We start from the raw sequence: 70,653 nt of genomic DNA on the forward strand, positions 1-70,653 counted from the left end.
CTAAAATGGTGAAAACCAAAGGGCAGATCTACGTTCAAGCTATCACTTAATGTTTGTTGTAAATTTTCACTTCATAAACCTTAATTACTTCCCTACTTTCCACCAAACGCTCTTCCAGTATGAGATTGATTGTATGAGTGCTGCAAGTCTGTATTTTTAGTTTTTCTTCAGCCATGAACCACAACCTTCAGTACGTAACTCAACCTGCAACATTTAAAATCATTTAAACATTCAAATCATGCATTTTGTTGAGCTGTTGTGTGTTATTTTAAGAAATCAGGGGTCTCATTTATAAAGCGTGCGTATACGCACAAAACGGGGCTGGAAACGTACGTACGCCAGTTCCCACGCAAAGGTTGTGATCTATAAAAAACAAACTTGACGGGAGAATGTGCGCACCTTTAAGCAAACTTTGAGCCGTGCGTACGCACATTCTGGAGACAAAGGGAATTGGCGACACCGATGGTGAGCTGGAGTTAAGTGTATTTTTGGTCACTTTTAGACAGAAAATCTAAAGAAAATTAAACATACAGAAAGATAATACAAATATAATTTCACTCACCAAGCCTGTCAATTGAAGCAAATATCCATCCCTTCTTAAATGTCCGCGCCAGCGAGCGCGTTGGGCCGTTTAGTGAAACTGACGCAAATAACAGTTTAAATAAATAAAATAATGATTTAAACTATGTTTTACTTCTGATATAAACATTTAGATTAAATATGCCATTCAAATTAATGGAGTTAAGCACTTAAACATGAAATCATTACTGAGAAGTTACAACATTTTTATATTCAAATTCAGTCAATAGAAATATTTGTTGTGGATGCGGTGTTTTTGAACACTTTTCCTCTGGCATGCTGTGTTTTAATGTTTTAACCACAGAGATGATTGCTTATCATGATAATACCAGATTGTCTGAGAAAATAGTTTCGTGCAAATAATGCCCAAGGCCTATCTGTTTCCATTAAAAATATAAATCAATTAAAAATACAATTCGACCAGTGGAAAAGATTGAGAAAAACTTTCTCTGAAATGTATTTTACACTATTTGATTTATGTATACAAAAACAAGGCAAGGATAGGCAACTACTTGATTTTTATTAATGTAATGTGTCTTGTACCGTTAAACGTTATCACGTGGATGAATAATCATATGCAAATGATATGCAGATGAGGATCTGCATAGTAAAACTAGGCGTTGTAAGCTCCATATATGGTTATTTCGGGGAGGAGACGCATGTGCGCACAAGATTTATTAAGTGAATTCTGCGCAGGTTCTGGCGTACGAACGGTTTTATAAGTCTGAATATTTTTTGCGTACGCCATTTTTGGCTTTCGGACGCACGTACACTTTTAGTAAGGTTCCTATGCACAGTTTTATAAATGAGACCCCAGATGTGTATATCAATAACTAAGGAGTCATTTACACGACACCATTTCAACTAAAAACTGAAAACTTTTTATACGTTTTGGCCGCTCATTTACACGACAACAGCATTTTGGGGGCCTGAACTAGAACTTTTAAAAAAGTTTTTGAAAACGATATCGTTATCGTCTCCGTGTAAACTATTAAATTCAATTAAATTCACATTTATTTGTATAGCACTTTTCACAATACATATTGTTTCAAAGCAGCTTTACAGAAAATGCATGTTTCTATATTACAATTAAATCTGTTCTCAGAGGTGACTGTGTCCAAGTAATTTCTGTAATGTACAGTTCTAAAATAATACAAATCATGTAGTTAGCTAACATCATGTATTAATTTAGGCAGAAACAAGTTGTGAATAAAAATTATTACAAGTTGTGAATGTAGTGATGATTACAACAAATATTACAATAAACTACAAAAACGCACATTTGTGAAAACAGCGACGTCATGCGCATGTGTAATACATGTTCAGTCTATAAGCACATATTGTGTTTCTTTAGAAAGTGACATCGCCATCTACTGGCCAGGCAGCATAACACAGCGTTTCTAGTTGTTATAATAGTGCCACAAATCTCTCAGTAAGCCATCTACCTGAGATTTATCTATATTATGTTAAACAGTTAACAATCTGACGATAATGAACCTGTTTATTTTTTTAAAGGTTGATGTTGTGAATAGTTATTTTAATGAATTCATTCGCTTTAAGTAGTGTAAGGAGAGTGATCAGAGAAGGCATGAGGACAGCAGTAAACCTGTCATTAAGAGCACATGAAGTGCTATATCAAGCCAGTTATGGTGTCGAAAGCCCACCAAAAAAAAGAAACAAAAGTTTAATTCTTCACTTGATCCATATGCTTTATCTCAAACCTTTTCTTTTAATGGCTTTGTAAGCTTGATGCTGTTTTCCAGATGGCAGTGTACCATTATAAATCTGTCTTGCATGTCAAGCAACTATGCTATAATATGAAGATTTAGAAGCGTTAATCTTACCTGCTAACAAACAGTACATATGTTTGACTAATTGGGCATATACATTGCAATGCTGCATGAGTTGATATATTGTATATGTTTTGTATTTTTTTCAAATATTACTTTACCTCATATTATATTCTGAAATGGACTAATGTCTAATCGCTGAACACAAAGGCTCATGCATTCATTTTATGGCATAGCATCAAATGGTACTGCATGTCTTTCTGATCTTTAGTAGCTACATCAGTGACAATCATAAAAACGCTAAGATTTTTAATATCTCTGTTGAGGAATATTATAGTTTGTTCTTCCAGGACATTTAATGAATGCTGCAAGAAGTTTATAAAACACACTATGTTGTTGTTATTTTTAAAGGGGCTATGTAAGCATTTTTATGTTTTAATCGCTTTTTTATTGCAAATGTTTGAACAGTTTGTAATGAAATTGAAAAATGATACCTTACTTCCTAGGTTCTCTATGAAAGCCTGACTGATATTTCCGTGAAGGACTCGGGCCGGTTTTGCCGGGAAAATCAAAAGAATGTGACGTTTACACGCGCTCCCGAGAGCCTTTCTTCAATGTTCAATTTATACAATGTTCAGGATAATGCTTAAGGGTCATTCTGTACTGTAATGTCCATGTGTCATGCAAGGAAAGGGATTAATTCAAACCATAGTCTTACATAGCCAGACCTAGACTATAGTCTCAGATGTACTTTAGAATCAAACTATCATAACAGTGTAATTTTAATTACGTAATCTCTCGATGATGCCGGTGAGTTGCAGAGCTGGTGTATTCACATCGCAATGATCAGATGCTTTCTTAACTGCTGTTTTCTCACCGCTGTAATTTTTGTTGTATGTTTATTTTGTTATTGAGGAAAGCGCACAGCACATATTTAGGCTACAAATTAAGGTAATATAAAGGTCGGTCTCAGTAGCGTGGATGGCGGTGTTCGCAAACAGTATATCACTGCAAAGTATACAGCAAAGAAAGAAAAGGAACTTCACCGTGAGTTAATCGAGCCTTGAATCACATTCAGTCTCTTGTAGTGCACTGCAGTTCACTTAACGGCCAATGGTGTCGCTAATAACAAGCAATTCTGAATTCTACATATTATAGCCCCTTTAAAGCTGTAAAGATATTTTTTAGGTAAATGGCCAGAATGCCAGTAAACTAATAATGTGTAGACATTATTCCTTTTCTTTTTCAGAAAAATACAATTCATGATTTTCCTTATTCTGTTCACAACAGATACCACCAGCTATCACGTGATGACAATTGAGACAGTTGCTGTCAAAGTTGCTGTCAATTTGACAATTGCTGTCAAAAGACTGAAGTGAGTATGGTTTCTAGGATTGAATATAATGCAAAGCTGAAATATAGTGTATATGTGGGCCAACGGGCATCTAATGCAACAAGATGTTACCAATGCATCACATGATCACAGACGTATCACAGACGAATCTCATGAATGCCGTGCATAGATCAAGAATATGTGCTTAATCAAGACCACACTCATACCACTTCACATCTCACTTTATTAGTGAACAGTTTGAAAATTAAATAGTGTTTAGGTCTGTATATCTGGTAAATAATACAAATTAAATGCATGCAATTTGGTTGCAACTTGCACATGGAAATAAAATCGTCCAAAATACTTCAAATATGATACAGTTTATGTTTATATTCAATATTGTTAGTGGAGAACAGCTGTCAGCAATCTACCTTTTTATGCATTTCTCTATGAAGTGTATTTTTGCTATTGAATTAGTGTCCTTTTTTAGATTATTCTCTTAACTAAGATTTTCACTGCACTGAAAGGCACAGTGTGTGAGGAGAACTATCAAAGAACACATGAGGATGTATGAGTAATGCATCAGCTGTAAAACTTTCATTAGGAGCACAGGAAGTGCTATATCTAGTCATGATGCCGAAACAACAACAAAAAAATGGAAACAAAAAAAGTTTAATCCTTCACTTGATCCATATGCTTTATCTCAAACCTTTTCTTTTAATGGCTTTGTAAGCTTGATGCTGTTTTCCAGATGGCTATATGTACCATTATAAATCCGTCTTGCATGTCAAGCAACTATATTATTTTATAATATGAAGATTTAGTTACCTGCTATCTGCTTTTTCTGCCGACTGTTTCAGTGGCTACGCACACGGTTGCCTGTTGTTTGACCATAATGAATATAAAACGATGGTGCCTCTATTTAACCTGGAAAAACCCCTATTCAAAGGTCATTATTTTAGTGAACAGAGATGCATTGTAATGTACAGTGACCATAAAAGTGTATCAATATTTTTTCTCAAAAAAAATAGTGATGCTCTCTACTGTATATACCTTACTTAAAGATGTTTAGTGTCTTATGAATATGAAACTGAAAGAAGTCAAGGCATTTTTTTTGAAGGTTTTCCCCTTCCAGACTTGTCAAATAAATTCAGTGTTTAAAAAGCTGTTTAAAACAATGGAGAACTATAGAGCTATGAATTTATTTGGCTCATTAGACACTATATATATATATATATATATATATATATATATATATATATATATATATAATTCACCAGCATTACATTTTAAGACATACATTGATTTGCATTCCATGTCATGTCCATGATGCTCACTCAAGACCACAAGACAAGTTTGCCCAAAGTCCCTTGTTCGTTCTTTTGAAGGACTAAGCAAAAGGAGAAAAAGATGGGGTTATTTTGGCGATGGAGATTAAGGCAGAGGGGGGCTTTTTGTCATTTGTGCGAGACAAGCCATTCATCCATCCCCCGTTCAGAGCCCAAAAAAAAGGCTGGTCCCAGAAATTAGCAGTTTCAGCTCAGCAGCAGAGGCGTCGGGCTGTGAAGGAACAGAGAAATTGACTAATTAGCAATGCGCACTAAAACTTGACGGTTCTCTCCATAACGCAGAGAGAAAGAGAGGAAAGACTCGCCTTTTCTCCTCTCCTCTTTTTCCATAGATAGATGTTTGAAATCGCAGTCATTTACGCTCGACAGTTTTTACAATAGCCTTGAGCCATAATTTTGCGAGTCTCTCCAGCATCCATACCCCTGCGCGGTCTCTCTCCACCGGCCATGCGCGTCCGTTTCTCTCCCCGACCGTGGATTTCCTATTACTCTCGTTACGACTCACTGAGCCCCAGGCCCAAGGATAATGATGTGTTGTTTCTTGGTAGCATAATTTGTCACACGTATATTTCTTCTTCTTCTTCTTCTTCTTCTCTTGCAGAAAGCACACAGCTCCTCTCACACTCACACACACTTCTTCTTCTTGTTAATTCAGAGGAAACATAAATGATCAATGAGCTTGAATGAGCGGGGATCAATGGTTAGGATTCTGATCCATCGATTATAGACTTTTCCAACAGGACTGAACAAAGAAAGTGCACAGAAGGAGCCACAGCTTTACTTTTCTTTAAGTCAGGTAAGTTTTTGGATACCTACTACTAGCATTCAGCACGGGTGCGCACTGTGCGTAAATTTTCCACGGGCTGAAAGTTGCCGTTTCTTCTGGTGTTCTGTCTCAGATTGGGTGATAAATACCGCGTGTGTTGTTGAACGGAGCGATTGCATTGTGTTGTTGCCGACCAAAGCGATGCGCAACCGCACATCTATGGTGGTGATGCTGATGTTGCGGGAGACAAACTAATTGCTTTTGTATCGCATATCGGGGGGAATGCGTGCATGCATTTATGTCTTGTAAGGGGGTGTGTGTTTGCGTGGCCGGATAACAGATAGCGGGCAGTTTGGAGGCTACATCGTGGGCTTTGCTTTTCAACCCAGCATAGTTTGTTTCAACGACCATTGGATTTGACGTGCTCACGAACGCATGCATGAGACATATAGATGGGTATGCAACTATTCATGTGGTTTTTAATGCATGTGATTGTTTTAAAGCAGCTGATGCACTAGCTTGCATGCATTATATACTGTTGAGATGCACAAATCCAACTTTGCATGCATGCATGCATGAATGAGATATACTTTCAGAATGCATATGCTTTTATAAAACCGTCTGATGCAGTGTAGTGCACCAATGGCATTGTTTACTCGCAGGAGGTGTGCGCAGCCCCGAAGTCATGTCCAGATCGGGTGACCGAACCTCCACGTTTGACCCGACTCACAGCGACACTCTGCTGCACGGTCTCAACCTGCTGTGGAGAAAGCAGCTCTTCTGCGATGTGACTCTCATGGCGCAGGGACAGCAGTTCCACTGCCACAAAGCCGTGCTGGCGTCCTGCTCGCAGTACTTCAGGTCCCTGTTCTCCACACACATGCTGAGCAGAGAAGACGGGCTTGCGGCGAAGGACCAAGGCAGCAGCGGCACCCCGTCCTCCTCCCCCGACGACAAGCTCCTGCCCAGCCCACGCTCCAGCATCAACAACCTGGTGCTCCAGGGCTGCTCCTCCATCGGTCTGCGGCTGGTGCTGGAGTACCTCTACACGGCCAACGTCACCCTCTCCCTGGACACGGTGGAGGAGGTGCTCTCCGTCAGCAAGATCCTCAACATTCCCCAGATCACCAAACTCAGCGTGCAGTTCCTCAACGACCAGATCTCGGTGCAAAACTACAAGCAGATCTGCAAGATCGCAGCTCTGCACGGGCTGGACGAGACCAAGAAGCTCGCCAACAAGTACCTGGTCGAGGACGTGCTTCTCTTGAACTTTGAGGAGATGTGCGCCATGCTGGACGCCCTGCCTCCGCCCGTGGAGTCGGAGCTGGCGCTCTTTCAGATGTCCGTGCTGTGGTTGGAGCACGACAGGGAGACCAGGATGCACTACGCTCCTGACCTGATGAAGCGCCTGCGTTTCGCCCTCATCCCGGCCCCGGAGCTGGTGGAGAGGGTGCAGTCGGTGGACTTTATGAGGAATGACCAGGTGTGCCAGAAACTGCTCATGGATGCCATGAACTACCACCTGATGCCCTTCAGACAGCACTGCAGACAGACCACAGCCAGCAGGTAGGATCTTCTGCATGCTCTTAACATATACTTGTCATGCTTTTTGTGTAGAGACTAGTGTTTTTATTTTAAAAATCCATTCATTTTAAAAAATAAAAATAAAACTGCATACAGTAAAAAAATAATAATAATATTTTCACAGATTTGTCATAATGTTAAGAAAAGTCAAGTTTGTCAGGTTGTGTATGTCAGACATGAGTATGTAAATGTAGAGTACAACACACTGTGCACGTGATCATGCCCTGATACTATTGGAACAGGCTTGTGTGACAGGTGTCTGTAAACAGATCAATCTTTTTTTTAGCAAAGATCTCATACATTCTTACGTGCTGCATAGCTAACTTGTGAATTGAATTAGATTAGATTTGCAATCTTTTGTTGGAATATCTGATCCATATTTGTTCACAGAGTTTCCACGCTTTGCCTTATCTGTGAGATCCTCATTCTATTCCTCATAGTGCTGTTTCAGGGTTGATTAATTTCAGCACTGTTGCAAGCTTGCATACTGCAGACATTATTGCAGTCTGCAGATGGGATAATTAGCAAGAATAGGTGACCGTGGAATAAACTGGAATCAGTTGTTGGAGAATATGAGAGAGTGAGAGATTGTTTGCAATGAGATTCTCATTTTAAATGTCTCTTTTTTAACTTTGGAATCAGGAATTAAGACGTTTATAAAGTCAAAGGGGCCTGATATGTATGTAAATATGGATTTGCTAACAAAATTAGATAAATAAATTGTTTGTTTGATTGTTATTATTTAGCAATCCCTCATCTCTTCATTGTGTATCAGCTCTCCTCACCTGTGTTAATATCAATTGCTGAGCATCATCCATGAACTTGAATGATATGAAATCAGTGAATGACTCTATTGAAGCATCCTGATGATGAAACTAGTGTTGAAGACTGTGTAGTTTGTCAAAAGCTAGAGTTGTCCATTTACATCCCAGGCACAATCTTATAGAGCTGACAGGGATTGTAAATATTGAACACGCAGACTTTTTAGCACTTATTCAATCTAAGAGGCTAACTGCAAGGTCTCTAAACTGATAACAGTAATGTGCAGCCAAAATTTTTAGTAATGATTCGACATTAGTTGATTTGTTTAATTAAATTATTGACTGACTAAATGGATGGATGGATGCATATTTAGGATCTAAGCAAGCAGCAGTGATTTGGATATGTCGATGACAGACAGTAGTCACATGCAAGACTTTGGCCAATAGGATAAGAGCACATAATAGAATGTCAAGACCTTTACATGGTTTGAATCACAAGCACAGTAGTCAATATTCCAGGTCTAACAGTTTTTGGGGCATTTAGGGATAGCATTTAAAGCAAATAACTATACATAAACATACGCACCTGTGAAAATGTGACCGAATGCAATGTTGCATGATTTATTTGTGCTTATGTTCATGATTTTGCAATTTTAAATTGAGACTTATAATGAAGAGTCATTAGATTGAGTTTTACACTTAAATCAACATCGCAGATTACAAATCCTTATAGAGATGCATTATCGCAGTGAGCCTAATTGATTCTACAACTTAAAATTAACACATCAATAAAAATAATTTCTGTTTTCTTTTTTTCCGTTCATTTGACGGTGGTGATAGAGTCATTCAGCGCTAATATTTTCCCATGTTCTCTGCTCGGCTTGCTGTGTTTGTACACGCTTTTACCTTGCTGTGGCATCTCATTCAATATGTAATTGCTTTGCACTAATAACAGCTAATGACAGAATTGCTAATGAATCGGTTTCCCCGTCCCTCTGTAACACAGGATTCGCTCAAACAAACGGATGCTCCTGTTGGTTGGGGGCCTGCCTCCGGGTCCAGACCGCCTCCCTAGTAATCTGGTTCAGTACTACGACGACGAAAAGAAGACATGGAAGATCCTTACAAGTGAGTGCATGCTCTTGTCTTGCTAGCATAGATCTTTTCTCTTCCACAGGAAGAACCCTGCTTGCGTTGGGTTGTGCTTCATCGCAGAGCAGAATAGAGCGAGAGCTTCCTGAGATGCAGGAGGTAATGATGTATCACTATCACTTTTAATGTAACTTTTTAATCAGAGCATGACTGCCTTCACACCATTGTGGAGCTGGAACGCCTGGATTCACTTGTGTGTGTGTCTTTTTGCATAAGCATGCCAGCAAGATTAATTTTAATCTAATGATCTCGGGAAGATTCATCATCAGAAGATGACACGTATTCTTATTGAACTGCTTTATTAGGGCAAACGTTCTCGTAAGTGCATTTGTCTTCGCGACCAGCAGGGAAGGAACAGGAGCGGTTTGCGTACTGCCAGTAGTTTGTGGTGTGTTTTGGCATGACGAATTAGAAACAGAATTCTTAGAAGGATTTAAATGACAACAGCAGAGATCAAATGTGTCGGAATCTTGAGTATTGACATCATAATCATGAAAAATGATGTCATAATAGGGTGTTGTCTCATTTAAGTCTCAACTTTGTCTCAGATGTTTCTCCTAATACCAGAGAAAGACACAAAAGAGGCAGTGGTTGACGTAGTAGAGCGGTGTAAATAAACGGTGGCATAGCTCAGATAATTTAGTTTTAGAAGAATTTAATTGTTGCACATGATCAGGAGACAAAAGCAAAAGTTTCTATTTGCACTTCTTTTAATTTCATTTCAGTCTTGGGCGGCAGTGGCTCAGTGGTTCATGTAGGTTGTCTAACCGAAAGGTTGGTGGTTCAATCCCCGGTTCCACCTGACCAAGTGTCGAGGTGTCTATGAGCAAGACACCTAACCCCAGCTGCTCCCGACGAGCTGGATGGCGCCTTGCATGGCTGACACCGCCATCGGTGTGTGAATGGGTGAATGTGAGGCTAAAGCGCTTTGGTGGCCACAGGTCTGTGAAAGCGCTATATAAATGCAGTCCATTTAAAAGAAACAATTAAAGGGATACTCCAACCAAAAATGAAAATTCTGTCTTAATTTATTCATGTCGTTCCAAAACGAAAATGTTTCGGCCAAATGTTTGTCTTGTTCTGTGGAACATAAAAGAAGATATTTTATGAAATGTGTCAGTGTTGTTGTTTTAATTTGTCTGTAAAATGAAGATGTAATATTGTTTGGATACTAACGTTCTTAAAAATATCATCTTTTGCATTCTGCAGAAGAAACAAATGCATACAGGCTCGAAACATTATGCGGAAGAGAAGAAAGACAGAATTTCCTTTTTGGGTGGAGTGTCCCTTTAAGACAATTAAGTGTTTGAGTTCATATTGAGATCTCTGACTTTTGATTGCAGACATCATCAAATCTGAGCACAGTTTGAGATATTGTTGAGATCTCTTCTGAAATCTTGAAGAGATTACAAGGCTCTTTTTCTCAGGTGAGAAGCTGGAGACAGGTCTCATTTGCTCTAAATGTAATTTCATTGCTGTCTACGAGAAACAATTGAGGCAATAAAGAGATCTTCTTGGTGATTTTTCTTTCCTATGCATTTGCATATTTTCCTCGAAACAAATTGTTAGTTGATATAATGCATCAGAGTCAAAAGTACTATTGCTTGCGATTACTGCGGCTAGCTGTTAGCCCTAGTGCTAGCTGTTAGTCGGGTAGTTAAAACTGTGTATTATTGTACAAATAAACTCTCTGAACTAGTTCAGAGTCAGTCAGTTGCTGTCTGCACTTGTGTCAGTTACACTGTTATGTGTATGGCAAGCTTTTGGGATAGCAAATGCCTGGAGTTTGTTCTTTTAAAACATAGCAGGTCATGTGTTTGGAGATAAACATGGCTAGTCTAAACTCGTTGAAAGTCCAGTTTTATAGCTCTTTTTAAACCACATAAATGGATTATAATCCTAAATTACTTCTATCTAGCTCAATATAAGATGCAAAGTAAGTTCGTTTTTGTAATTTAGCAATGAGCCAAGACACAATGTATTATGATTTAATTAAAAGGATTCTATAGTGTCTGTTCCTTACCGAGGGAAAACAAGGACATAAACGGACGTGCAGTCATTTTGTTTTATGGCTACGATTGCGTTCAGTCATCCAATCACTGCGTCGCTGAGGTGTGAGACCTACAAAGACACCTTACGCTCCGAAACCTGCTTGTAAGCTTTTGGCAGCATGCATAACATTCATTAATGAATTACATCTGGATCTATATAACTTACACTCATAAGGTCATAGTGTAATGTCCTTTATTTCTGCCTCAGACGTCGAGTCTTAAATGGCCCATGGCCAGGCGGAGCGACCAAACTGCAAAATCATCCTGTGAACACACCAGCAGCCCCTTGATGTCGTTTGGGGTGTGCAGGTTATTAACATTCAATCATAACTTTGCAATGAGCCGAAACCCAAAAGGGGGGGAACAGGGACTGATTAAAACCTTCATCAGCACTATTTAGGATGGTTCTCATGACTGGCTGCACCTCTCTGCTTCTCTGGCTTTCTGCTGTGTGCTGAGACTGCCACCTTGTGCACTCAGTGTGCTATGGTCAAAACCAGAGGATGCAAAACTCTGGTGTAACATGAAGTAAACAAATGAAGAAATTATGTTTTTGCATTAAGAAATAGACTTTTTCATAGCCATTGAGATTTTTTTTTTTTTTTTTTTTGCATGGTGAACTTATTTTCATAAGCACTTTTCCATTTGACTTTTCTTTTTTTAATTTCTATTAATCTCAATGATTCTCATTATATTTGTTTGTATTATATTTCTTTTTGCAGTTTTATATTTAAAGCAGCATAAATTAAAAGCACTTCAATACACATTAATAAATGCTTACATTACTACAATGAATTCAGAAACTGAATTCTATATATTATATAGAGTATATTATAGCCTATATGTTATATATATATAGAATAATATATATATTATAGTTTTTTTATTTAATGATTTATTTTCATATTTATTTATTTATATTTACATTGATATGTTTTCATGACAAGTATGCACTTTTCTATTTTACTTTTACTTATTTTATTATGATTCTCATTGAATTTATATTATTGTAATAGTTGTTTTTTTACTGTATAATTTGTTTTCCTTTTGATTTTGGAGTGAAATATGACAGACTGCACAGACATGCTCCTGACAGGCTTTGTGAGATTTACTCAATACACTGTCTTAAACCTTACCTCAGATGTTTCACTTTTAACCTCAGAATGTTTTTTTTGTTTTTTTTCTGTGTTAAAAGACTGAAAAACAAAGACCTTTTGAGCTGAATTTCAGGAGGTTTGTTCCTTTAAAAGTCAATATCATATGTCTTCACTGTGTGCAGGCTTCTTATCAGTCAGTTTAGCATTATGATGCATCTGCACCTGTGTAGATCAGGCTGTAAGATCAATACCAAAGCCTAGACTGTGACCTCTTGATCATTTGAATCATTGAGTGTGTGTGTCACGTCTGCAGCAGTAAATGTCAGCTGGCCACAAAAGCCTTGCATGGCTCTAGACGCCTGAGAAGCCAAATAATTCTCTCCCTGACAGTTCGATCTCTGTCAATCAGGTTTTGTGTGCAGCGAGACAGTCGGGAGGTTCCCCTCGTGGGACGGAGTCAGTCTGAATCCGTTCTCAATGGAAAGGCCTCTGTGCGTCAGACTCCAGCTAGATTGCGGTAGAAGAGTCCAATCGGAAAAAAGGTGCGATTCAAGGCTGTCTAATTTTACAGCAACTGTGATCCATCAGGCAGCGGAGATGTGACAGTGGAAATGAATGATGGAGGCAGACAGGTGGCTCTTAGCGTACGACTGATTTACGCTGCACGGGCACCGGACGGAGATTTATGAAGTGAACATGATCATGTTCATTATGACTGTCACCCTAAGACCATTTCTCTCTATTTCAACTGGGGGTCACTTTTGCAGGAGCTGGAGAATTACAAAAGATGGAGACAGGGAGGAATAGTGCTGCATATCAGAAATCTGACACAAACCTGTGAATATGAGGAGTTAGCTACTATTTGATTGGTTGTGACAGCATTTTATTCAGAATATTGAGAAAAGTATAGTTAAATAAGGCTTAATTTTTTGTTTTTCGTAACCATCAGAAAAAGTTGACTGTCAAACTCAGGAGGTTAAACTAAATATTAAATACAGTGTTTTTTTTTGTTGTTGTTGTTGTTTATTTTTTATGATACTGCAATTTTTGTAACTTTAATCTGCGTGATTCCTCAGAATTAATATTAAATACACATTAAAACAAAATTAGATAAAATTTATATACACACACACACATCCAAATTTTCTTGAAGATAATTTTTTTTAAAATCTCAGCTAATATTGTAAACTATATAGGGAACCCTATAATTCAATTCAATTCACATTTATTTGTATAGCGCTTTTCACAATACACATCGTTTCAAAGCAGCTTTATAGAAAAAAATGACTTGCATATTAATATTATAATAAAGGTTACGATTAACAACAGAGCCCAAACTATTAAATTCAATTGCTATTTATTTTAAGATATAATAACCAACACTCAAATTAAAAAAAAAAATGATATGCAAACATGTAAATTGCACATAAGGCAGTTTTCACATTAAATTCTAAATCTAATTATAAAATGATGTTTCTACTCCAATTCGTTGTTGAAATATAGTAATTTACATTGTGGCTGTCATTACTTGTTTTCATGACAGATTTATTTAAACATACATTAAATAATTAATACATCACTATCAGGTTAAGTAAAATATTATGAATATATAGGCAAATATAGTGCATATATTCAGCGAAATGCTCTTCTCTAGAGCTGTGGACACTGAATGACTTGCCGGAGGTAAATATAATGCGACGTGACATTGTTTACAAGTTGTTTTATTAACGTTTTTCATAGTTGAAACACTGATTGAGCGATTACATGAGAAAGGAGATGTTCATTCATGTTTATTTCGTGCTGTAACTAGTAGTAAAGAGAAAGAGATGATCAGTTCACTCGCGCTCCGATGCCGTTTGAACTCAGGCCCCTAAGAGCATCAAAACAGCATTCATTGTTTGAATTTCCTTATGAAATGGACAGAATTAGAAACAAAACACAAAGCTTATTGTGATTATTGGACGGGAGACGTGCTATATAATGTCTAGTGAAGTTTTATTCACGCATCAACTGAAACAGCATAGACTAAAAGATTGAAATGAGTTGAAATGGAGATATATAAAACTAGTAGTTTCAAATTAAGTTCCACGCATGTTAAAACAACAGTGTTTTATATGTGTGTGTGTATATATATATATACTTAATATAGCAGTGAATGGTTAAACTTGTCAAATCCTGACCAAATAGAATTATATTAATTATTTTAGTGATTTAATGTATCTTTAGTGTTATTTCTTTGTGGGATTAGTGGGTTTACTGCATTGGTTGACTTTACATTATCTTGTACATATTTAATACAATATCAAATTATGTGTAAACTGTAAATAAATATCTATGGCTTGACCTTTCACTATTCAGATGTATCATTTTCTCATTGCCAACGAAGCACTAGATCTGTTTTGTCTCTGTGTTGCAGTAATGCCGTATAACAGCGCCCATCACTGTGTAGTTGAGGTGGAGAACTTCCTGCTTTTATTGGGTGGAGAAGACCAGTGGAACCCTAATGGTAAAACATCAATTAATGTCTATGAAAAGCTGAATAAAACAATCATGTGCTCAATCAGTGTTATCACTGACATTGATTTTATAATTCATTAAATGTGTATTATTGCTATGAAATCACAGTGTTTTTATTTTATTTTAAAACAATATTTATAATGTAACAGTGAAATAATACTAATATGTGTTTCATCTTCGCAGGCAAACACAGCACTAACTTTGTAAGTCGGTATGATCCAAGATTCAATAGCTGGATACAACTACCGCCCATGCAGGAGAGGTATGATGCCTTCTGAACATGACTTATTATTCATAAAATAATAAGAGCTCTTCATAACATGGCTATAATTATTTCTTAAGCCTTTGTGATGAATTTTTCACTCTTGGTTGCGACTGGGATATTTGCTGTAAACAGTCTCTACGTTGACTGATTTTAAGAGACGATCTTTTCATCTTGTCTTTGTTTCAGGAGAGCGAGTTTCTTCGCTTGCTGCCTGGATAAGCACTTGTATGTTGTTGGGGGAAGGAACGAGACAGGTTATCTGTCTAGCGTTGAAGCCTATAACCTTGAGACAAACGAATGGAATTACGTTTCGTCTCTTCCACAGCCGCTGGCTGCACACGCAGGCGCCGTGCACAATGGGAAAATATACATCTCAGGTTTGACGATACACCTCATCCAAACAGTGAATGAATCAAAGTTTCTGAGACGTTACTAACAGGTGTCGTTACAGGGATGAGGTCTGGAAGTGACGTGCTGTACTATTAACTGCACAGTTCAATGTTATTTTGAACACTAGAACAGCTACTTTTATTTTAAATGCATTTTAAAGTCGACATAAAATGGCATAAAACCTTTGCAAAACATTTTTGGACAGGACTCCTTGGGAATGAATTGGATTGTGAAAAGTGTCTCTGGTCACACTTTAGTTAAGGGTCCAATTCTCACTATTAACTATGACTTTTGCCTCAGCAAACTCATAATTACTGCTTATTAATAGTTAGTAAGGTAGTTGTTAAGTTTAGGTATTGGGTAGGATTATTAAGGGATGTAGAATATGGTCATGCAGAATAAGGAAATAATGTGTGCTTTATAAGTACTAATGAACAGCCAATATCCATGCTAATAAGCAACTAGTTAATAGTGAGAATTGGACCCTCAACTAAAGTGTTACAATGTCTCTCTCTATATGACACATGATTGGGTGAAAAGTACTTAAAAGTACAGTGCATTAGCCAAAAATGTTTTTTGTTTTTTTTTCAGAATAGACAAAAAAAAAATCTTTAGAATAACGTGAATCATCCCTATAGCCTAAACAGTAGAGCATTATGCTTGCAACACCAAGCTCATGGGTTTGATTCCCAGGGAATGCATGAACTGAAGTTCATGTAAGACCAGGAATGTTCATTTAGAAAGTAAATACGGTCAATTTTGATTCCATGTTGACTTCATTTTTTTAACATCTTATACTTGTCCTTACGTTGAAACTGGTATTGTGTATGTTATGCTTCAGGTGGGGTTCACAACGGCGAATACGTGTCTTGGCTGTACTGCTACGACCCCGTGATGGACGTGTGGGCTCGGAAACAGGACATGAACACTAAGCGAGCCATACACGCTCTCGCAGGCATGAACGACCGCCTCTACGCTATTGGGGGCAACCACTTAAAGGGTAATTTATATAGCCGTAAACCAAATCTCAGCAGCAGGGGCCGCACTGACTGTGTACACAACAGTGATCAATATAGTTTCATTCAACGATTAAATTCCAAGCTTGCAACACTTAGATGCCTCTGCAAAGTAAGATCTTGGCATATATGCCTGACTGTTTTCTCCTGTGTGTAGGATTCTCTCATCTGGATGTGATGCTGGTTGAATGCTATGATCCTAAAGCAGATCAGTGGAATATCCTGCAAACGCCCATCTTAGAGGGACGCAGCGGGCCTGGATGTGCTGTTCTTGATGACAGTATTTACTTGGTGGGGGGCTACAGTTGGAGCATGGTAAACACATCTCACAACACATCTCTAAACACAGATATAGACGATATAGATTGTAGGTTGATTCCCCTGAAAAAGCTGCTATAGCAAAACTGGTTCAACCTATGGTGTGAGGTTGGGGGTGGGGCTATCTGTTTGTCCGACCAATGGCAGACGGGTTCAGTCAGGAAACCTGTTTGAAAACAACCACTATTTTTGCCATTCTGATACTGATAGTAGTGAAGAAATGACACACTTCAACTTCACCTAAAATCTTTGATTATTTTTAACACTCAAAAACTTTTATTATTCAGATTTGAGCTGCACGATTAATCGTTAAAAGATTGCGATCTCGATTCAAACACCCGCGCAATCTAATTCCTAAACTATCATGATTCACCTGTGTCTATTAAACCTTTGACAAAATCATACATTCACACTTCCACTGATCCAGAGAGAGCAGTTATCATGTTAGGTATGAAACAGCTGCACAAACACTCTTTTCAACCACACAGTATTGTTATTTCTGTCTTACAATAATTCAAATTATCACACAATTATCAAGTACTGAGATAAAAGTTTATGATTCGGATATAAACACGGATGTCTACGGAGCAAATCACCTTTTGAAAGAGACTCGGCGCTTTAAAAAACAATTGTATCGATTACATTGTTCACCACTAGGTGGCGACAAGTGACTGATGATGTTTTTGTCATTGAATCATTCATTCAAGAGATTTGTTCAAAAATGCTGATTCATCCAGTAATGAAACAAGTCTATGAGTGAGTCATTGAATTATTCATTCAAATCGTTTTAAATAATTCAAATAAATGTTAAGCAATTTATTATTTGTCAGAACCTCTAATAAATTACATTTTATTTTGATTAGTCGTCTGTTCAGAGTCGTGGGAAAATCGTGATCTCCATTTGAAACCAAAAATATCGTGATTCTCAATTTATCCAGAATCATGCAGCTATAATTCACATGTAATACAAATAGTTCTGATAAATATTACACATTGGGTCTCAATCTGCCGAGTTCAGAAGTCATTTTAAGGGCTGTTTCAATCGCAAAATCCTTCCAGTGCACTGAAACGATGGCTGCATCCGAAATCACATACTTCCCTACTATATATATAATAGGCGATAAACAGTATGTGACAAAAGAAGTCTGTCTGAATTCACAGTACTCATAAAAGAGAAGGTAAAAGTACTCGGTACTTCTGCAGAGATTCTGAAGTGTGCATGATGGACACTTTACTATCCCATGAGGCAACGGGAGAGGATTTGTGAATGGCAGTGAAGCGACGCTGTAGGTCACATGATAATGACAACATGGCGCATGTAGTACATCTGGATTACATTCTACACACATTCATACTATATAAAACGGTCGTGAAGTTAATTACTTATCCAAAAGAAGTACCTACTCAAGAGAGTATGTTATTTCGGACGCAGCCATTCGCTCCCTAAAAAGTCCCACAATGCACAGTGAAAACCAAGGAGCATCTTTGCTCACTACATATGTTCCCTTAACGGTAGGCTGAAGCATGAAACATAAATCATGACTTTTTTGCTGTTGTTGTTTAAGACTGTACGTGCATGAAATGCATAAAAAAGCATTTTGAAGTATGAAATCTTGTGAGAATAACTAGCTGAACATCTCTTGCAGGGGGCGTACAAGTCATCCACCATTTGTTACAGCCCAGAGAAAGGCTCATGGACAGAAATGGAAGGAGAGGTGGCTGAACCTTTAGCCGGCCCGGCCTGTGCCACGGTCATACTGCCGGCCTGTTTACCATTTAACAAATAACTATATAGAACGGCTTAAAAGAGGAAAAACCTGTCGGGATGGAAAGTCAATCGCTGAATCAATGAATCAAACAAATGAGGAGACTCTCCCTAAGGAACGCCCCCAGCTTTTGAACAGGAGGTGATGAGGTGTACAGATTATTATTTTTTTACTGGTCTGACAAGAGCACTTTGTTTCTTTCATACTTAAAAGTTTTAAACTGATATAATCATCAACTTTTGCGTATTTGATGCTCACGTGTGTTGACATTCAACTGCTCACATTCAATCCTTTTTTTATCGTAAATGTTTTTGCTTAACTTGGCATACAGTAGCGCACGCTTCATTTTTTGAACCAAATCGATATAGCTTCCATACGTACTTTGTATTTTGTGGAAATCGCTGATTAAGGCAATGCTGAAGTCGGTTGACAAAGGAATACTCTTGTTTTACAAGCAAAACTCATGATTCTGTGTACGCTGTAGAGTAGATATCAGCTATTTAATATATATCACACCACGTCTGCTTGTTATTGATATTGCCGCCATACTTAAGTGGCATATTGTTATTTGTACAGATGAGAGGGGAATAAATGTCAATTATTAATTATAAAAAAAAAAAAAAAAATATTTCAGTAAAACACAAGTTATGATTTATTGTTTGAACAATCAGTATGTTATTTATTTAGCCATGTGGTATATATGCATGGCGTGAAGTGGAAAGCTTATTGTGTTATGCTGTGGGTACATATTTGTTTATGTTCATATCTGTTCATATCTCACAGTGCCTATTTTAAGCATCAGGCTGCTTTATTTCAGAAAATTGCCCATTATAAAATCAGACATTTTAAATCACATCAATTATTGGCCTGATTGGTTTCTCTGAGACGTGATCTGAAATCTGAATCTGTTGCACTGGTGTTTGATGGCCCTTTTGATGAGAAAAGGGAATGTTTTTCATTGTTGTAAATAATCGCTTGCAGTGGAACATTTTTGTGCTCATAGGATTTATTCTCAAATCCTGTTATGTTCTTTACATTTAGTCTATGAAAATAAAAACTGAATTTCTGGATCAATAATCTGTCTGAGCTACACCTCAACAACACAACGCCTCAATCTACTGTATATAAAACTGTTTATGTGTTTGCAGGATTACAAGAATTCTGTTTCATTGCAGTGTGCAATAATGTTTCATTTACTGATTAGAAAAACTTTACTGAGTGAGTAAACTGAGTGTTACGTTCAGCAGACATACAGTATAAAGTGGACTGTACTGTGACAAACTGAAGGTATAAGAACTGAAGATCTGTTTCAATCAGCAGTTCACATTTCAAAGATTGAAACACTTGGGCCATTTTTTTTTTTATCAGAAAGTTAAAATGCTTGCCTTTTACAGCCAGCTGGAAATAAGGTGTAGGTGAGAACGGGGAAAGTTGACACCCTTTCCTGGTTTTTGACCAATGAACAATATTTTAACAAATCCTGTAAATCTTGGTTCATTTTTCTACATTTTTCTACATATTTAATACATTTTAATAGTAAAAGTTGTACACATTAATGTAGATTAATATAAGCTGACAATGAATATAGTCTATGTTTATAAATTAGCATGAACCAGAATTAACGCATGCTATAAAAATATTTCATTCTGTTAGCGATTTTTTACATTACAGGGAGAGTTCACCCAAAAAATTAAAATTCTGTCATCGTTTACTCAGCCTGGATAATATTGGTAACCAAACAGTTGATAGACCCCATCCATAGTATAAGTCAATGGCGTCCATCAACTGTTTGGTTACCCATATTCTTCAAAATATCTTCTTTTGCGTTGCCTTGGCTTTTGGCTTGCTTAGTTGGGGACATTTAATATTCAACAATATTATTGATCAGCCTTACTTAAGGTGCATGTGATGCAATTTTCTTCCAGAAACAAACTTTGTTGTATTATTATCATGTTATCACTGTGAAGCTGCTTTGATACAATCTGTATTGTAAAAAGTGATTTATAAATAAAGGTGACTTGACTTCAGCAGAAGAAAGAAATTCATACAGGTTTGGAACAACTTGAGGGTGAGCAAATGATGACAGAATTTTCATTTTGGGGTAAACTATCCATAAAATGTTCTTCAATGGCTGTATTTCTGCAGTCCTGTCGTAACTCTCCTGTACAGCAGATGGCAGCGGATCACTCGACTAGTCTAGACGTAGACGAAGAAATGTTTGTGTACATGTGATATAAAACAACTTAAAAATATAGAAACCTCATTAATTTATTTGCTCATTAATTCGGCGCTACAACATCATTATCATGGATCGCGTATGATTTTATCTCTATTAAATTATTGTAAAAGTAAACGACCGGTCACTTTGTTCATAACTAGTGCTTGTCAGATTCGACTGAAGAATGTTTAAGACGCTGTCATATGCAGTTTTAGACTTTGAACCTAAAACGCATCCAATAAACTCCTCTAAGAGCTTGAAATAAGCAAAAACAAAAAAGGGAAGATTTGACATTCAGAAGGTCTCATAATACCTGTACCAAACTTTCACAATGCCAGCCATGAAGAAGAACAGCAGTGTGAAAAGGTAAGACTTGAACTGACATCTCTGTATATCTTGTATCATAAGAGAATACGAGAAATACGGGTGTTTTTGTTATGATATTTTGAGCCCTACATGTAACTAGTTGACTTGAGGTGTGTGGATGTGTTTTTTCCCCAAGACCAAAGCTGGACTGGAGGTTTCTGCAAAGGTTCTGCTGCATTCTGAAGATCCTCTTCCCATCCTGGTCCAACCTGAGTGTCCGGATGTTCATGACGCTTCTTGGAGTCACGCTTTCAGGTAATAAACATTTAACATCTGGACTGGCTTTTTTTTTTTTTTTTTGGTCTTCTCTCTGTGTTTTTTCAATGTATTTTTCTTTTCTTTTAGTCCAACTTGTGATTTATCAAGTGGGTCTCATTCCGAGTCAGTTCTACGAGGTTCTGTCTGAGAAGAGCTATGGGAAGTTCAAAGATCTGGTGGTGTTTGCGGTTCTGCTCATCCTGATTAATTCAACCGTGAGTTTGGTATTGTATGTACAGTAGTTTTCTGCAAGTCACTTCAGGAAACAGCATCTGCTAACTAGTTGTAACCCTTGTATTATGTTAAAAATCTGTGTATGATTTTAATATTAGAGTATAGTACAGGTCAAAAGTTTGGAAACATTACATGTTTTTGAAAGAAGTTTCTTCTGCTCATCAAGCCTGCATTTGATCAAAAATACAGAAAGAAAAATGTAATATTGTGATATATTATTACAATTTAAAATAATTGGTTCTCAGTTTATTATACTTTAAATTATCATTTGTTTCTGTGATGCAAAGCTGAATTTTCAGGATCATTACATCACATGATCCTTTAGAAATCATTCTAATATGATGATTCATTATCAAAGTTGAAAACAGTTCTGCTGCTTAATATTTGTTAATAACCTGTGATACTTTGATGAATAAAAAGTAAAAAAAAATAAAAATAAAAAAAAGAAGCAAATTTTTTAAAAATAGAAATCTTTTGTAACAACAATATACACTACTGGTCAGTAATTTGGGGTCAGTAATTTTTTTTCTTTCTTTTTTTGAAATAAATCAATACTTTTAATCAGCAAGGATGTGTTAAATTGATAAAAAGTGATAGTAAAGAAGATTTATATTATTAGAAAATATTTTTTTATTTTGAATAAATGCAGTTCTTTTTAACCTTTTATTCATCAAATATATTAGGCAGCAGAACTGTTTCCAACACTCATAATAAATCAGAATATTAGAATGATTTCTAAAGGATCATGTGATAGACTGGATGTCACATGTGACACTGAAGACTGGAGTAATGATGCTGAAAATTCAGCTTTGCATCACAGGAATAAATTATTTTTTAAAGTATATTCAAATAGAAAACTATTATTTTAAGTTGTAATAATATTTCACAATATTACTGTTTTTTTTCTGTATTTTTGATCAAATAAACGCAGCCTTGATAAGCATTAGAGACTTCTTTCAAAAATATAAAAAAGTTTCCAAACTTTTGACCTGTACTGTATGTCACTAGCAATGCCATGATCGTGGTTTCTATTCCCAACAAACTGAACATGGGTGAACTGATAATAATGTACACCTTCAATGCAGTGTACATTTTTTCGGATTAAAGCTTCTGCCAAATGTCACAATATTTTTTCCATATCATACAATAACAATATTTATCACTATATTCATTTACCAGTAAATGGAGAAAAAAATAAAGAAAAAAATAAGAAAAAAATACTTGTTATTAACCAGTATTTCTGATTGGAGAGTTTAATTGGCTAAACCATAAACTCAAATATGGGTTAAATTGAGCAGCAACATAACTGATGGGCTAAAGAGGTTGTACTGCACTTGTGATATGTATACTGTATATTGCTTTAGATAGAATTGTCAGCTAAATATCCAATCAAGTGATCATAATAAATCACTAATCAATAATATATCTGTTCCTCAGCTGAAGAGTCTAGACCAGTACATCTCCAGTCTGCTGTATGTCAGCTGGAGAAAGTCTTTAACTGAAGAAATCCATAACACGTACTTCAAGGGACGCGTTTACTACACCCTCAACATACTGGGCAAAGACATCGACAACCCGTAATGTATTCACACAACATTTGTTTATGTGGTTACACTTCAGCACTTAAAGGGATAACTAACCCTTTAAGAAGACTTAAAGTCGGTATGAAATCAAATTTGACAAATCTTCTTTTTATATGTAATATTGTAGTGTTTATTATAAATGATTTATCTGTGCACTTCATTATTTTTTTTAAATTCATGTACCCTTATAATCTTTAATCAAAAACATTACCCTTCCCTCCCCCCTCGAAACGACCTCTCTTCTCTTTTGGTCACGTGCCATGGCGAAAGGGTGCGGCCAGAGCCGATGAGGGTGCGGCTATCGGTGTCTGTCTCGTTTCTGCTCTCGAGGGTGAACTTGACTCATCTTGGTTCGCGGGAGGCTCATATAAATATGAGCTGATTCCTGCCTGAAAATTTAGCTGCTCGTCCTCGTCGCCGGGCTCCTCAATACAAAATCCTTCATGGGAGGGTAATGGTGGGGAGTCCGGTGGAGAGAAATCCTCCACAACTGAATGTAAACTGGCATTCAAATCTGCCTCCATTTTGTTTGCAACGCCCAACCTCCAACGATCCAATCAATTCCCGAAGAACAAAATCAAGCCCCGCCCTACATTTTTTTCTAATTTCAGAAGCCGTTTCACTCGGATATACGTCACAACAAGGAAAAAATGACAATCTCAACTTCCGTTTCATGCCGTTTAAATCTAATGTGTTAATGGTTTATTTTGTGTTTGTGTCATGTTAAGAGACCAGCGCATCAGTCAGGATGTAGAGAGGTTATGTAAGCAGATGAGCACTATGGCGAGTCGACTTCTCATCTCTCCGTTCACTGTGATCTACTACAGCTATCAGTGCTTCAACAGGTCAGAGAGATGCTTTTGTGTTTGTGTTCTGTATAATATATGATGTGATCGTATTTGCCAGTATTCATTATCATCAGTGGCCATTAATGGCATTAAAATATTCTGGACACTTTAGTATAATACATTCATTAAAAAAGTATTTTTGAATGCATTAATTATGCTTTAGTTTGTAATAATGAATTGTATGATCTCATGAATAATTGTAACTACAGTTATAATACATTCTAATACTTATCTATTCATTGTTCCTCATTTAGAAAGTATAATGCATTTAATCACATGACAAACAACACATTTCAGATGTATGCATTTTAAATTTGGTTACAGTTATTTATGAAAAGATATAATGCATTAATATCGTACATTATCAATACCTGTATAATGCGTTATACATAAAGGCTTTAAGCAAAGTGCTACTAAATACTCTTTTATCTTTTCATCCCTCTAGTTTTGCACTGAAAGATTTGATAGGATAACTTTTTCTTACCTTTTTGGTGCTGTAGTGCGGGCTGGATTGGATTTGTTAGCATCTTCGGCTACTTTGTGGCTGGAACCATCGTCAACAAGATCTTGATAGGACCCATCGTGTCCATGCTGGTTGAGCAAGAAAAGCTGGAGGGAGATTTTAGGTAGACCTATACAAAACAAGAGAAATATAATGACATTCAGAGATGCTAAAGAAGACAGCACATACTGTATTATTAGTTGCCATTGTTATCTGATCTTTTTCTTTGAATGAATGCAGCAGTATTTCAGCAGTTCTGTTTTGCTGGTCTCTTTCCAGGTTTAAACACATGCAAATAAGAGTGAACGCGGAATCTGCCGCCTTCTTCAGGTTAGTGTGCACTTTCAGTGTTTCTGCCTGCATTGATCACTATATTTCTCTCACATACTATCAGATCACAGAGCAGGAGAGCATTTGTTGTGTTTTTGATCAGGGCAGGGAAGGTGGAACACATTCGGACCGACCGAAGGCTGCAGATGCTCTTATCCACTCAGAGAAGCCTGATGAACAAAGAGCTCTGGCTTTACAGTAAGACAGCATTCAGAAGATTGTGCAGTATATATAAAATGTGCAATATTCCTCACTATTGTTGCTGAAAATAAGAAAAATCTAATTTCATGCATTGAACTCTGAACCGTCTTCAGCCAAAAAGTGTAATTTTGCAGGCATTAAGTCGCCTTATCAACCTATTTTTAAAATAATGCAGGCTTTCTGTTTCTGTTCTCTACAAATGCTTATTGTTTTGCTTCTTTAAAGTTGGGGTAAACACCTTTGACTATCTGGGCAGTATCCTCAGCTATATAGTCATCGCGATCCCCATCTTTGCTGGACAGTATGACGGTCTGACACCTGGAGAACTGAGTGCTCTTGTCAGCAAGGTGAGTTCCTTAAAACTGTATTTAATGTGGCTGAAAATGAAAGGTACAGTAGAGCAGGCAATTTTCAGAGAGGCTAGCAATAGCGAGCTAGCTTTGAAAGCATAAGATCCCACCCTCCCTTCAGAGCGTCTCCAAAGCCACGCCTCCTTCAAAACACATGACCAGATGAAACACATAACATTACAATATTATGAACATAAACAACTTAAAGGTCCCATTTTGTCAAAACGGAAATTTCCTGGCTTTTTTCATGATAGCAGAGGTCTAAGGGCTATGAAACTACCATATAAGTTTCAAAACAGTCAATCCACAGACAAATGCACACAGCCTGCATAAAGTAGCTGTGCCTTTTCACGAGCCGTGGTGACTTCCGTATAAATGTGATGTCAGTCACCGCCTTCAGTCACCACCCCAACCAATGGTGGGTCACTCAGAAAACAAGCAGCCAATCAGAAGAGAGGCTCATGAATATTAAGTAGACAGGTCAAAATCGACCTGTTCTTGGCAGAGCTCCTGAGAAAGGAGCTGTAAAAATATATTGAGATGGTTTTTGGTACTTATACTGCAAATATATATTCTTAAGGACATCAAAACCTAAAATAAAACTTCAGAAAGGTGTACAATATTGGACCTTTAAAGAGGTCTGACCTGTACCTCTTGACTGCTGCAGGTTGATTTCAGCGTTGATAGTGTTGCCATTAAAACGCATTAATTCGAGTCACAAACCGAGTATAATGTCACGGGTTTCCATCTCTTCCAAATTACAGTAGTTATGGTGTGAATGCAGGATAAGCTTGTTGTTTTGGTTCAGGAGGAACTGTAAAAGGTGGCTGCGGGAAAAAACGCAAGGTCTCGAGACGTGTTTTTTAAAAGTTGAACTACTTTTAACTTGAGCGCCACATTTTTAGAATGCCGTGTCATGCGCGAGACGCAGCAAAAGACGTGAGTGCAACAGTCGTACATGTCCGTCTAGCGCGTGTTTACATTGAAAAATAATGGAAAAGTAGCGCAGTGGAATCGAAAAACGTGTGAACGGCCCCTTACTCTGCATAGCATGAAACAAGCTGATGACGTGTGATGTTTGCGTGAGCAAGGGATGAAAATACATACATTGACATGCAGGTCCAAATGCAATGATTGGACGAACATTTTATGGTCCTGCGCCTTCAACAGACGATATATATATATAAATACATCTAGACCACTTAACTTAGTGATTGCTATCAGAATGTGAAGAGACTTTCAACCAGCATAACAAAAAATGTTTCTGTAACTAATCGCCTACCGTGCCTTTAAGACAAAAACAAGCGCTTCTACTGTGAGTGAATCTCGGCTGTCCACAATGTTAACCACGTCACGTGTCTCTTTCAGAATGCTTTCGTCTGTATCTATCTGATAAACTGCTTCACCCAGCTCATAGATCTCTCAACCACAGTGTCTGATGTCGCTGGATACACACACAGGTGAGATGCACTGAGACTGCATAAAAGCAAATTTTTTTGTGCATCAGTGTTATGACTGCTTATTGGTTATTGGTTAGCTAAAAAATAGTCTGCTTTATCTTTCTGTTGGTTCCAGAATTGGAGAATTGCAGGAAGCGATGGCAGACATTGCCAAGAAACAGTGTGACTATGAGTGGTATGATCCGCTGCCAAAGGATGAATCTTACAGGTAATTGAATGATTGAAATTGAAACGGGTAAATTGAACTAATTGAAAGTTGTTTAGATTTGTTCACATCATTTCAAGACTCGAAACCGAGATCTAACGCAGATCTAAAAAGAGTTCCTGGTAGTCCAGAATGAGCAGTGTTATTTTAGTATCAATGATATACTATTACAGTTTTTAATATTTTGATTCTATTTTTAGATTTTTTTCATTGTAAATTAAAATTTTTTATGGTTTTAGTTAACAATAATAATTTTGCACAGTAAATGCTATATCTTTGTGTATCAATGCGTTAATCCATGCTAATTCATTCTAGCAATGTGTTAATTCATGTTAGCAATGTGTTAAAACATGCTAATTCATGTTTGCAATGTGTTAAAACATGTTAGTAACTTGCTAATTAATGTTAGCAATGTATTAAAACGTGTAAGCAATGTGTTATTTCATGCTGGCAATGTATTTAAATCTGCTACAAACATGCTAGCAAAAAAAGTTTGTTCCAATGAACTTTACTTTCTAGCTATCATTGTTGCAATCTTGTTAACAATCATAATAATTCTCTATCAGTGATCGGGAGCTTCACAGTGTCCCAGCAGACACAGCGTTTGTGCTGGATCGTCTCTCCTATAAATCACCCAGATCAGAGGAGCTGCTGGTGAAGGATCTGACCCTAAAGATCAGTCAAGGAATGCACCTGCTCGTGGTGGGAAACACGGGAACAGGGAAGACCTCCCTACTGAGGGTCCTCAACGGCCTGTGGGAACCATGCAGTGGTACACGACAGAGATGACAGGAGATAAAATGATCAGATGCAGATGAACAAATCTGCATCGTTGAATCATACTGCTTTCCTGTTTCTCAGGTTCTGTGGAGATGACCACATGTTTCGGACCGAGGGGTGTGCTCTTCCTGCCACAGAAAGCATATCTTACTGATGGCACTCTTAGAGAACAGGTGAGAGAAAAAAAAAAAAAAAAACTTATATGCAATTATGCAGAAATCTACATATCATTTTGTTAGTAAAAACAATTATTGAGAACAAAAATGTGCTTATGTCATTTTGATAGTGACACTAATTTGCTGGCTTTCTCTTGTAGGTTATCTATCCATTAAGTGATATATATCCTTCCTCAGGTACAGATGAACCTAATTAAAAAAAACTAATGATATGCATTAATTAAATAATATAGCTCAAATAAATGCATGTAATGTACTTTGTGTATGAAATGTGTTATATAAATAAACTTGCCTTATATAAGCAAATGCAAACTTATCAAGATCTTGAAGACGTTCGTGAGCCAATTAAACTACACACTTCTGGTGTTGTAAATGTAGATTATGATGACATTTCACACTTTCAACCAATATAAATTCTTCTTCTAGGGTCTATAGATGATGAAAGAATATTAAAATACATGGAACTTGTTGGTTTGGTAAGACTGATCTTCCTCTTTATAATTTATTTTAAAAGTCTTTTAAAGCTGTTTTGTAAGTTTGTTTTTTGTATGTCAGTCGAATCTTCTGACCAGAATCGGAGGATTGGATACACAAGTGAATTGGAACTGGTGAGAAATGAGTATTAATATCTGGATATGAAAAATGTGGGTGTTTTAAGAACATAAAAATGGGATTCCCTCTGTTTTTTTTACAGGTATGATGTTTTATCACCAGGAGAAATGCAGAGGCTTTGCTTTGCTAGACTGTTTTACTTGCAGCCCAAATATGCAGGTCAGTTCCTGCATAGTCTCGTTAGATTTCCTGTAGTTTTAATAGCTATAATCAGTCAGATTAGTCTCATTCATGTGGCCTGTGTCGTGAGTAAAACATGCAGTTTGATTTAGTACTGGATGAGGCCACGAGCGCTCTGACGGAGGAGGCCGAGGGTCAGCTCTATAAGGCCTGTAAGCAGCTGGGAATGACCCTCATCAGTCTGGGCCACCGAAGCACTCTGGAAAAGGTGACAATATGTGACCCCTTCACATTCACCAACACAACACCACAAACATTACTGTGAACTTTTGTATGGCCTCTTGATAGATTTTTTTAATGTGTGCTCTTTAAACAGCATCATGATGTCATGCTGCGACTGTGTGGAGGTGGCCAATGGGAACTCACCAAACTCAGAGAGGCGTGAACCTTCAGACTTACACTATAATGAAGAAGATATTGGTCTGGTTTATGGTTGGGGGTGCATCCATCCTTGAGACATGTTGTAATGTTTACTTGACAGCATACTGCGAAGTTTTTGATACACTGATACTGGTTAGATACTGATAGATAGAGACAAAGTTTTTTGTTATTGATGATGTTGTTATGCAAGTATTTGCTGCTTCATTCAACCTTTATTGGTTGTTTCTTGCCAAACGGATTTGCAAAAAAAAAAGGGATTGCTGTAATAAAGAACATTTAAGAGTATTTCAAAAAATAATTTGAGAAAAAGTGCTTATAGGATGCATTTCAAATATATATTTTATAAATATTAAATATTTTATAAACATGACTGATATTAAACTATTAATGGCCACACGAATGTCTAAATGTTGATTTTGGTCATATGTGTTTTTAATGTACTTTTAGTGTTTGCTACAAAAAAGTGCAATTTCTCTGCCTGACCAATAGAGGGCCAACATTTTCCAGCCACAGAGCTGAATAACAATTCAGATCCATTAATAATGCATGAGTTTATTAATCTCATAAGTTAAAATATTAACTAGCTCTCTGTTCCTAATACATACTGCATTAATTCATTTGGGCAGTGAATACTTAAAAAAAAAAAAAACTCAAATGCATTATTATATATTTGAATATTGATACAAAAGTATTTAGCACATCTATCCGCAAAGACATGCACATTTGGAGGAAGTACAGGAGATGGTGAAGAAATTTACCACTCCACATGCCCACTATATCTTGTTGCTAAAACACTATATATTTGGCTCAGAGTTAAAATTATCAAACTTTCTCACTTTATATGTTTAGAAACAACTTAATCTGTTCTTATGTATTTATAGTATTCTGTGTGTGTGTGTGTGTATATATATATATATATATATATATATATATATATATATATATATATATATGGCATACTTTACATCCCCTGGCCACAGTGAACTGTATTTATCTTAAGGGACTTGCAGCAAGATGGAATATATATGTTGCCCTGTAGGAGAACACTTAAAGTAGTTATAGAGTTTAAACCGAGCTAGTTCTTCCACAAAAGAAACATGGCATAACCAGACATTTAGCAAAAGCAAAATGATCCCTACCACCAAAGAGTTCGACTGATCCCACTGCTTGAGTTTCAGGCAGTTTTAAATGTGAGCACAGCCTATCTGCTGCTGTCAATCAACAGGCACACTGGAACAGATAACGGGGAAAGGCCCACTATCCTTTCAGGAAAATATGAGACAACCAGTAGAAGAATAACCAAATCGTCACAAGGGTTTGTGAAGGTGTCCATTATTAGTAAATTGAGCAATGAACTAGGTCAGATTAATCAAAACTTAAATATTTTTTTTATGAATTGAAACCTATATAGTCAAACCAAAAATTATTCAGACACCACATATCATTTTGTATATTTTTTTTACTAGTGGGTGCAGGACACTATAGTTTGTTTATGTAAGTGAGAATAGCAAAATAAAGTAAATTGTGACATATAATACCCACAAATTCTGCATACAGTGAAATACCAGTGAAAATGATAAAAATTTGGACCAAAAATTATTCAGACATGACCAGACCATGTTTTGCTTAATGTTTTTTCTTTAATTGCTAATGTGAACTTTTTACACCACAGACTGAACAAAATTAAGCATTGCTTGGTAATTGGTTGACCTAAACTGGTATTATCTAATAGTGTACTTAAATTTAACTGCTGACAGCTTTTCAACCTAATTCATCTGTGAGACAGTCTAACAGAAGGATGGACAAAACCAGTGAAATATCAACTGATTTGATAAGTCTGAGTTCTTGTCATATTTTATTACCATTTTCGAAACTATAGCGAATAAACTGTGATAATGTGAGAAATGTAGAAAGGTGTCTGAATAAATTTTGGTTTGACTGTATATACATACATAAATATATTTTTTTACATATTACAATTTAAAATCATGGTTTTCTATTTGAATATACTTTAAAATTTACTTTATTTCTGTGTTATTTCCATCAGCCATTACTCCAGTCTTCAGTGTCACATGATCCTTCAGAAATCTAATATGCTGATTTGATTCTCAGTTATTACCAGTGTTGGAAACAGTATTTTTTGGAACCTGTGATAGCCTGTGAAGCAATTATTCAAAATAGAAATCTTTTTTTAACAATATAAATATTTACTATCACTTTTTATAAATTTTTGATATATATTTTTTATTTCAGGTTAATTGGGACACTTTTTGCCATTAAGATGACTGGGAAAAGTGTCCCAATCAACCTGTATTCGCCCCTATACAGTATTTCCTGCTGGACACAATTGCACAAGTATCTACTGCAATAGCTAGTAATACCTTGAGCCAATCGAATTTAACAATAATCCGCAGTTTGTGACTGCATAAAGTAAATAGAACAATAGCCTTTTAATACCTTAAAAATAGCTTGGTACTTAGTTGGAGAAACTGTCTAAACTGTTCAAACGGATTGCCATACAGCAGGTTGCAGTGAGGCTGTTCAACAATAACAGTTCCTTCACCTCAGTCACACATTTGCTCCGGTAAGTGACGGATCTATTTTGAACGGGAGGTTGGACAGAAAGAAGAGCGTCACACAGAAAGCAAAGACACTGGGGGATAAAACACACTGTCCTCCTCCTCTACAGTTCACGGAATTTACCTGTTTTCTCGCGGATATTTTCGCATGCCAGCATCGGATATTTATGAACATCTGCACCGGTTTATACCATCTAGCCTGAGGAGAAAAAGGTAAGAGTCATTTAAAAAAAAATGAAATTCTGAAAGGTGAAAACTTTTAATCTGAGGGAAGACTTCACTCTCGTTTTTTAAATGTTTTTATTTTATTAGAGAAACTTCGCAAATTCAACAAGTTTGAATTGATTACGTTTCTTTATTATTTGTGTCGTATTAAGTCTAAACTTAAACACTAGGCTACATTGTTTTAATTGTGAAAAAGATTTAAAAAAAAAGATTTTTTAAAGAAAGATCCACCCAGACGAAAACGTCTGTCGCTCTTTGAAACTAAATTTATAGTACAGAAAAAATGCCATTGACAAAAACATACATGTCCTATCACACAGCAGGTCGGATCTCTTCTACAAATGGACATACTGCAGACAGAGCCCGACAGCTGAGGTTATTTTTGGGACAGGCAGCTTAGGGTAGTGAGGTGTCAGAGATTGCAAATGTCACGCTTTTCAAAGATCAACATCCTTTTGTTTAATATTATAATACTGGGATTTCATCTCATCAGTAAAACTGACTTTCTGTGGCTAGATTTCACTAGATTAACCACTGTTCTGTTGGAGGTAGTGGATTTAAATTGTTGACCTTTTTTAAAGATGTAGGGCAATAAGAGTATTGTTGCTTGATATAGGATTTTACAGGTTATTTTGCATTTGTTATTCTGTGTAAAGTTATGTCAAAAATGGACAATGTAAGTTTTCCATGGTTTATGGCTTTGTCCATTTGCTTTGAGGTCATCTATATATTACTGTACCCCCAAAACATTAAAGAAATAACTTTTAGTCCCTTTAAATTAACAGTGGTTGACCAAATATATTTTCCCTGGATTTTGTTGAACTTGCATGCATGAAAGTGTTCTTGTGTAACACTGTGTCATTATTACAGCATATCATGTGGATGCTTGTGTAGTGTCACCTGACAGATACATAGAAAAAGTTGGATTCTCAAAAAGGCCATACTTGTTTTAAACCCTTTTAACAAGGTTTATACACTAGACTCTAGTCATTCAATCAACTATTATCTATACTTATTTGTGGTTGGGAAACAGGAGAGCTTTGAGTGAGCATCTCTAAAAGTAGGCATCTCTCATGTCTCAAAATGTCTATTTCAGGATCCTTGACATGGTTATTTGTCATTAGCAGATTATACAAACTGACTTGCAGTATACTAATTTCAGGAGCAGATTTCCAGAAACATTCTGGAGTTGGGTAGCAAGATATAATGGTGACAGGGTGCAAATATGTAAAACTTTATAATCTCAAGTTCTTATGTTTCTCCTCTATTCATTAACCACATCGTGTACTTTTATTAAAGTGTGTTGTTTCATCTCTACAGAAAGCAGTAATGGATCAGAATCTATTTGGTGGGGCTCCACGCTTCCTAACTCGACCCAAGGCCTTCTCGCTGAGTGTGGGACGAGATGCCTCCCTCAGTTGCACTATTGTGGGAAACCCTGTACCTGTAGTAACCTGGGAGAAAGAAAAAATGCTTCTTTCTGCAGGGGGACGCTTCAAAACAGTCGATGATGGTGACGTTTACCGACTTACCATCTACGATCTAACTCTAGAAGACAGCGGTCAGTACATGTGTCGTGCTAAGAACAATGTCGGAGAGGCATACGCAGCTGTGACCCTGAAGGTGGGATTGCCGGAAACTGTGGTAGATCGTGCTCCAGTGTTTACAGTGAAGCCTGTTTCCACCCGTGTGGGTCTAGGGGGTGATGTTACCTTCTATTGTCGTGTGGCAGCCCATCCAGCACCTAACTTTGACTGGGAAAAGGATGGCCGCTACTTGGGTGAGACCAACCGCATTAAGGTAACCTCAGAAAATGAATCCAGCTCCTTGAGGATCCAGAACGTCAGGAGCTTGGACAGTGGTACCTACACCTGCCGTGTGCAGAACTCCATTGGCCGCTCTCAGTCTGCTGCCACTCTGGTGGTGGACCTTCAAGATACTCGTCTCCTGAATGCAGACAAGAGCACATCCCTCCTCTCGCAAATGCAAAAGCGGAAAGAAGAGATGCGGAAGGATATCTCTTTCTACCGCACCATGGAGAGTTCCTCAACATCATCTTCCAAGATCACAGAGGAACTTGATCAGGAGCAGAGGGTTTCGGCCTTAACCAGCATGTTGCCCAAAGGTGTGTTTACCCGAACATGCACTGTGACTGAGGGTAAACATGCAAAGCTTAGCTGTTTCGTCACAGGCCATCCCAAACCTCAGATCATCTGGAGGAAAGATGGGGGGAACATCAGCGAGGGCCGCAGACATGTTATGTATGAGGACCAGGCTGAGAATTTCATCCTCAAGGTGCTCTACTGCAAACAGACCGATAATGGGCTGTACACCTGCAATGCATCCAATATGGCTGGACAAACCTATAGTGCTGTGCTAGTGATCGTCAAAGGTAAGAATAATGTCTGGAGGTATATATATTTTGTAATTTTATGCATCTTAATTGATACATTTGCTATTAGATTGAGTATTTACAGTGCATTCTGTTTAAACTTAGATTTTTACAAGATGATGCTAATGTGGGCCATAAAAACCTTTTGTATATTGTTTGAGGCATGCAAACTTCCATACACTGACATAGTCCTTTCTGGGGGAAGTAATTAATTCATTAGTGTCTTGAACAACCAGATGCATTCATACTTAGCTGTTGTGGTCTTTTCCTAAAGCTATAGCCAATCAGTAAGTGACAAAGGGCCAAATAGCTTGCTCCACCGCAGACCCTCTTTTGGCATTAAAAAAGCTACTGTCAGGATTTACTAAAGGCACGCAGTGAAAAAATTGGCACTGAAAAGGTGTGGACAGGTTTATTTTTGCGGCTGAATTTATTGCATACACATTTGTAGGAGTTTCCCTTTCAGACGCAAAATTTATGAGAGGAGAGTATTTAAATTAATCATGCAAGGTGTTTTACTAAGGTTTACGCTAGTTGATTTACTGGTATTTTCTCCATTATTTAATGCCCCAAAAAAGCATGCTTAAACCAGACTCTAATTTGCACTGCTCTTGGTAGATTGTGTTGGTCATTATGGAAATGATCCGGCTGCATCTGTGTTCTCTAATTTGTGGAAAGTTTTGCGCGTGATCTACTGACGACACTGATTTGCCCTATTTAGTAAATCTGCTAGGCACAGGCTAACTGTAAATACCCCTTGGTTATGTCACAGAATACATCTTAAATTCATAATAAAAGTGAAATCAGGATGAAAGTTTCCCTTTAGAACTACACAAGTACAGTGGTTTACAAAATCATGTATCAGTCGGTGAGTATCATTATTTTAAAGAGTCTGGCAGATAGGAGCACTACATCAGCACAATAACTACTGTGTTAAAATACAGTTGGCCCAATTAAACCACCAACCTTTAAACTGAAATTGTATCAACTAATGACAGTCATCTTTGCCTTCCAGCTCATTCTCTGCTTAGCAAAGTGCTTGCAAGTGTTCGAACAGGGTGTAGCATTACAACTATTTTCTGCTGGTGATGATTAGTTCACAGTTGTTGTAATGGCTAGTTGCAAACTCACTTCTGACGCCATTATGTGGGTGACTTTCCAAGTTATGTCTTCAGGGTTTGAAACATTGATCTGTATCCAAATTCTTTGTTAACTAAGCCTTTGTTAACTAAATTAAGACAATGATTTTCATAGATGTATACGTTTTGTATGTTTAGACAGAGTTCTAATTTTAGCCAGAAGTGTAGCAATAGTATTTTCTTTCCTTGCTCCTTGGTCTTAATCTCGACTATCATGCCACAGGCACCTTAGAGAAAGGTCACAGAAACTTAGCCGAATACCAGTCCACTATTGCAGTACAAAAAGCAGTGACGCCCCTGTGTAGGGATTAGGAGGGTGAAGTTCATGACATTTGTTTTGTGTAAACATGTTCAAATTTCAGATGACTGACTTGGTGGTAAAGTAGAGCCAATGGCATAGGCCTATCTGTTGGATAAAAACATATTAAACATCATATAAAGTCAAAAATGTATTTATTTAATTTGATGGCCAGCTTTATTCTTTAGACGTGGTCTTGTGCCGAAATAATGTTTATACTGTATATGAAGTAAACACCCCAAATAATCTCAGGCCCACCTAAAAATACCCACAAAAACTGTAGTTAACGATTTCGTTAACTACAGACGAATAAGTATGGTTCATCATTTATCGGTACATTTGTAATCCACTTTTAAGTTCACATACATTATGAACACCAAAAACACTGTGGTCCCTTGGAGTGGTCTCCCATTCTGGTTCACTTTTAAATGAACATTGAACTTTTAATGAAGTTTGGTGCATTTGAGTAGTACTATATCTGGAACCACCCTAACCGTTATCATTGTCTTCTTGAAGACCTAATCAATATGAAACCACAAGGAACCAAATTATGACTGCCAGCTAAAAAAGAACTTACTGTGTATGTCTTCTGTATATTCACTATATTCAACATGTCCTTGCCAGAGCCAAAGATTCCATTCAAGAGAAAGCTGCAGGATGTTGAGGTGAAGGAAAAGGAAACGGCAACACTGCAGTGTGAGGTACCAGTGTCGGAAACAAAGGCTAACTGGTTTATGGAGGAGACCCGTCTGGAGGAATGCACCAAGTACCGCATGGATGTGGAGGGAACCCTGCGCCGCCTCACTATTCACAATGTCACCACCAATGATGATGCCGTCTATATCTGTGAGATGAAGGAAGGCAGTCGCACCGTGGCCGAACTTACAGTGCTGGGTAAAATCTTTGAGAGGAAGCCCATCACCACCATTCCAATATGGTTTATTTTGTTAGCTTGAATGATAATGGATTACTTGTGATGTGATGTTTTTTCTGCATTTTCAGGCAATATCACTAAAAAGCTGCCGAGGAGGACAGTGGTGCCAGTTAGCGATACTGTGATCTTCTGTGTGGAGCTGGAGAAACCAGTAGATGATGCATACTGGACCAGGAATGGGGAGAAGCTGAAAGAGGACTCCCGAATTATTATCGCCCGCATTAACAGACAGTACACACTGACCATTCGTGAATGTACCGCGGAGGACTCTGGTGAGGTGGCCTTTATCGCCCATGACTGTAAGACCTCCACCCGCTTCTCTGTCACAGGTGAATACATTTGTAAATCAGACCACTACCTTTCCAAAAGATTTTACAAAAGGTTTTTTGCCTTCTTGTGATTCAAAAACCTCATATCTGCCACAGGAATCACAATTTTATGACACTACAGCTACTATGTGATGGTGTTTGTACTCCATTTCTTTGATGGAGAATGTGTGGAAACAATTCAACACAATTGTTTGTGACATTTACAGTAGAGAGATTCTTTTTCTTTAACCTTATTAACAATAATTTTAACTTTGACCTCAGCACCGAGGAAACACCCTCCAGATCCCCCAGTTGAACCAACGGTGCGGAACAAAACAGATTCATCGATCACACTGTGCTGGTCTCCACCGGACAGTGACCGGCCTGTGCCCATCACCGGCTACTTCTTGGAGCGCAGGAAGGTTGGAGCCCAAACCTGGGTTAAAATCACTAGTACAACTGTGTCTAGCACTGAATATACCTTCAGCGAAATCCCAGAGGAGGCGAGCTATCAGTTCCGTATCTCAGCGGTCAATGATTTCGGTCAGAGTGCCTACTTGGAGGTTCCTGGAACATTTTATCTTGGTGAGAAAGGCTTTGTTGATTGCTGTGGACATTCATAAAATACACTGCCTGGCCAAAAAAAAAAAGTTGCTGTTTGGATTTAAATTGGCAAATGCTTAAGAGTCTATGATTGGATCATTATTGCAGTGATTATTATGGATCTATCATGTTATATGTTTGGGAACAGTTCTTTTAACCCTAATTGATGGAGTGTGTAGCTTTTCATTTCTTAAACAACCATGTAGGAAGACACATCATGGCCATATTCCAGGATGACAATATCAAGATTCATCAGGCTCAAATTGTGAAAGAATGGTTGAGGGAGCATGAAGAATCATTTTCCATCAATAGGAAATCACATCCATTTTTAGTCAAGATCTTGTATTGAAAATGCAATTCAAGCATTCTGTAAAGTCTACAGCGCCTTTTTTTTTTGGCTGGGCAGTGTATAAACCAATATAAAGTTACATAAATCAGTATATTCCAATAAGTATTTTTGAATTTGTTTGATCAGAGCCCACAGCGTCAGTGAAGACAGGCCTGGTGAGCTGCTGTGCACATGCAGACGAAGAAGCCACCTTCACTGTGGAGCTCTCGGGCGTATGTTCTGGCTCCTGGACCATAAATGACCGAACGATCCGCAGTGGATCTGAGTATCTGATCACACGCTCAAAGACCACACACACGCTGGTCATCAGGGAGATGTCCATGGCACTGAACGGGGCACAAGTCAAGTTTGTGGGAGGCGGATCTCAGAGCGTTTGCACACTTACTGTGAAAGGTAAGAAAGGAACAGTTTCTGAAAACTAAAGTACAATAAATTCAACAATGTTCCTGATTTTTTTTCCTTGATGTTCTTTAGCTGCACCTTCACGTTTCACCAGTAAGTCTTCTCAGGTTGAGGTATTTACTTTCAGCAAGCACTCCTCTGCTCAGATGCACACAGAAGTGTCCGACTCAAGTGTCCAGGTGACAAAATGCATGTTTTTTTGTCTTGCAAAATCCAAATAAAATGTTTAAATATACATTAAGTATTTTACATTTTTTGAAATGCTTGCTCCTATCGGAGTTTAAATTGTATTGTCCAACAAGTGGCACAGTTGACTTTTGAGATGCATTGCCCTTACAAAACAGACAAAATCCAAATATCTACAGTAAAAGATGTGTGGACATGATGGGTAATAAGCCATTTTTTTCTTTTTGACAATTAACTACATGTACTGTCTGTGCTGCAGGTTGTTTGGATGAAGAATGGGAAGGAGCTGAGGATGGGTAAAAAATATGAAGCCACAAGTGTGGAGCGCAAACGCATACTGACAGTCCACAACGTGGACCTTGAGGACGTGGGCATTTATGAATGCATGTGTGATGGCGATAAAATGTCTGTCCAACTTACCCTTAAAGGTGAAACAGGCAATTTTTCTCTTCACTTACTGACCTTCAGTTACTTAAAGCTTTTTATAGCCTCTATTTCCAACTAGCCTCTATTTCTGTTTTAGCCTCTATATATATATTTCAAGCTTAAAATAATATTAATTATACAATTATTTACATATATGAAAATGAAACAATTTTAAATTGAAGTGCCATCTGCTTGCAGTGTACTATTTAGGAATTTCTCAAGAATTAAAGTCATTGCTGAGTAGTCAGTGCTTCGTATATCCCAGCTTAGTACAGAGATTTCTGAGTGGATAAATGGTGCAAGCGGTCAGCGTTGACAGCTAGGAACAGCTGAGCTCAAGCTACTCAACAGGAAGTGTTAGAAGTTGTGTTTTAACACTTCTGCTTAGCACTCATACACTCAGGTATCATATATTAAATATGCTTTGGGGTGAGATTTATGATGTGCTCTCAATGCTATTTAAGTTACTACTATATATATATATAACTATTACTATATATATATATAACTATTAGGATACAAAATTTGGCTAAACAGGATGTACAATTTATATTTAATTTAGCTTGATTTTTGGAAATAATTTAATATGATACTGATATCATACTTAACAAAACCATTTTAATAACTATATTTATTATAGAATTTTGGGAACATAATATTTAAGCAGTTGGTAGCTGCATAAACCCAATTATAAATGCAAATACCCTCACATAAAGGCATAAAAACAACGTTTAAAATATTTTACAGTAGAATTACATGTATTTTATATTTTTTAAATATAAATATAAATTTTTCACTGTATGGTAACCAATTTTTTTTTTTTTACAGCAGTTTTTTATATTATTTTTCCATTGAAATGACTAACATGATCAATGCAAACTCATATTTAATATACATATTCCTGACTGTTAATGTAAATGTAAATCAGGAGAGTTTCAGTTGTCACATCTGTTTGTTCGTTTTTTTTGTCACAAGACATCTGTTATATTCAAATGGACAATGGATGTGACTATTTCTTGCCATGTTTGATATGTTTTCTATAATCCATTTCATATTCCTAATCATGTTAAAATTACAGAGAGGTATGGCATCTAATCCTCCATTTTATCCTAACAGAAGAACCAACTAAGTTTGTTAACAAGCCGAGGACTCAGCCCCAGGAGAGTGATGCTCTGGTGGGCGACGTGGTGTTGAGCTGTGAGGTTGCTTCTCCTGGAACCGCTGTTGTGTGGAAGAAAGAACAGATAGAAATAACGGAGGACAAGAGGACAACTTTTATGTCTCAAGGGACGCAAAGGAAGCTGGTCATCAGGGGTGCCAAGCAGAGCGATGAAGGACACTACTCGTGTGAGACGGCAGAGGACAAAATGACATTCCTGGTCAAGATAAAAGGTAAGACTATGCGCTAATTAGTCTTAAACTAAAAATTTAAATGAGCAGGATTAATCAGACATGCCACAATACCTAATTACTGTCATAACTTTATGGTTTTTTGAACATGAAGCTAAACGCTAAATGCTCCTACAGCTAATAAATGATTTAATAAGTGAAATTAAAAGTTATATCAGCCTTGTATAAGATATATTAAAGTTTAGCATGTCATTTATCATACCATTGTCAGATCTTACTGTGGACAGCAATGGTCTTTTGAAGGTACAGCTCTTTCCAAGAAGTATCTTGAACCATGAATACAAAAAATTCTAGATTATTTTCTGGGAAACAATCCCTCTGAGGTTGTTGAAATTTGCATAACATTTATTATTAGTCCAGTGTGTTTTTGTCCATTTTGGAGATGTTTGAGATCTTTTTGTGGTGCAGAACTACATATTTTTTTATGTTTCACTAAAAGAATAAATGTCATTTTTAGAAACTCGGGCTGCTTTCTCCAACAAAGACTCTTATCAGAAAGAGGTGAAGGTTTCAACTTCCCAGAAAGCCACTCTGAGCTGTGAAGTTTCTGATGCCAAAACTGAGGTGAAATGGTTTAAGGATGGCAAGCAGTTGAGCTCCAGTAAGACTGTCCACATGGAGTCAAAGGGCAAGAGCCGTCAGCTGGTGCTGGAGAACGTGGAGAAGAAGGATGCTGGAGAATATACCTGTGAAGTTGGGAATGAAAAACTGGTCTTCAAGATTCGGGTGGAAGGTAAGAACAACATGCCAGTGTTTTGTCTTGTTTTTTTTTAAGGTTCCATTCACTCAATTAAACATGACCAAAGTTTACATAAAACTAAATGTAGTTTCTGATACTGTATTCCTAAATATTGATTTCTGCACCAGACGTTCAAGCCGCCTTCTCCAACAAGGACTCCTATCAGAAGGAAGTCCGAGTAGCATTTTCCCAAAAAGCCACATTGAGCTGTGAAGTTTCTGACCTCAAGACTGAGGTGAAATGGTTCAAGGATGGCAAGCAGTTGAGCTCCAGTAAGACTGTCCACATGGAGTCAAAGATCAAGAGCCGTCAGCTGGTGCTGGAGAACGTGGAGAAGAAGGATGCTGGAGAATATACCTGTGAAGTTGGGAATGAGAAATTGCTCTTTAAGATTCATGTGGAAGGTAAGGAACAACATGCAGTGTTTTATCTTTTTTTTTATTTTTTATTTTTTTTTATTTTTTTATTGTTTGTTTTTTAAGGTTCCAGTGACTTAAACATGATCAAAGCAAAGTTTAAATAAAACTGAAAGTAGTTTCTGATACTATATTCCTAATTCTTGATTTCTGCCCCAGACGTTCAAGCTGCCTTCTCCAACAAGGACTCCTATCAGAAGGAAGTTAAGGTTTCAGCATCCCAAAAAGCCACACTGAGCTGTGAGGTTTCTGACCTCAAGACTGAGGTGAAATGGTTCAAAGATGGCAAGCAGTTGAGCTCCAGTAAGACTGTCCACATGGAGTCAAAGGGCAAGAGCCGTCAGCTGGTGCTGGAGAACGTGGAGAAGAAAGATGCTGGAGAATATACCTGTGAAGTTGGAAATGAAAAACTGCTCTTTAAGATTCGGGTGGAAGGTAAGAACAACATGCCAGTGTTTTGTCTTGTTTTTTTGTGTTTTTTTAAGGTTCCAGTGACTCAATCATACATGACCAAAGCAAATTTTACATAAAACTGAAAGTAGTTTCTGACACTATATTCCTGAATCTTGATTTCTGCCCCAGACATTCAAGCTGCCTTCTCCAACAAGGACTCCTATCAGAAGGAAGTGAAAGTTTCAGCATCCCAGAAAGCCACACTGAGCTGTGAAGTTTCTGACCTCAAGACTGAGGTGAAATGGTTCAAAGATGGCAAGCAGTTGAGCTCCAGTAAGACTGTCCACATGGAGTCAAAGGGCAAGAGCCGTCAGCTGGTGCTGGAGAACGTGGAGAAGAAGGATGCTGGAGAATATACCTGTGAAGTTGGGAATGAAAAACTTCTCTTTAAGATTCGGGTGGAAGGTAAGAACAACATGCCAGTGTTTTGTCTTGTTTTTTTGTGTTTTTTTAAGGTTCCAGTGACTCAATCATAGATGACCAAAGCAAATTTTACATAAAACTGAAAGTAGTTTCTGACACTATATTCCTGAATCTTGATTTCTGCCCCAGACATTCAAGCCGCCTTCTCCAACAAGGACTCCTATCAGAAGGAAGTGAAAGTTTCAGCATCCCAGAAAGCCACTCTGAGCTGTGAAGTTTCTGACCTCAAGACTGAGGTGAAATGGTTCAAGGATGGCAAGCAGTTGAGCTCCAGTAAGACTGTCCACATGGAGTCAAAGGGCAAGAGCCGTCAGCTGGTGCTGGAGAACGTGGAAAAGAAGGATGCTGGAGAATATACCTGTGAAGTTGGGAATGAGAAACTGCTCTTTAAGATTCAGGTGACAGGTATGGAAACATCCTTGTGTTTGTCTATTGGCTTGCTGTTTTTTTTTTTTTTTTTTTTTCTTTATGGAAGATACCACAATTACAATACAGTAAGTCAACAAAGATTAAGAAAACCAACTTTAAATATAACAAAGGGGTTTGATACAGTATGCCTTGCATCTGGTCAAAAAAAAGCATGCCACAAGATTTCATTAATGTGTCTTTATAGATACAACTATTTATGTACTTTTATAGGCAGAAAAATGTGTTGCCTGTTTCAGTCTGCAATGTAATTTGTTTTGGTTTTCTGTGGAATGATTTGTGGTTTATGATAAATTCTTACATTTTCAAGTATAGAGTCCTTGCAGTATCTGTTGTTTAATATTTTGAGTGATATAATTGCCCAAAGAGTACTGTTTTCTGATATTGTCTAATGCCCAACCAGACATTCAAGCCGCCTTCACCAACAAGGACTCCTATCAGAAGGAGGTGAAAGTTTCAGCATCCCAGAAAGCCACACTGAGCTGTGAAGTTTCTGATCTCAAGACTGAGGTGAAATGGTTCAAGGATGGCAAGCAGTTGAGCTCCAGTAAGACTGTCCACATGGAGTCAAAGGGCAAGAGCCGTCAGCTGGTGCTGGAGAACGTGGAGAAGAAGGATGCTGGAGAATATACCTGTGAAGTTGGAAATGAAAAACTTGCTTTTAAAATTCAGGTGACAGGTATGGGAATATTCTTGTGTTTGTCTATTGGCACTCTATTTCTACTTTAGTTTTTCTTGCAAATGAAAAAGACCAGAACTACAGTAATACAGTGAAGCTTGACAAAAGCTAATTCTACATGTAGCAATAAAAAATTGGCCTTGGTAAAAGAGACCATTGATCTTATTAACATGTGTTTGTAGATTTAGTAATACATGAAGTTTTTCTGTTCAAGAAGTGGTAAATTTTAAAATTAAAAAGCATTTTTTTGCTGAATTCAATGCTACTAAAAAAGTTTTAGTCTGCAATGTGATTTGGATTTATTTGCTTAAAATATAGACCACAATTTATGATCCATTCTGGCTTTCTCAACCATCCAGTCCTTACAGTATCTGACGTCTATTACTTTAAGTAATATATTGACTCAAATAATTCTGTTTTGTTATATTGGATCCATGGTGCACTGTACCTGCCCAACTAGACATTCAAGCTGCCTTCACCAACAAGGACTCCTATCAGAAGGAAGTCAAAATAGCTGCTTCCCAAAAAGCCACACTGAGCTGTGAAGTTTCTGACCTCAAGACTGAGGTGAAATGGTTCAAGGATGGCAAGCAGTTGAGCTCCAGTAAGACTGTCCACATGGAGTCAAAGGGCAAGAGCCGTCAGCTGGTGCTGGAGAACGTGGAGAAGAAGGATGCTGGAGAATATACCTGTGAAGTTGGGAATGAGAAACTGCCCTTTAAGATTCAGGTGGCAGGTATGGAAAGCATTTTGGACTGTTAATTTTGGCTCTGTGCATTTGGTCATCAGTAGCTGCTCTTGGCCACACCAAATAACTTATTCACAATTTGCACTGATAAGTGAAATATGTCAAATCTTAACAGTCTTCTTTGGGTTGTTTAAAAGCTGCTATGAAAATATTTCTTCTCTAGTGTCATATTTAATGTGTCACTTTAGTATTGACTTTCTCTGTAAATTGGCAAACTAAACTCTTTGAATGAAGTAAACACTTTATACCTTTTCATTAGAGCTCAAAACTGCCTTCACCAACAAAGACTCTTATCAAAAGGAAGTTAAGGTTTCAGCATCCCAGAAAGCCACTCTGAGCTGTGAAGTTTCTGACCTCAAGACTGAGGTGAAATGGTTCAAAGATGGCAAGCAGTTGAGCTCCAGTAAGACTGTCCACATGGAGTCAAAGGGCAAGAGCCGTCAGCTGGTGCTGGAGAATGTGGAGAAGAAGGATGCTGGAGAATATACCTGTGAAGTTGGGAATGAAAAACTTCTCTTTAAGATTCAGCTGGAAGGTAAGACTTTCTAGGACATAAGTGGACCTCCATTAATGAACAATCTTCTATCTTCCTCCAGAACATGGTTACAATTTAGTGAATATTTCTTATTTTTTATTCAGATGTCACTACCAAATTCCAGAAGACATCTGTGACAAAAGAAACTGTGATGGTCGAGTCAAAAGAGAAGGTTGTTTTAAAAACCGAGGTGATGTCAGAGAGTTGTAGTGTTAAGTGGTTCAGGGATGGAGTGGAACTAAAAGATGGATCAAAGTATGAGATGAAACAGGAAGGTCGCTCACGTGTCCTAATTGTTAAGTCCTCTGAATCTAAAGACAATGGCACTTACTCCTGCCAGACTGCTGATGACAAGGTGGAGTTCAAGGTTCAGATCAAAGGTAAAAGCTAATTTGCTATTTCAAAGCAATGAAAATTTTACTGCATATTTATTTAAAAAAAAAAAAATTCAATGCAATTGTCTCTATACTTATACATATGAAGTTTTCAAAGTAGTTAATGTAAGATATAATTGCACTTATTGAAATACTAAATCTAACTGTTTGCAGACAAAATATGATTTAATTTTTCCCCTCAATTATTCCATGCAGAGGTACCTTTAAAATTTGTGGTGCCATTGCAACCGGTATCTGCAGCACTAGAAAGCACCATGACCCTTTCCTGCACCCTCAACAAAGCCACAGGTAATGTCCTCTGGAAGCATAACGGCAAAGAAATCAAACCGGGCGGCAGATTCAGCATCCGCACTGATAGCACCAACTGCATCTTGATTGTCTCCGCTGTGGCTCAGGAGGATGAAGGGGAGTATAGCTGCGAATGCAAAGATGACAAAACCACCACCAAAGTCACCACTAAAGGTAAGAACCATCAGTGTCATGTCTGAAAGTCATAAATTTTCATCAAATGAACAAACGCAACTTAAGATTGTTTTAAGTGATAGATGTTTTGAAATTTTCAATCTAATTTCTCACAGCCCCACGTCTGGTGAGGTTCACTACCAAGCTGAACAATGTTGTTGCAAATGAAGGCAAAGATGCCATCTTCAAATGCTCTATCACACCAGCCGATGTCAGTGTCAGATGGCTGCATAATGGTCTTCCTATAACAGCTAGTCCCAAATTTAAGTTAGCTTTTGGAGGAAGCAGCTACTCCCTCACTATCTTAGCTGTCACTCAGGAGGACGCAGGAGAGATCAGTATCGATGCCGATGGGAAAGTGTGCAAGGCCACACTCCAAGTACAAGGTAAGGATAACTGTTAAGCGTAATGCAACATATCCGCAGGCAAGCACATGTTTCTCAGTACACACATATCTGTATCTTGCAGAGCTTCCTGTCACATTTAAGAAGAAGCTTGAAGATGTGACTGTGCAGGAGCAGGACACAGTTCGGTTGGAAGTGGAGCTGAGTAAACCCTCAACAGATGTGAAGTGGATGAAGAATGGTGTGGTTCTACAGCAAGGAGGAAATCTGGAGATTCATGTGGAGGGTTTCAAGCAGACTTTGGTCCTCAAGAGCGTGGCATATGCTGACAGAGGACATTACTCATGTGAAACCCTAGATGACAAGACCCAGGCCAAACTGACAGTAGAAAGTAGGGCTTCCTTTATTGTTACTCCATCACAGAGTTACTCTTTCGATCATAATATTTTCATTCCATATGTTTGCTATGATGACTATATATAACCTAGTAGTTAATAAAAATTGACCATGAAAATCATTAACCGAAATGCACATTCAATTATGCCTTCCTAAAAGCGTCTCATCATTGGATTTCCATTGTTTTTTATTTTACAGTTAAGAAGATTCAGGTAGTAAAAGGCCTGAAAGAGGTGAAAGTACAAGAAAAAGAGACCATCACTATGGAGGTCGAGCTTAGCAAGGCTGATGTAGAAGGATCCTGGAGCAAAGATGGAATGAAACTGAAGGCAGGACCCAATATCATCATTACAGCACTGGGCAACAAGCACAGCCTGACTATGTCCCAGCTGAAGACAAGTGATGGTGGAGCTATTACCTTTCAAGCTGAGGATGTCCATACTTCTGGAAAACTAATTGTTACAGGTTAGTTTGTACATTGGCATCTTTAGGTTTAAGCCCACTTATAATTCTTGGCATGCAAAGGGTGTAAGTCGGTAATTTAGGGTTAATGCATCATCCAATAATTGGGTTGTGCTCTTAAGTGAATTGCAAGATTCAGTAAGATATTTTTTAAGAATTTGTTTTCAGTAAGATAGCATTTACATGAGATTATAAAAAGTATATTTTTAAGTTTAGTACTTGTAGAAGCTGCATATCCAATATTTTAAGTATATTCCACAATACAAACTACTGTATATTAATTTCCACATTTTATGTTCTATTGTGTCCTTAAGCATGATTAACTTTTTGCAGCCTGTGTAAGAGTCGTTTATTGGGGGTTTAGTAAGGTGTATATGAAACTTATGAAAAGAACCAGAACCACCAGTGTTAAAATCTAGAATGATTGCAACCGTAATTACTAATAATTGGTGTTGTGTCCACAGAGCCAGCTGCGAAGATCCTCAAACCCCTACGGGATATCGTTTCTCCTGAAAAGGAGAAAGTCACATTTGAATGTGAAGTATCAAGAGCAAATGCTGATGTCAAGTGGTTTAAGGTATTAGTAATTAAATTTAGAAAAAATTGTGTACCGGTAGTCACATATGAATGGAATATAAAATAATTTGAAAATAGAACTAGGAAAAGAAAATGTTGATGTAGTTGTGTCATTATTGCTCTATCAGGATGATGAGGAACTAAAGCCAGGAAAGAAATTTGGCATTCAATCCCAGGCCAACAAGCGCACCCTCCTCATCCACAAGTGTGCGTATGAGGACCAGGGCCAGTATATGTGTAGAACAACGGATGACAATACTTCAGCCAAGCTCACGGTTCATGGTAAAGATTAATGAATTCTGAGTGGGAGTTACTCAAACATTTTGTAGTGTCACATGAATAAATGATTGTATTTGAATTCTTGCAGCCCGAGATATTAAAATAGTAAAGCCACTGCAGGACACAGAGGTGACAGAGAAGGAGAGTGCAACGTTTGTTTGTGAGGTCTCTCACGATGAAGTAGAGGCTCAGTGGCACAAAGGGCATGCCAAGCTCAAAGCTGGAGACAACATCAAGATGAGGCAGGAGGGTGAGTTGAACTGAATGTACTAAGATCAAACAAGCATAAATCCAGATCCAATTGGGACAGATCAATAACTCTCAAACTCATTTAAAACTCTCTTTCTCTCAGGAAGAACATACGTACTACTTTTCAAATCTGTAAAGGCTGAGGATGCTGGTGAAATCAAGTTCACAGCTGAGAAGGCCTCTTCAACTGCTAAACTAAAGGTTAAAGGTTCGTGGTCATGTGTCTATCATATCTGCATGCATTTTGCATTCAGTGTTAAGACTAATGAACTACAGCCTGGGCTGTGTAGTGTTTCTACTGTTCTCTAACAAATCACCCCCCCAAGTCACCTTATAATCGTTACAGAACTGCCTGTCAGATTTGTGAAGAAACTGAGAGACAAAATCGCCATGTTCAAACACCGTGCATACTTAGAGTGTCAGGTGTCACGGGCCAGTGCTAAAGTCACATGGTACAAGAACAAGTCGGAGCTCAAACCCAGCGAGAAGCACGAGATCACCAGTGAAGACATCTACAGGAAGCTCACCATCATCGACGTAGACTCTGATGATGAGGACACATACATGTGTGACGCCATTGATGATAAGACTTCATGTCAGCTACTAGTAGAGGGTAAAAACCTTTTCAGTTATGATTAAAATAATAATAATAACATTTTAGGATGAAAGCACAACTGAATTCATGAAGCACAACCACACACTATTAAAGAAGAAAACTAAAAAGAAAACCGACTGTAAAAGGGTGGACATAATGTAATTGCATGTTTTTACTTATTTGATAAGCTACAGTTTGTAGATCAGTTTTAATTGATCTGCAACAGACAAGTATGAGCCTGTTTGTGATTTTAACTATATTTAAAATATCTTATTTATCTTATTAATTTGCCCTTCTAAACAGGGACAAATTAATGTTTGCTTACAGTTTAAATTTCTGTTATGTAAATTTTGCTTACATGCATTTTGTTTTATTTCCACGCAAGTTTGACTTTTCTGAAGTCTAAAGTCTTTTTAAAGAATTTTACAACAATAAACTTTTTATGTAGCAATTTTTTTGACACAGCACTATACTGTATCATCACAACTTTCAGAGCAGGCTATCAGCATAGTACGAGAGCTGAGTTCTGTGGAGGTGACTGAGCCATTTGCCGCCCACTTTGAAGTGGAAGTCAGCGTGGAGACAGTCAAACCAGTGAAGTGGATGCTGAATGGGGAACAGCTAAAGGAGAGCGCAGATATCGAGATGGAGAAAGAGGGAACCATGCACCACCTCACTTTTAAGAAGACCAAGGCCTCCATGTCAGGCCCAGTACAGTTCACAGCTGGAAAGAGCAAATCAACAGCTGAGCTCAAAGTGAAAGGTTAGGGACTTGGTTTAAACAAGATTTGCAAAATAGCCACTCTAAAAGTGATCTAATTTGAGTCTAATAATTCCAGTTAAATAGTTTTTGATAATGATGCATGATAGAATTGATACAGAAATGTTAGCTATTGTAGAATTTAAATTGCTGCAAAAATGTTTAGGCTGAGTGCTTTGAAGAGCTTTAAAAAGGTTTATTTTGTTCTGGTTATATGTTTACTACAGATGAAATGTAATGCTGTAGAATATAGTAGTTTTGTGAACTTTTGTTTTCAAAGTCACTGTTCATTTCGCCCCATAGAGCGTCCCATTGAAGTCCTTGAGCCTCTCAAGGATGTGTCAGCCAAGGAGAAGACTTCCACCACACTGTGCTGCAAGTTCTCTGCCCCACCAAAAGAAGTGCAATGGTTTAAGGGTCAAACTGCTTTGGAGGCTTCTAGCAAGTACAGCATGAAGCAAAAGGACGCCAATGTGCAGCTGATTATACAAGCTTTGAGTGCAGAGGACTCTGGAGAGTATCGCTGTCAGGTCGGGGTCTGTGAGAGCAAAGCCGTTCTCAAAGTAGAAGGTAAAGTCATAAAGAAGGCATTCGAAGCATGTTGTTTCAAATTGCATTCCCTTTATACATCCAGCCCGCTAGGGTTAGGGTTGCTTGTAAGAGGCTTTGACTACACCAAAAGGCATTATATAGGTGTTGTTGGTTCCACTGATAAAACTGTTTTTTTCTTCTTGATATAGTGCGTAAAATCCAGATCACCAAACATCTGACAGATGTTGAGGTGGATGAAGATGGTGATGCTGTGTTCACCTGTGAGGTTAACTATGCTGATGAAGAAGTCCAATGGACGCTCAATGACAAGTTGCTGTTCAACAATGAAGTCAATGCCATCACCCATGTGGATAAGACCCATACACTCTCTCTCAAGAACCTAGCACCTGAGGATGGTGGGAAGGTGTCATTCAGCATAAGGGATGTAAAAGAAACAGTATGCCTGAAGGTCAAAGGTGAGGTCATATGACAATGTCTAAATAAAACAGAAAAGCTGAATGTGAAAGAAGAAGACATTTTTTAACAGATTTTGGTTTGATGCACTTTTTTATTTATTGGCATTCAGAAAAGAAAGCTGTATTCCTGAAGTTGCTAGATGATGTAGTTGCAGAGGAGAAGGGTACAGTGACCCTTAAGTGTGAAGCCTCAAAGCCCAGAGTGGCCCCTGTGTGGTGCAAAGATGGTACAGTCTTGTCTGCAGGCCAAAAATACGAGCTCCACCATGATGGTAAGTCCTTGGGACTGACTATCCACGACGTCATGCAAGCTGACGCTGGGGACTACAGCTGCAATCTTGGCACGGACCTGTCCAAGTCCAAGGTCACTGTTAGAGGTATGTCAACAAACTATGGTAATACTGTTGTGCTATAGTGACACTGTAGTGTCATTTATTTTGTTTTTTACATGTATGTTTCTATGAAAACAGATGAAGATGAAGTTTTTGGTGTTTTTCCAATAATGCCTTTGTTGTTGACCCCAGATATCCACATCGGGATCACCAAGCGTCTTAAGTCGATAGAGGCCAAAGCAGGTGAAAACTGCACATTTGAGTGTATCTTGTCCCGGGAAAGCTCAGAGAAGTGCTCCTGGAGCTTAAAAGGCCAACCTGTCACTGATGGAGGCCGTTTCCAGATAAGCAGCAAAGGGCGCAAGTATACCTTAACAATTAAATCAGTCTCAGCTTCTGATTCTGGTGAGGTGGTCTTCACTCTCAAAGATTTGAGCTCAAAGGCAACACTTTCTATTGAGGGTGAGTAAGTGCAATAAAAACAAGAGCAATGAATTTGAATCAAGTTTTAACACAAATCCGGTTTTGCTTAATCAAGGCGTATCTTATTTTGGGGGGGTAGGTGAAGTTCCTACCATATCTAAAGAGCTTCAGGGTGTTAGTGCCAAAATTGGTGAAGATGCCGTATTCTCCTGTGAGCTTTCTCAATGTGGCCTGGAAGTGAAGTGGTCCAAGGATGGCAAGTCTATCAGAAAGAGCCAAAAATATGAAATCAGTCAGGAACAGACGCTCATAAAACTGACTATCCACAACGTCACTGACAAAGACTCTGGAGAATATAGCTGCGAGGTCACCGGTGGTCCAACCTCCAAGGCTAAACTAGAGATCAAAGGTAAGGATTTTAAACCTAATGTGTTTTTTTTAAATATACAACGGGGGAAATCCCATACTCCTAAAAAGGAGAAGTATATTTACCTTAGTGTTTCATTCCCTCTGTAGAACTGGCCAACAAATTCATTTGTGATCTAAAGGATGCCACTGCAGAAGAGAATAGTGCTGTCTCCTTTGAATGTGAAACCGCCCATCCCGCCTCTAAAGTCACCTGGCTGAAAGGAACAAAGGAGATCAAGGCTGGAGGAAGGTATGAGCTGACGCAGAAGGGAACCGTCCTCATCCTCAACATGAAGGATCTGGAGAAGAGTGACAGCGAGGTATACACCTGTGACATTGGCTCTACAAAGAGTACAGCCAAATTGACAGTGAAAGGTAAGAACCTTGGTGTTTATTGCAATGTATTAGCTTAGCTTGAAAATAATGCCTTGAAGGCTGAGAATCTTATTTTTTTAGATGGACAGATTCCAGATGCTTACAGTTTAGATTGCTTTTATCAATTCTTTATTAAATAACTCCTCTGACAGTCAAGTTTTCGTTGAATATGAACACGAAAGTCAGAGGGAATGTAGGAAGGCAAGCTTTACCTAAGTAAGGTAAATCTTTGAAAATATTTCTGGTAAGTACAGTTTAAGACAGCATATGTGTTGTACAGTTTACTTTCTGCATTTTTGCATTTAACTTTTGGGTTTCTGTGTGGGGGTGTTACTGCCAGGTATTTTGCTGATGGTCTCATACATTGTTGTCTGCAGAAGATCACCTTAGTTTAGAGTACTGCCACTTTTATATTATACTTTTATATTACACAATTATGTTTGTACTCTACATGTCATTTAGATTTCTAGCAAGTAAGTTTAATGAAATTTTGGTTAAATAGTTTTTTTATATGTGCTGGAATTGTTGTTACTTGTGCTTCTTATTACAACAATTGATGTGATAGAATATATTTGTACTTTGTGCCCGGTGTGGCCATTGTGTCAAGGCATGTGCACATGTATGGTAATGTACCATTAGTCTTATTTATTTTAAGATTTTATGAAGAACCCATTGAGATTTCCAGTTGATGTCTATCAAGCTCTCTGTCGAATTGTCAAATTTTAGAAATGGCACATCAGCATGTGTTTTGTGTTGGTTTGTGAGGTTCAGTCTTTGTATACATAGTATATCATATTTTTATTCATGTAGTCCTGGTACAATGGATGTATTGGAATAATTTTTTTGTTTGTATATTTCTGTGATTATAGACAATTTTGACCACCAAGAATGATGTAAAGATGTACATTAATAGCCTAATCCCATCTTGATACAAAATAACACCGAACATCGGCTTATCATAACTTCCTTGTCATGCCTTCATCATTTCATCCCAATGATCCTCCATCCTGTCTTTTGGACGTTAAAACTATGAAGAATTTTAATTATATGATGCTTGTTCGTTCTCCAGTGGTGCCTGCCAAGTTCAAGGGGCAGATGAAGAACCAGCAGGTTACCGAAGCCGGGAAAGTTTTACTTTCCTGCGAGCTCTCAAAACCTGGCTGCCAAGTGCAATGGAAGAAGGGAACTGAAAATTTGAAACATGGAGGAAGATATCAGATAACGCAGAGGGACACCATGTTTGAGCTACAGATTTCAGATGTAGTGACTGAGGACAGTGGAGAATATTCATGTGAATGTGGAAACGAAAAAACAACAGCAAGTGTTGTTGTCAGTGGTATGGATAAAGCTTATTCATTGCAAGCAATACACTGAAATGTCAACGCATATGTTGTCAACTAACTTGATCATTATGTAGGGTAATAATTATTGTACATCTTTGATTTATCACACAATTACACTTCAGCATTACCGGTGATCTTCAAACGTGAGCTACAAAGCCAAGAGTGTGAAGAAGGAGACAGTGTTACTCTTCACTGTGAACTCTCAAAATCTGGAGTTCCAGTTGTTTGGAAGAAAGGAACACAGGTACTCCATTCTGGGGAAAAGTACCTCATCAAGCAAGATGCAGCTACATTTGAGTTGAAGATTGCTGACCTCAAACCTGAAGATGCTGGACAATACACATGTTTGTGTGGGGACAAAAAGACTACGGCAAACATTAAGATCAAGGGTATGAAGTTCATTCAGTCTTATATATGTGAATGTCTGCTTTTTCCATGTTCACTCTTTCCTGAGTACAAATATTTTTTATTTTTACCTTTACTGGTTAGTTGCCTGAAGGGAACTTTTATAGAGAGATTTTTTTAAGATAACTTTACTAATACAAAAAATTGCCAATCTTGTTTTGTAAGATGTTCTGTCTTATCTTGTCTCCAGTTGTCTTTGGGAGGTTTGTGAATGGTTTTTCATGTTGTGCTTTTAAATTTTGTCCAGAGTGCACTATACTAACAAACTGTTACAACACCAATTGCTTCTTAGCTTTACCCCTGATCTTCAAACGAGAACTACAAAACCAGGAGTGTCAAGAAATGGACAGTGTTACTCTTCAATGTGAGCTTTCCAAACAAGGAGTGCCTGTGGTCTGGAGGAAAGGAACACAGGTGATCCATTCTGGAGAGAAATACCACATCAAGCAAGTTGGGTCTACTTTCGAGCTGAAGATCACTGATATCAAACCTGAAGATGCTGGAGTCTTTAGTTGTGATTGTGGGTTTGACAAGACCTCATCTACCATTACCGTCAATGGTAGGAATGATGTACTGAATGTAAACACCATCATGACACCCGTTTTATATTTTATGCATTTCTTTTTTGAATAGTGATTGTTTATGGAATTACTTAAACACAGTCCGTGAAGTTATTTTTGATCAGGAGTTTCTCTTATACTAATGGTAAAATTTTGTTTTGCTCAATTGGTAGGGCTCACAACTGGAATACATATTAATTGTTAAGATTGGAAAGACTTCTCTTCAGTCCAGTTCTTTAATATTGTCTTGAGTTGTTTGTGTAATATGGTTCCAACATTTCTTCATGGTTCCTTAGCATTACCAGTGGTCTTCACACATGAGCTACAGAACCTAGAGTGTGATGAAGGAGGCAGTGCTACTCTGTCCTGCGAGCTTTCCAAACCTGGCATCTCTGTGCAGTGGAAAAAGGGAAGCCATGTTATCCAGTCTGGAGGAAAGTACATCATCAGGCAGACTGCCTCAAAGGTGGAGCTGAAGATCACTGATCTCAAATGTGAAGATGAAGGAGACTACACATGTGTGTGTGGTGATAAGACAACCACAGCCAATATGAAGATCAAGGGTATGAATCTTTCTTATTCTTTCTGGTAGTTTTTAACCATTCTTTCCTAGCTGCACTATTCTGACAACCAACTTTTTTCAAAAAACAGTGTTACACATTTGAATATTATTGTTTGTTTGGTGTTGGTGAATATTAATATTGCATTTGTTATGTTAGGTTTTCACTGATATCCTACAGTAGATTTGAAATGCCCAAAAAATGTAGTTGTTCATCGTGTAGAGCAAAATTACGCTCTTGCAGATGACATGCGAAATCAGAAAACCATAACTGGAAATGTTGTTGATGGGGAACAGAATAATTCTGTAAATTATTAAATATAACTTTTAGATCATTTGTTGTATCCTGCTGTGGCTCCACCTGCTGTGCAGTTATGCCATAGTCTGACAGACATCTGTTTTGGTATTGCCTCAAACTTTTTTTCTTTGCGGTCTGTCTGTTTTGCCTAGTTTGTTTTCTCTTCAGTTTAGTGCAGTTCATTTGTGAAACAGATATATAGATTTAAGGCTTCAGCTCTAGTCTGACTTGAGTCACAATTCTGTCTTTGCTTTGTTTTCTTGGTCAGCAGCTTGAATCCTTCTTGTTTGGACATGCTAAACTGTCTGGTTTTTGGGGGCTTTCATTTAGTCAACATGCATGAATGCTATGGTAAAATAAGTTGTATTCCAAGACGTCTGCCTGTTCTGTATTTGCCATTATTGTCTGACATGGGCGTTGCTATTTGTGCTGTAAGATCTTTATGGTTTTAGCCAAAGTCTCCAATTTACATGAATGTATCTTTTGCCACAGCTCTAAAGTTCCTCAGTTCTACCGCTGCCCCTGAAACAAACCTCCATAAACAGAAGAGAGAGAAACAGGCAGAGCTCAGTGATATGAAACTGCGCATTTCTTGTCTGTCGTGCAGCACCTATATGTGCAAATGAAAATGTGAATCCCAGTCAAAATGTTCAGTGATGCATTCTTGTGATTGGAGCGGCATGTGGCCACGCATTTGCTTTTGCATTATGACCGCATTTTTATTTGAATCTTTTGTTGTGGTGTGTCTTAATTCTTGATGATAATCATTACTTTTCTACATTTAAACTTCTTGCCTGTGCATTATTGCTCCTTTTGGATATTGTTAGCGACTGAGACTTTTTCCTTTTTACAATTTCTGGAACTATTGCTCCTACATTTTGCTACAGAACAATCTTGAGCGAAGTAGCTGCTCCTGTTTTATGTTTTAAATAAGTCACTATTTAGATAAGGAAACATGAAGCACATGTTGCTAACATGATATTGTTGGCTTTTTTCTCTCTTTTATATACTTTCTCTCTTTTATATACTTTCACTTGAAAATTAGTAGCCAAATGTGCTTTTTTCTCCTTCAGCTTTATCTGCACCACTGCTCTTTTTAGTGTCATACTTGGTGAATATTTAGATGATTTACTCTATTTAGAGTGTTTCCCACATTGTACTTGCTGATGTCAGAGGTGAAGAGGGCGAGAGTGGATGACGGTTGTAAGGAAGAAATTACTAACTTGTATTACATGATATTTATCTTTGTTAGTGTCCTTGGTTTAGTGAAAGTAGCTAGTTTGGGAACAGCAGCACTGATGCTTTACATTACCAAATGTGATGGTCACTTCCACAACATTGAATATCATGGATATAAAACATAAATTGTGTCCTCTTGCTTTGATTTTTCAGAATTAATTGCATAAGATTATTTCATTATTTCAAGTCTAGACTGTTGGTGGCATTATAACTTAAATGTGTTTGGAGGTGTTCGTCGTTTTTTGTGAACTTGTTTTTAATTGCATCCTCCAACTGCAGCCTGTGGGATTTTTCAGGAGCCATTCACTCTGCTATTTGTCTAAGCATTATTCTTTACCTTTGCAGGCTGTTCTTTCAGCATTTTTTATTTAAAATCTTTTTTTTGGTCTGTTTTGTGTCTCTATATTTAACACAGTGCCGTTTTGTGTCTCTATATTTAACACAGTGCCATTTTTAGCAGTTCGAAATAATCAAAAAAGTTATCCATCATCTTAAAATGGATCTGCCATACTGTTTATAGATGTAAACTGATGCAGACATTAAGATTCTTGACTACTTGACAACACATCCTGTCACCAGTCTTGATGTGGATGTTTTATTTATTATTTTTGAAAGATCACATCTAGATTGATTTAAATGACCATGTTTCCCTTTAGATAGTCTTACATTTTTTAAATGATCACTTTTTTTAAACTGTTTTTGTGTTGACAGTGAAGACTAGATGGCATTCTTATTCAACTTATATCCATAATTGATTTGATGGTGTGTTCAACTTTCCTGAATTAGGTGTAATATTTAGAAAGCATTTGCCTGTACAGATTTTGTTTAATTATAGAATAGTGTAAAAATGACTTCAGCTGTAAATTCAGAAATACTCAATAAGTGCTTACCTCAACAGCTCACCCAGTTCAGTTTACACAAGAACTGTTAAACCAAGCGTGTGATGAAGATGGCAGTGTTACTTTGCACTGTAAACTCTCAAAAACTGGAGTTCCCGTGATTTGGAGGAAAGGAACACAGGTGATCAATTCAGGAGGGAAGTACCTCATCAAACAAGTTGGGGCTACTGTTGAGTTGAAGATCATTGATGTTAAACCTGAAGATGCTGGAAACTATGCTTGTGATTGCGGAGACAGCATCACCACCGCTAACATCAAAGTCAATGGTAGGACTGAGCTTTTATTTGAACCCTCTTCAACAATGAAGAAGCTTCCTGTTTTCTGATCTACATAGCTGTCATTCAATAATGTCTTGATTTATGGTAGGGTAGGGTAAAGTACTGTGTATTGGCTTGTCTGGTGTAATAAGTTGTTTGTCTAGTTTATAGTTTTCCCATTTACATAATGGTGGCTGTTTTCATCAAAAATCTTACAAGGTGGTAAAAATATAAGTTAAGCAATTGCAGAAGAAAGTTTTGCATCTATCAGTGAAAGGATTTTTTTGATGGAAAGTGTAAATTAATCTCACAAGATCATGTTCCTGGTTCAACTACTTTGCCTGACTTCTTCAGCATTACCAGTGGTCTTCAAAGATGAGCTACAGAATCAAGAGATTCAAGAGAAGGACAGTGTTACTTTGCACTGTAAACTCTCAAAACCTGGAGTCCCTGTGATTTGGAGGAAAGGAACACAGGTGATCCACTCTGGAGGAAAGTATCTCATCAAACAAGTTGGCTCTACTGTTGAGCTGAAGATCACTGATGTCAAACCTGAAGATTCTGGAGACTATGTTTGTGATTGCGGAGATAGCTTGACAACTGCCAACATCAAGGTTAACGGTATGAGAAGACCATATGCTTCAAGAATATTTACAACGTTCTAATACATCTTTGAAATGCATGGTCACATTCATTCCTTGGTTATGAAGTATGAATGATTCCACCATTTATCAAGTTAAGGTCAAAAAAGAAATGGATTTAATTTTAAGCATTGTTTGGAACGTTGCATTTGTGTTGTCATGATCCTCTCTGGAAAATATTTATATTTACATCATCTGTATGTCTGGAACTAAATATCTGGCATCTCATACTCTTTGAATTGTCAGCTCTTCCAGCCATCTTCACAATAGAGATGAAGAACCAGACAGCTGTTGAAGGAGAGAGCATCATCTTCCAATGTGAGCTCTCCAAACCTGCAGTTCCTGTGGTTTGGAGGAAAGGAACTCAGGTGATCCACTCTGGAGGAAAGTACCTCATCAAACAAGTTGGCTCTACTGTTGAGCTGAAAATCACTGATGTCAAACCTGAAGATACTGGTGACTACGCTTGTGATTGTGGGGACAGCGTTACAACTGCCAATGTCAAGGTTAACGGTAGGAGAAGACCCCACTGCTCCATGAATTTTTCCATCATTCTAATCCATCTTTGAAATGCCTTATCACTCTCATCCTGTGTTCATGAAGTGTGAATGATTCCACAGTTTGTTATGAAGATAAAGCTAAGGAAAGAAACTTAATTGTAACCTGTACTTTAAGGCCTTTGTGTTGTCTTGGTCTTACTTGTCTGGAAAATAACTCTACATATGGAATTAAATCTCTTGCATAATATGCCACTCTTTGAATTGGCAGCACTTCCAGCCATCTTCACACAAGCACTGAAGAACCAGACAGCTGTTGAGGGAGAGAGCATCCGCTTCCAGTGTGAACTCTCCAAAGCAGACATTCCAGTTGAGTGGCGAAGGGGTGAAATTGGTCTATGCCCCTGTGCTAAATATGAATTCAAGCAAGATGGTCACCATGCACAACTTGTCATACATGACCTTGAACCTGAGGACTCTGGTGACTATATTTGTGATACCGGAGATCGCCAAAGCACTGCATATTTGGAAGTCAAGGGTAGGCTTGGAGTGAACCCTCGGTCTAATAAAAGTTATCATAATCCGGTTTGAATTTGAAGCCATTTCTTCTGATGACCTTGAAACACTTGTTTACTCGCCTTTTGCAGCACTGCCAGTTCTTTTCAAATCATCACTGAAAGATTTGGATACTGAGACTGGGGAAAATGCAGTGTTTCGATGCGAACTTGCGAAACCTGAAGCCAAAGTCATCTGGAGGAAAGACAAGAGTGTAATAGAAGCAAGCAACAAATGTCAGCTGAAGCAAGATGGAGCTGTTGCTGAGCTTATTATTTACAAGCTGCAGGAAGGAGACTCTGGAGAATACTCGTGTGAGACAGAACATGATCGGACATCTGCCAAACTCACCGTGAAGGGTAGGAATCACCTGATAAAAGTCCTCATCTCTCCTAACTTTACCTTATCATTCTATTTTGATGATCACACATCTACTCCATACCATCCTCAATACTACACCATCCATCCTCTCTTATGATATGCTTGCCACCGTTCCCAGATCACTTTAAGCACCTACTCTGTGCATGTGGTTTTGCACTTTAAATTTAACCTTTCTCCAATGCATTCCCACTTACTTTTGCTAGTTTATTTACGTACAGGAGTTTTTTGTGATTAACATAACGTTATACACTTTTCCCTTTGCAATTTAACCTTTTTTATATAAAGGATAGCTATCTTTATCAAAACCTTGTGAATTTTGTTTAAAAAACTTAGCTTGTTTTGGTTGTTAAATCGATACAGAGAAAGTTTATTCATCTATTTTTTGGCCTGTTGACTACTCCTGATATTTTTACATTTAGAATAAATTTGTCTTGAAGTTGCTTTCTTTGCCAAATGAAACCTGAATTTGCTTTCAGAACCTGAAATCACAATCTTAACTGGCTTGAAGAGCTGCATTGTCAATGAAGGCGAGGACGTTCATTTCGAATGCCTTGTCTCTCATGATAATGCACTCATTGTTCAGTGGACACTTCAAGACGTCCCACTACAGAACAATGAGATGAATGAAATCCGAATGGAAGGCAAAAGGCACACACTCACACTAAGAAGTGTCACAGAGAAAGACTCTGGCACGGTGTCCTTCCATGTGGGTGCCCACACTTCTTTTGCTTGTCTTACAGTCAGAGGTAAAACTGAAGAACTTTTTAGATGCATTTATTTTCACTCTTTGAATGATCACAGTGGGTTTCAAACACATGCACTGTTGTGCACGTGTTTAGTGTGTCTGATCATCCTTTATCCATATATATATATTCAATACATTCCACATATATCTAATATATCTTGCATTTATCTTTGTTTGATGCATGCTTTAATGCATCATATTGCAAAAAAAAAAAAGAAAATCAATTTTTATGCATGTACTTTTTATGCTGTTTTGTGCAACTTTTTATGCTGTTTTGTCTTCAATTGTCAAATATGTCTTATCTTGACCATTGCTTGTTAGTATGTTGAGTTTTGGATATTGCATTTAGAAGGTTGACTATTCAATCGTTAATGATTAATTTGATCTATAACAGAAATGCTGCAAAAAAACATTCCAAAGTTAGGCTTAGTTTTGTCCCTGGCAGAGAAATTGGAAAGGAAATTTGTTAACACCTCTTAATCTTCAGGTTTATGGTGTTGGCACATGTCTTAGAATGTGTTCTATGTATCACTGTTTCCCGGCAGAAATCCCCGTGCTATCATTTTCGAAGGAGTTGACAAGCCAGGAAGTCACAGAGGGAGGCAGTGCCTCATTATGCTGTGAAACTTCAATCCCTGATGCCAATGTGACCTGGAAGAAGGGCACTCAGTTCCTATCTGATGGAAAGAAATATTCCATAAAGAGGGATGGCACAATCCAAACCTTGGAGATCCTTAAGCTATCAGTGGAAGATGGTGGCGAGTACATATGCGAAGCAGGAGACAAACGAAGCAAAGCCACATTAACTGTCAAAGGTAACTAATGAGGATAGCATGATGCTAAGTTTATAATAATAAACTACACTGTTTGGAGGATTAATACATCCTCTCACATTCTCATTCACTTCTAGTAGATAAAAGTACTAAAAGATAAATAAATAAAAGATATACCCCTGGTTTCACAGACAAGGCTTAAGCCAAGTCCTAGACTACAATGCATATCTGAGCTGTTTTAACTGAACGCAGCTTGCACTGGCATATCTAAAATATGTCAATGCCATTGTTTTTGCACAATAGTAATGTTTTTTTCTAAGGCACGTTTATAAAAGCTACTTCAATGTCCTAAATGATCTAAAGCCTAATCCATGCTTAATCTAAGCCCTATCTGTGAAACCAGGCCATAAGTACAAGTCAGTGGTGGGAAATTTACCTCATTTGACTTTTTGGAAGATCCTCAATAGTCCCTTTCACCACGTTCCTTCCCAGAATGTGTTAAAATCACACGAGAATTAAAGGATGTGACTGTGATAACGGGCGAGGATGCTATCTTCAAGTGTGAGGTGTCCCAAACAGGGGTTACGAATGTTGAGTGGTGGCTCGGCTCCAACCACCTTCAAAACAATGACTTAAATCAAATCAGCACCCAAGGAAGGGAACACAGCCTAGTGCTGAAAATGGTCACACCCGATGATTCAGGTGATGTAGCCTTTGTGGTTGGCCCTGAGAAGAGTGTTGCCTACTTGATGGTGCAGGAGAAACCCAAAGGTAAAAGACCCTTATGGCTAACACTGTTCATTGGTGGTAAGCAATCATCTGTCTGTCATTAGGTAGCAGCTGCATTCATTTTGCGCTATCATAACAAAAGGCTTCTAGCTGCTTTTCCATCTGCTTTGGCCATTCTACATCTACACTCCAAAATTGTGTAGTTTTCATCCATTTTTGGTTCATTATTCCCTTTTTATTATTTAGACATCTAATTCCTATCCATAATTGTTTTTCACTCAGTAAAGATTTTTTAGTGTATCACTGTATCTGTTCAATGGCTTCCAGTGTCTAAGTTTCAGAGTCTTCAGGTAGACAATATGATGTGACAGCACTTGGGTTTGGGTTTCTCCTGTCCATAGTCGTATTCTTAGAGAAGCCTCTGGACTTGACTGCCAAAGAGGGTCAAACAGTCACACTGTCCTGCATGACTTCCGACCCTGAGGCCTCTGTCACCTGGTACAAAGATCAGGAGATGATAAAGGCAGGGATCAGGTATCTGCTCTACAAGGATAGAGCCGTCCATCAGCTCCGCATCCTTAGGGTGGAGGAAGGAGATGCAGGGGTGTATACATGCAAAACCAAAGATGCAGAAAGCTGCGCCACCCTTACTGTAAAAGGTAAACGGGTTTGTAGGCCTGTGACTTAATTTTTTTAATTTATCAACATGCCTGTTGACTATGAAAGTGAACACAAACAGATTCCAAGAAGAACCAACTTATGTTCTAGTTTCCTTTCTCTTTGTAACTGGCTCTCTTGTGGAGCAAAGAAGATTTTGATACCTTCACAGATATCGGCAGCCTTTTTAAAATCTGACATTTACATTCTTTCAACTTCTTTTCTCATCCATCATCAGGTCAACCTGCATACTTCCAGAAGGAGTTAGAGAACCAGAATGCAATAGAGGGAGATAGTATCACATTGCGCTGTGAACTTTCTAAACTAGTCAAAAGTGTAGAGTGGAGAAAGGGTGGAGTGGTGCTCCAACCCAGTAAGAAATTTGAGATGAAACAGGAAGGATGTGTGCTGGAGCTCCATGTCCATGATCTGGAACCAGAGGACAATGGCTACTACACTTGTGATGCTGGAGACCAGTTGACCACAGCATCAGTCACAGTGCAAGGTATCAAATAACACTCTTAAGTCAATTGCGTAATGCATTTTAGTTTTAGTAAATTTATAGATGAAACTAGGTTCTATGTAGATTATAGACAGAATTATCTCATACATGTTGGAGGTTATTTAAAATCTGTAGCTTTTTGAATATGCCCTTATGTCTTTATAAAGTTTGCATTATGTTTATGGAGTATACTCAATGTATGCGTAGACACTGGTGATCTAAGGGTTTCTGTGTCTGGTCTCTGCAGAGGTTGAGGTCCTCATAGTGTCGGGTATAAAGAATACAGATGTGTTTGTGGGCGAACAGGCCATTTTCTCCACCCAGCTCTCTCGCCGTGCCAAAGGCAGAGTTCAGTGGTGGCTAGATGGCACTCGTTTGGAGAACAGTACCTTCAGTGAAATAAGTGTGGGTGAAGACCATGTCCACACTCTCACCCTAAGGAACCTTTCTCCCAATGATTCGGGTACAGTCCTGTTCAAAACAGGTGGCCTGTCATCCTCCGCCAAACTGTTAGTGAAAGGTACCAAATGGGGTGAAGGGGCCTAGTAGCACTTGGCAGAGCGATTTAAAGGCTTAAAATTAAATTAATAGCACTGGACTAATATTGTGTCCATGAATTTCCTAAATCTAAAAGTCAGTTACTCATTCTTTGAAGCATTTGGGTTGCCTTTTTTTTTGGTGTGGGGGGGGGGTACATTTCTTAATTTTTCTAACAGTTACAGTCGGACCATAGATCTAGAATTTTGTCACAATCTGTCCTTTAAGTAGTTGATTACTGTTGTGTTCTTTGATATATGCTGTAGACTCATATTACTGAAAATTACTTAATAATAATACTACTCTTTATCCAAAGTATTTTTGCACAGACTACACTGGAGAATCCTTCGGTTCAGTGTCATGCTCAATAATGCAATCCTGATAGAACAAGATTTTTATTTACTTTAATCTCTTTTTGGGTTACCCATGCCTAGAATGGAATATTTTTGTTAGCTGCCAAAGACACTTTACTATTAGGCAAAAGTATACAGTAAAATAGGTTGAAAACAAAAATATGTATTTTTAATGGAAATTCATGGATGCATGTAGTTAATGTGCCATGTATTTCTAACCTAAAACAGTAGATTTGGCTGCAATATCTTGGCTTGCTAATTACTTACTAAATCGGCATACTAATAAATAAATTAATAAATTAGTACAATGATTTTGGATTTGTATATGGACCAAGGCTCAACGCTAAGGATTATTTCTTCTGGCACGGTCAGGCCAGTGGTTCAGATTTTTACTTGTCCAGCCAAAATTTTCACTTGATCCTGTCACAAAAAGTTGTTGTTTTCATTGTTTTAGACCTATGTAACCTTGTATTCTTATAAATAAGGTTACAATTCATTTGACTTAAAAACATGTGCAAATGATAAACTGGCCCGCTGGGCATCAGGCAGTCCTTACTGTCGAGCCGTGATGATAGTTTGTTTATTTATTTATTTTTTATAAAAGAAAGTATAGTGTGGCTAAGATCTAACTTTTTTCATTCATATTAGGACTGTCGTTACATTAAAATTGTAAAATATATAAATTACGTGATAGTTAATCACAATTAATCATTTTAATATTTCCCCAAATGAATAATCTAAATTATTCAAATTCAAAGACATAACATTATTCATATTGTTTGTTTTATTTGCATATAATTTGACATACATACATTAAGCCTAGCACTATCCCAGCAATCCATTTTAACATCCACAGCAATAGATTTTATAATTCAGTTTATTGATCTGCCTGAGGTAGACTTGTATTCTGTCTGAGATTTTTTTAAATATATATATATATTATTGTTGGTCTAAATCAGCTATGAATGCTTGAGTATTGCCTACTCTCAGTATGTGTGGTTTGATGAGAAGCATTTCACTGGTGTAGCATATAGGCCTGCATTGACTGCAGACTAGCAAAAACGCTGCATTAATTTTAATCACAGTATTTTTATATATGTAATTAATTCTACTAAATTAATATGTAAACTTTAAAAGAAAAATGGTCTTACATAGACTCTCAATAAGACCATTGTACTCATCAATCTTAACTATGCTTCTGTTTTTGTGCTGCATGTACTTTTTCTAGAATTTGGCCTTAGTTTAACTTGACACTGCAACTAGGCATCTGTTGGTTGTAATTGACCATGTCCTTGGTCAGTTTGGAGTAGAGAAGCAAAAGATGATACACTTACCGTACTTACTATCTGACTTAGTAATAAAATGTGAAAGGCTAAAAAAATAAAAAGCTACAGCAGCGACTTAGATGATGAAGTTGCAAAGGTTGCTGAGACTTGTATTTCAGTTGCAAATTAGATTAAATACCACCCAATACCTCAAAGAGGATTGAGGTGAAGAACTCTACTCCAAAGTGCACTGGGGTTTTGAGAAAATTACTTATCCCCACCACCAACCCTCTATAGATCCCAATGTGGAGGTGGTCAGTGCAATGGAGGACCAACATGTAGCAGAGAACCAGCCTGTAGAGTTCATCTGTCAGTATTCCCGGCCAGTCAAGGCCATATGGAAGCGAAACGGCATACCTGTGCAAGCAGACGGTCGCAGGGTAATAGTGGAACAGGACTGGACTGTTGCAAGGTTGTACATTAGCTGTGTGGAGCCCCAGGATGGGGGGATGTACTCCTGTGAGGCTGAAGGAACCTCTGTTGTGGCACATCTCAGGGTGCAAGGTGAGCACACCTGCAGACAGGGAGAATCTGCGTGTCATTCATAACTCAAAAGTTTGGATCATCACAAAGACTCAGTATAAGGGCTTACTAAAAAGGGTTTTACAGGGACAAGTCTTTAGCAATTTTATGTTGACGGTTTCACATGACCACGATACCAAACTGTCAGTAGTCAAAACCAGTGAAATATAATTCTCCATACCAATTTCAATATCTAATACGACTTTTTAAAAAGCTTTTAAAAAATACATCTTTCAGAGGGTTTTTTTTCTTCCAGAATTTAGTTTTATTTTTGCAATGTCTTTTGTATTTAAGTACGTTTGACATATCGTGAGCTTAGAATTATAAGGTTCTATCTCCACTTTTGGTCGAAATTGAGTTTTTGACATAATCTGATCCATTAGGTGTTTATTAATGCCTGTGTGGTGTTATTTTTGTAAAAATTACTAGTTATTAATAAAATAAAAAGGTTCCATCTCACAAAACATAAACCGAGTTGGGATTATAAGGTTCTATCTCCAGTAGATTCAATATCCAATCAAAACCCTGAATGAACACGGACGGACCAATCAAAACCCACCTCTTAGCTCTGTAGCCTGGACACAGAGCTAAGGGCTGGACATTAGCCTGGACATTTGAAGCCGGCAAAAGATGGCATTTCCATCTTTCTATCTTTTTTTTATAACGAATCAATCGTTCTTTCTTTCTCTCTTACTAATCTATCTATCTATCTATCTATTTCAAACTTTATCTATCTATATATCTATCCTTAATAACTATTCCATCTTTCTTTCTAACTAATCCATCTTTCTTTCTTTCTTTCTTTCTTTTTCTTTCTTTCTTTCTAACTAATCTATCTTTCTTTCTAACTAATCCATCTTTCTTTCTTTCTTTCTCTTTCTTTCTAACTAATCCATCTTTCTTTCTTTTCTTTCTTTCTAACTAATCCTTTCTTTCTTTCTCTTTCTAACTAATCTATCTTTCTTTCTAACTAATCTTTCTTTCTTTCTCTCTTTCTTTCTTTCTTTCTTTCTTTCTTTCTAACTAACTAATCCATCTTTCTTTCTTTCTTTCTTTCTTTCTTTCTTTCTTTCTAACTAACTAATCCATCTTTTTTTCTTTCTTTCTTTCTTTCTAACTAATCTATCTTTCTTTCTAATCCATCTTTCTTTCTTTCTTTCTTTTTAACTAATCCATCTTTCTATCTTTCTAACTAATATTTCTTTCTTTCTAACTAATCCATCTTTCATTTTTTAAAATGTTTCAGAGCACAGAGGGGGTGGTGGATGCATCAGGATGCATCCATGTCCATGTTCTTTGAAAATAAAAATAACATTTTTTCTTACAAACTTGCTTGGCTTTGATGTATACTATACTATTATATATTATATTATATTATATACTACAAGCTGTGTGCTTGTATTATAAATATATAAATTGATTAAAATCAATGGTTATATACATTTATTCTTTGAAATGTGGAGTTTTATTTGTAAAAGTGGAGATAGAACCTTATAATTCCAAACAGAATCAGAGCTCTCAGAATTATAAGGTTCTATCTCCATTTGGGCCATCTTAAAAAATCCCATTTCCAAATGTGCCAGGATTTTGATATTCTATCCTCAAAGTACCTGTAGGGTGATGGTCTTGTTGAGCTATAATAGTAGGTTATACTACATAACAGTTTTGCCAGCTGGGATGTAAAAACTTTGATGCTCAATATCTCAGAACTACCCTAAACGGAGATAGAACCTTATAATTCTAAGCTCACGATATGACACAAGGTAATTTTTATACATTTTTAAGCTAATATTCAAAGGCACCCACAAATAAAACACTTTTTTTTTCTCAAGTCAAAAATTTCAGTTTTTCGTCTGGCTGGCTATGCAGTAACCATCATGAGCTTTTATTGCAGCTACCTTTGCTTCTTATGCTACTCAATACTGAATGCTATATGCTAGTGAAATGTTGGAAGAATTGTTAATCGAGTGTGATTGTGCTGAATTCAGTTATTGTTTTAGGGTCAGAAATATTGTTTTTATTCTTCCAAGGTCAATCAGTTATATACTACTGCAACTTGTTTTGGTATGTAGAAAACCATTGTTTTTTCAGGTATTGTGTTTCTTTTGCAGCTAAACCCATTGACATTCTCCAAGAGCTGAGTAACATGGAAACCATTAGTGGTGGGGAAGCACTTTTTGAATGCGCCTTGTCACGCCCTGAAACCAAAGACTGCCGGTGGTTAGTCGATGGCAAGCCTGTAAAGGAGTCGGCAAACGTAGAGATTGTTTCCTTTGAGAGTGGCCGACGCCATCTTCTGCTCTTAAAGGACTTGCATCCTTGTGAAAACACAAGGGTTACATTCCAAGCTGGCACTTCATCAACTACTGCTCTTCTGTCTGTCAAAGGTATGGCATTTCTCTTTTATTAGCTATACATTATATAAAGGTTTTACAACATGTTTTATCAAATAAAAATGACTCGTATAGGCCATGACTGTATTTTGAATAAAAATGCACCTTATTTTCTATTTTAAATGTTATAGCTTTGTTTACTATTGTTTTAGTTTCATGCTCTAGTTTCATCATATATTAAATATGATGCTAAAGCATAAATGTAAATGCATTTGAATGTTATGAATGTGTTCTCTACAGCTTGGCAACTGGAGGTGGTCAAGCCTTTGGAAGATAAGACCGCCATTGCAGGAGAACAAGTTGAGTTCACGTGTTCTTTGAATGAAGCTGTGCCTGAGAGTGAAGTGACTTGGTATGCAAATGGTGTTGAGCTTCAACATAATGACCAATGGGCCATGAGAGCCAGTGGCTCTTCCTACAGCCTCATTTTGAAGAAAGCCCAGGCTCAACCCACGCAGGAAATCACATTTGCAGCTAGGGATGCATTATCCATGGCCAAACTCACCACAATTGGTAAGGGTCATTTTGTGCATCATTCATTAAAATTTCCTACCATAACTTGCTGACTAACCTTTTTTAATTTTGTCTGGCTATTTGTAGCTGTGCCTGATCCCCCTGAAGATCCAGAGCTGGTGAGCAAAGGCTCAACGTTCGTTACCTTGTCTTGGTTCACCCCTCTCAATGATGGAGGAAGCCCAATCATTGGTTACCGTGTGGAAATGCGTCTAGTGGACAGTGTCCTCTGGCTGCCCTGCCACACAGAACCAGTGTGCAATACTGAATTTCTGGTTGAAAACCTCATACCGGGGGCAGGTTACAGGTTCAGAGTGGCAGCCATTAACCGTGCTGGCATTGGAGAGCCTGTCCAGCTGCCTCAAACCGTGATGCTTGGTAAGTGGATACTCACTGAATTGACCAATTTATTGAAAGCAACCATATAGAGTTCATAATGAGTATATTGTATGTTATCTAACCCAGCTGCCTCTATGAGTCTGTACAGAAGGCTTGCTATTAGCAGTCTGCCCTAGATCAGGGTTCCTCACTCCTGGTCATGGAGAGCTACTTTCTTACAGAGTTTAGTTCCAACCGTGCTCCAACACACCTGGTTAACTTTAAGTAAATCCAAACACCTTGATTAGTTGATTCAAGTGTGTTTTAAATATAGTTGGAACTAAACTCTGCAGGAAAGTGACTCTAGGACTAGGAGTGAAGACCTCTGCATTAGATGCTACAGTAGTACACTGTAAAACCTAACAGTCAAATTTATTAAATGAAATTATCTAATTTCACTCAAATATTACTGAAAGTTTATTGCACTCAACAGAAAAAAAGTTATGCAAACTCAAAACTGATTTAAAACGGAAAAAACAGAGACAACACTCTTCATCTTCTCTAGTGCAGCTTAACCATCTTTTTTTGCATATTCTGTGGGCGGAGATTATTTAAATGAGAAACATTATGACTTCATAAGAACCTGAAAAAACGTGTCGAGACGTTCGTTGTAGTTCTTGAAATGTGGATTCTGTTAAATAAAATATCTCCCTTTGAAGTGGACTTTGAGCTTTGTAACCTTGTAGATATTTTTTTATGCTAAAACAGCAACATTACACACTAACTAAAGTGAAAAAAGTAACATAATAAACATAGCCCCTTTCTAGCCCCTTTAAGCAGAACTCAAACTGAATCAGTTACAGCAGATTTCTAGTTCCCAGTGTGCTTGGCTTCAGACTCTATTTATTAAAATTAATAAAAATGAAATGTTATTTAATGCGTTTTTGCACAATATTAATTTAGGGGGAGACCTGTCATTGTTTGATGTTGTTATGATGGTATTTAAAAGGGTTTCTGTTATGTCTGTGTTTTGGGAGGGTTTCCATTTCTGTGGTTAACCTGAGGATGGGCCAAAGTATGCAAAGGTGTCAAAATCTCTACACTGCTTTGTTTAAAAGAAAAGTAATTGCACTTGCTGATGCACTGATATTCTCTTGCTGTACTAGCACCTATTATAGCTAGCTGGTAAATATAAGAGGGTAAAGTTAATGTTTTTAAGTTTCAGCAACATACAATATTTGAGTGGAGTTTAGGAAATATACTTTTAGTGAATTAAAATGAAATAAGCACACTTAAATTAACTGATGCAATCAGTTTCCTCAAATGGTTTTACAGTGTAGTAGAACACTAAAAACTACTCCAAACAAGTGTATTTTCTATTTTTTGTAAATAATAATCTTAGTTCTTGTTGAGTTCTTGCTGCATTTCTTCAACTGTTCTTTGAATGGACCTTTGGTCTTCAGATGCACCAGTGACCATGACCAAAATGTTAACCAGCTCT

General features: G+C 37.6%; 3 protein-coding genes across 19 annotated transcripts in view; all 3 read left to right on the plus strand.

The window, feature by feature from the left end:
• Positions 1-6,180: 6,180 nt before the first annotated feature.
• klhl14 (kelch-like family member 14) lies at positions 6,181-18,883 on the plus strand. Its single transcript, XM_084102290.1, has 9 exons — positions 6,181-6,273; positions 6,480-7,383; positions 9,169-9,290; positions 14,879-14,968; positions 15,163-15,241; positions 15,431-15,621; positions 16,476-16,634; positions 16,808-16,965; positions 18,615-18,883. The coding sequence occupies exons 1-9, from the start codon at positions 6,270-6,272 to the stop codon at positions 18,753-18,755; spliced, it is 1,848 nt and encodes a 615-aa protein (XP_083958416.1). The 5' UTR covers positions 6,181-6,269; the 3' UTR covers positions 18,756-18,883.
• Positions 18,884-20,905: 2,022 nt separating this feature from the next.
• Positions 20,906-29,814, plus strand: abcd4 (ATP-binding cassette, sub-family D (ALD), member 4). Its single transcript, XM_084102291.1, has 19 exons — positions 20,906-21,318; positions 21,455-21,573; positions 21,664-21,791; positions 23,248-23,387; positions 24,122-24,238; positions 24,742-24,867; positions 25,023-25,073; positions 25,177-25,271; positions 25,500-25,621; positions 26,993-27,084; positions 27,200-27,292; positions 27,856-28,061; positions 28,151-28,242; positions 28,386-28,422; positions 28,672-28,721; positions 28,801-28,853; positions 28,940-29,016; positions 29,130-29,245; positions 29,354-29,814. Exons 1-19 carry the CDS (start codon positions 21,284-21,286, stop codon positions 29,420-29,422), a joined length of 1,818 nt encoding a protein of 605 aa, XP_083958417.1. The 5' UTR covers positions 20,906-21,283; the 3' UTR covers positions 29,423-29,814.
• A 2,173-nt stretch (positions 29,815-31,987) lies between these two features.
• The window catches only part of obscnb (obscurin, cytoskeletal calmodulin and titin-interacting RhoGEF b), a 54,010-nt gene continuing 15,344 nt past the window's right edge, over positions 31,988-70,653 (plus strand). Inside the window, exons 1-53 of one of the 17 annotated variants that reach the window (XM_084102272.1) lie at positions 31,988-32,210; positions 33,543-34,614; positions 36,676-36,945; positions 37,054-37,314; positions 37,576-37,878; positions 38,372-38,638; positions 38,720-38,826; positions 39,093-39,261; positions 40,376-40,651; positions 41,127-41,402; positions 41,537-41,812; positions 41,984-42,259; positions 42,407-42,682; positions 42,830-43,105; positions 43,530-43,805; positions 44,266-44,541; positions 44,813-45,088; positions 45,193-45,468; positions 45,679-45,945; positions 46,062-46,331; positions 46,414-46,680; positions 46,884-47,150; positions 47,612-47,724; positions 47,852-48,005; positions 48,091-48,252; positions 48,355-48,459; positions 48,598-48,864; positions 49,340-49,609; positions 49,910-50,176; positions 50,347-50,613; positions 50,724-50,990; positions 51,138-51,407; positions 51,508-51,777; positions 51,885-52,151; positions 53,221-53,487; positions 53,617-53,883; positions 54,192-54,458; positions 54,756-55,022; positions 57,454-57,720; positions 58,066-58,332; positions 58,599-58,865; positions 59,121-59,387; positions 59,497-59,763; positions 60,262-60,531; positions 61,076-61,345; positions 61,796-62,074; positions 62,434-62,691; positions 62,928-63,194; positions 63,439-63,711; positions 68,040-68,315; positions 68,562-68,834; positions 68,922-69,212; positions 70,616-70,653. The exon at positions 70,616-70,653 is cut by the window's right edge and continues 232 nt beyond it. In XM_084102272.1, the coding sequence (XP_083958398.1) occupies positions 33,552-34,614; positions 36,676-36,945; positions 37,054-37,314; positions 37,576-37,878; positions 38,372-38,638; positions 38,720-38,826; positions 39,093-39,261; positions 40,376-40,651; positions 41,127-41,402; positions 41,537-41,812; positions 41,984-42,259; positions 42,407-42,682; positions 42,830-43,105; positions 43,530-43,805; positions 44,266-44,541; positions 44,813-45,088; positions 45,193-45,468; positions 45,679-45,945; positions 46,062-46,331; positions 46,414-46,680; positions 46,884-47,150; positions 47,612-47,724; positions 47,852-48,005; positions 48,091-48,252; positions 48,355-48,459; positions 48,598-48,864; positions 49,340-49,609; positions 49,910-50,176; positions 50,347-50,613; positions 50,724-50,990; positions 51,138-51,407; positions 51,508-51,777; positions 51,885-52,151; positions 53,221-53,487; positions 53,617-53,883; positions 54,192-54,458; positions 54,756-55,022; positions 57,454-57,720; positions 58,066-58,332; positions 58,599-58,865; positions 59,121-59,387; positions 59,497-59,763; positions 60,262-60,531; positions 61,076-61,345; positions 61,796-62,074; positions 62,434-62,691; positions 62,928-63,194; positions 63,439-63,711; positions 68,040-68,315; positions 68,562-68,834; positions 68,922-69,212; positions 70,616-70,653 (13,848 nt within the window). In that variant the 5' untranslated portion in view covers positions 31,988-32,210; positions 33,543-33,551. Of the gene's footprint in view, positions 32,211-33,542; positions 34,615-36,675; positions 36,946-37,053; positions 37,315-37,575; positions 37,879-38,371; positions 38,639-38,719; positions 38,827-39,092; positions 39,262-40,375; positions 40,652-41,126; positions 41,403-41,536; positions 41,813-41,983; positions 42,260-42,406; positions 42,683-42,829; positions 43,106-43,529; positions 43,806-44,265; positions 44,542-44,812; positions 45,089-45,192; positions 45,469-45,678; positions 45,946-46,061; positions 46,332-46,413; positions 46,681-46,883; positions 47,151-47,611; positions 47,725-47,851; positions 48,006-48,090; positions 48,253-48,354; positions 48,460-48,597; positions 48,865-49,339; positions 49,610-49,909; positions 50,177-50,346; positions 50,614-50,723; positions 50,991-51,137; positions 51,408-51,507; positions 51,778-51,884; positions 52,152-53,220; positions 53,488-53,616; positions 53,884-54,191; positions 54,459-54,755; positions 55,023-57,453; positions 57,721-58,065; positions 58,333-58,598; positions 58,866-59,120; positions 59,388-59,496; positions 59,764-60,261; positions 60,532-61,075; positions 61,346-61,795; positions 62,075-62,433; positions 62,692-62,927; positions 63,195-63,438; positions 63,712-65,643; positions 65,911-68,039; positions 68,316-68,561; positions 68,835-68,921; positions 69,213-70,615 lie in introns of all 17 variants that reach the window. The other 16 variants (XM_084102281.1, XM_084102282.1, XM_084102283.1 and 13 more) reach the window with 16 other exon arrangements.

The sequence above is a fragment of the Abramis brama genome (assembly GCF_963993115.1).
Source record: "Abramis brama genome assembly, chromosome: 24".
NCBI classification, from domain to species: domain Eukaryota; kingdom Metazoa; phylum Chordata; class Actinopteri; order Cypriniformes; family Leuciscidae; genus Abramis; species Abramis brama.

Bases quoted from the DNA above. Each gene is read 5' to 3' on its own strand.
- klhl14 (XM_084102290.1), top strand. The intron at 9,291-14,878 runs GTGAGTGCATGC...TCTGTGTTGCAG, and splicing joins GACATGGAAGATCCTTACAA to TAATGCCGTATAACAGCGCC. The intron at 14,969-15,162 runs GTAAAACATCAA...TCATCTTCGCAG, and splicing joins AGACCAGTGGAACCCTAATG to GCAAACACAGCACTAACTTT.
- abcd4 (XM_084102291.1), top strand. From the start codon at position 21,284: ATGCCAGCCATGAAGAAGAACAGCAGTGTGAAAAG. The intron at 28,062-28,150 runs GTACACGACAGA...CCTGTTTCTCAG, and splicing joins CCTGTGGGAACCATGCAGTG to GTTCTGTGGAGATGACCACA. The intron at 28,722-28,800 runs GTAAGACTGATC...TTTGTATGTCAG, and splicing joins ACATGGAACTTGTTGGTTTG to TCGAATCTTCTGACCAGAAT.